Here is a 72089-nt window from a genome sequence, read left to right as displayed (position 1 = left end):
ATTGAAAACAGAATAAAATGATTAATTAGCATGCAAAAAGATAATATATACATAAGCTTGCACGATTAATTCATCATTGAAAGTGACAAATTTCATTATATAACTACAATTAAATCTTATCCACATTATCGTAGTTATACTGAAAGATTATTAACCTTATTTCTGTTGTCAGATTGAAATACTATTACCCACATAACCGTAGTCACACTGTAAGAATGCTACTCACATAACCGTAGTCACACTGTAATAATGTTACCCACATAACCGTAGTCAAACTGGAAGAATGTTACCCACATAACCGTAGTCACACTGTAAGAATGTTACTCACATAACCGTAGTCACACTGTAAGAATGTTACTCACATAACCGTAGTCAAACTGGAAGAATGTTACCCACATAACCGTAGTCAAACTGTAAGAATGTTACCCACATAACCGTAGTCAAACTGGAAGAATGTTACCCACATAACCGTAGTCAAACTGTAAGAATGTTACGCACATAACCGTAGTCACACTGTAAGAATGTTACCCACATAACCGTAGTCAAACTGGAAGAATGTTACCCACATAACCGTAGTCAAACTGTAAGAATGTTACCCACATAACCGTAGTCACACTGTAAGAATGTTACCCACATAACCGTAGTCAAACTGTAAGAATGTTACCCAGATAACCGTAGTCAAACTGTAAGAATGTTACCCACATAACCGTAGTCACACTGTAAGAATGCTACTCACATAACCGTGGTTACACTGTTTGGATTTTACCACCATAACTGTAGTCACATTTTAAGAATGTTACCCACATAACCGTAGTCACACTGTAAGAATGTTACCCACCTAATCGTAGTCACACTGTTTGGATTTTACCACCATAACTGTAGTCACATTTTAAGAATGTTACCCACATAACCGTAGTCACACTGTAAGAATGTTACCCACCTAATCGTAGTTACACTGTTTGGATTTTACCACCATAACTGTAGTCACACTTTAAGAATGTTACCCTTATCATCGTAGTTTACAGTAAGAATGTTAACCACATTACCGTAGTTTACAGTAAGAATGTTAACCACATTACCGTAGTTTACAGTGAGAATTTTAACCACATTACCGTAGTTTACAGTAAGAATGTTAACCACATTACCGTAGTTATACATTAAGAATGGTAACCATATTACCGTAGTTATACATTGAGAATGTTAACCACATTACCGTAGCTATACAGTAAGAATATTAACCACATTACCGTAGCTATACAGTAAGAATATTAACCACATTACCGTAGTTATACATTAAGAATTTTAACCACATTACCGTAGCTATACAGTAAGAATATTAACCACATTACCGTAGTTATACAGTAAGAATATTAACCATATTACCGTAGTTATACAGTAAGAATGTTAACCACATTACTGTAGATATATTATAGTAATATATGTATTAATAATTTTACTTTAAATATAATGTAAGAATGTTAACCATGTAACCGTTCTAAAACTGTAAGAATATTATTCATATTACCGTAGTTATACTATAGAAATATAAAAAAGCCACACTACTACAGTAATATTGTAGGGATACAACATATTACCGTATTTATACCGACACATGTTAACCTTCAAGTAATATAGACGATTAGAAATTTGTTTTTGAGACTTTATGAAATTTAATTGGCATTTGCTTTCAATATATACCCGAACGAAGTTGCATACAAACGGACATTTAAATGAAATATTTTATTGTAGATACCAGAGGTAGTGGTGCATGTCCGCGGTACTTTTATCTTATATCATTTAGCAAAGTTCAGTAACACAATCGACATCATAATAGGCGACCTGGCAATCTGTATATCAGAATTTTACAATTGTTTTAAATACGACAGAATGCGGGGTAGTATACGGTAGTATACGTATGATGGTATCGTAAGACAAAGGAGTATATGTTGATATATAGATACTGCAGCAATGACAGACATATAGAGATACTGTCGTATCGAGTAAATCACGATCTTTTTACCTTCTCGATATGGTTCGTTATGACGTAAAACCCTCTACACATAATATCAACATAATTAACTGTGTCGTGCTACATGTCAGCAGATTACATTCCGTTGACCATTTGATTTCCATATATACTGGTACAACAATCGTTCCTTACATGTATTTTATTGCTTTTTCCGATATTATTCTGATGATTTAACAAATGTCATACCATGTAAATTCCAAAGCTAAAAAAAAACAAAAAAAGAACTTTTTGTTGCATACGCATTATTGCCTGTTAAGAAATGGAATATCGAAGCACTGGAAAGTTATGGTTCTATATTCTGACAGGATTGCAGACAAATTGAATAACTTGTTCCGTTTCCGTTTTGGAATTTAACGTTTCTTACATCCAGTCAGTAACAGTGTTATCACATTCCAAAGTCAATGACACCTGTTTTTGTGACGTCACAACTACAGGCGAACGTTCCCAGTAAAATTACAGTTCGTTGAAATCAATACGAACTCATATATATCACACCGTTGGATTATTCACCTTTTATACAACTTTTTTTTTCAACAGAGCAAACGATTAATTATATCACTTATTATTTCCGTAATCATATGTCTGTATTGTGTGTATTTTTATTTTTATGTCATTATAATTTCAGGATGTTTTTGTTCTTCTCTGTATCTGCATTGAAGTGTATTTTCATTCTGATACTGTACTATGTTCCGATTAAGCCCGAAGGAACCGGCCATACATGTATATGGATTCGCAATTTCAATATGATTAAGCGTCTGCATGGATCAAGGTCGTATTCAATTTGAAGTTGATTCGTTATTTTTCATTACAGCAAGACTTTTTAAATGACGTATCTTTTAATTTGTTAAGAAGTTATGTTTGCATTTATCTCTGATAATCTCGCTCAAGTCTTATCACTACGCGTTAACATCGTATATTACACACCTTGGCTTTATCTAGACTTAATGCAGCGTTAGTGTAAATGTAAACGTGGTGGACTCAATTTCGTCCTTATTGGCTTTTGCGTTAAATGTTTACCCAATCTAAAATATATCCATCCGATAGTTACCTGTATTTTAGCGTCGTATAAAAGGCAGATAACGGTAGGTCACGGTACTTATATAATCGTTATTACAATGGTGAATACATCATATTTCAACTTCAAAGGTAACCTGTCAATCTCTATAGCATATAAGATAATTGTTTAAATTAGAGCCTATCGAAAACGGGATAGTGCACGCATGATAAAATTTTAGAACAAAGCCGACAGTAGTACTGTATGGATACCATCGTATTTGACACTTAAAGCTATTGCTGAACTTCCTGGTACATGATTTGTTAAAAAACGTTATAGATTTACACACATCGATATTCCTTGTGCCATATTAATACCATAATGTTGTATTAAATGCTTCCTCTTATATCATTATGACTCAGTAAATCATACCGATGCCAAAGTTAAGCTTAGAAGGTTTAAAGATATGATGGTTGATTGTTCAGACGTTCTTTCTTATTACAACACATCTCGATTGTGTGTGGTTTTCTGCCCGGTTCGTAAGAAAGTAAATATGTAGATACGAATGATCATTTAAATGCATATGTATATCTATTTAATAATAGCTACACAACGTATTGAATGTGTAAATAGCGCTTAGTTTCTATATGCAATTCATAGTTCCTTAAAAAATAAAACAACCACAACCACAACCACACCTTTACACTCACCCTAACACCTAAACACCTTCAAACACTTCAATCATTTATATCATTGTATTTGAATTTGACATAACATATGAGCCATTATCATATTAAAAGAAATAAAATATAAAAAATAAATCATCGTTACTGTTTTATTAGGCATAAACCCATCAAATACAGTTTAAACACATATTTACAATAACGATGTGACAGGGTAGAAGAGACCAGATGCTATGATATGCCATGCTATGTTCTTTGATGTGTAATATGCTGTGCTATGCTATTCCTTGTTGTTTTGTTGCTGTGATATGATATGCCATGCCTTGTGTTATGCTGTGCTATGCTATGCTTTGTTGTGTTTTGCTGTGCTATTCTATGCTTTGTTGTGTTATGCTGTGCTATGCTATGTCTTGTTGTGTTATGCTGTTCTATGCTATACCTTGTTGTGTTATGCCGTGCCATGCTATGCCTTGTTGTGTTATGCCGTGCCATGCTATGCCTTGTTGTGCTATGCTGTGCTATGCTATTCTATGCTTTGTTGTGCTATGCTATGCCTTGTGTTATGCTGTGCTATGACATACCTTGTTGTGTTATGCTGTGTTATGCTATGCCTTGTGTTATGCCGTGTCATGCTATGCCTTGTTATGTTATGCCGTGCCATGCTATGCCTTGTTGTATTATGCTGTGCTATGCTATGCCTTGTTGTATTATGCTGTTCCATGTTATGCTATGCCTTGTTGTGCTATGCTGTGCTATGCTATGCCTTGTGTTATGCTGTGCCATGCTATGCCTTGTGTTATGCTGTGTTATGCTATGTTTTGTTGTGTTATGCCGTGCCATGCTTTGTCATGCCTTGTGTTTGCTGTGAGATGATATGCCTTGTTGTCTTATGCTGTGCTATGCGTACAACAAATTAGATACTAGTACTCGTAATGTTTACTTCCTGGTTTTGGACACTTATCTATCCAATGAATTGTGGGGTCGTCGCTTACGTAAGAAATTCTTATTGCGTGAAAATCGTCCATAGTTTATGGTTAACCACCGTATACTTAAGATAATTGTTTGTGAACAGGTATAAATGCTTTAAATTGTGTATTAGTCTAAGCACAATAAGCGTTGACATGAAGTAGAACGCAGGAATGAGATTTTTGTATTCATTTGCAATGCACCTCTTTATCAGTCGAGGATAAAACAAATGTAAGTATTTGTTCTGCTATACATTTATGTATTGGTACTGTTTTTATCCTAATACTTGCAAGCAGTTTTTGTTGATATTTCAGATATTTACATATCGAAAAATTGATGATGTATTTAAACAAATGATGAACCATAAAAAGGCATCTTATATAAATATAACACAACAATATTCGAACTGTATCCACTTATTGGTTTTGTAACCGTTAATACAAAGACAAACATATACTCAGAAAAATATGCAACCAAACTGTGTCATTTAACCACTCTGGGATAATGCTCTTAGAAACAATTCGAAATAGTTATTGTGGTGTCGTATTGCTGTTGTGAAAACCAATTGTAAATACAACAATAAACAGGTTGATGTGACTTTGAAAACCTGAACAAAACTGATTATCGAAACTGATAAAATGTCTGTATTTACCTAAAGGTACGGGTATATTGACTGTTTCACTGGAGTATGAACGGGCTATTCGCTATGTTTCATATTTCAAGGCCTTCTGAGAGCGATCTGTGGTTGAGACCTTTCTGTTTTGATATCATCACTTATTACTTATCATTTTCTTTAAAATATTCAAAATGGTATTAATAGATAGAAAAGGATGTATATCTACCCCTTGCAGATATAGTGTTGCAAACTGATACGTTCATAGCTAAATGTAAGATATTTGTTTATTTTGTACAACCATATGCCGTTGCATGGCCGTAATCCTTTCTTTATCCTTGTATGTCACGTGTTATTAAACATTCTAATTTACTAAAATGATTGAACTGTGGGGTCAATGCGTTGTTCCAGTAATGTTTAGACAATCATTTATGGTGTTTTTACAAACCTTTAAGGATACAATGAGGGTAAGCTCTGTTTTGCCGCAATAGCTGTGTCCTTTGGCAAGACACTTTCGCTTCAATGCGATGTGATTCCTGTATGTTGTGGATTTCAGTATGTTGTTGACATAGATATTCAAACATTTAAGACTATGTATTACATTCTTATATCATTTAACATTTTCTCTTATTTTCTTCATTTATCTTTTATTTCAAAATATCATTACAGGAATAATGTTCTTATGGAGGACATCCATGGAAAGATGACTGTTTTGAAACTCATTTTCATACTTATATGTGGAGTACGAATGGGAACATGTAAGTAGTAAAGCTGCAGTCTACAAACAAACAAAGAATATCAACAAATAATTTTTGATGAAAAATAGGGTACAATATGAAAAAAAATTCGATTTACATAGAGTCATTTGAAAAAGTACAAGGAGACTAAAACCATATGCCCCGAAAGAGTAGGCGCCATACACATCTAAGTCAAATCGTCATATTCTTAAAATGTGAAGCATGATGGTGTGAGTTAAACAACTATCAACAAACATCGCACATATCTGTCTTCATATCGTATAAGGAAATGCAATGTGAATAATTTCCAAATGAGATCGTGATGCCGACCATAAACCATCCAATGTTCTTCATAAGTCTTCATCTCTCTAAACTTTATATCTGTCATTGAGGTTATGATAATGATGGGAACAACCCCTTCGAAATGTTATCAACTTGAAGATGAAGCAAGAATGTTAATATCTAGAATTGAAAAAAAACAAAACAAAAAAAAACAAAAAAAAAACAACTGAATAATTGATTTGCTAGCTGTCTTTGCTTGTTATGTTGTAAGTTAAGTAAGCGGTAAGCGGTTGATGTTGAGGAGTTTGCTATGGCCTTGATTTAATTTAAAGTTACGTGGGTTAATTGAAATGTTGTGAACCTCGTATTGAAGGAGGCACTCAATGATGCTCTTTTAAGTCCTACTATTCTCTGAATATATAGGACCATGTACCCAAGGGACTGGTCTCATTTTGTTAGTTTATATCGACGAGGTAGCACTCTAAAATAAACAAGACAAGCGACTTTTGCAAAATGGACAAAATCGGTTAGGGTGAAAGAGTCTGTCATTGCCATAGCTGCCATTCACGATTGTGGATTTAGATTGATTGAACATCCGCCTTAGTCAGCTGATCTCGCTCTATCAGACTTTAATCAATTTCCAAAACTGAAAACAGCTATTTCAGGCACCCACTTTTAGTCCGATGACGACGTTATACATGCAATGGATGACTTTCTGAACAGCCAAGGAAATGAGTACTATAAAAGTGGCATTGAGGCCCTTAAACACCCCTGGCAAAAGTGTATAGATCTTAAAGGGGATTAAGTTGAATATAATATGTCAGGCAAAAATAAAATCCTACAATACGAGGCTCGAAACATATCAATCAGCTCTCGTAAGTTTATATCCGTTTAACATGGTTAATAAGACTTTTTGTTATTTAGTGATAACGTATCATCATTATATACCTATATGTAGAATTAAAGGACGTTGAGAAGTCTTTCTTCATTAAAATTAGCTTTGTATGAAAAGGGAAACGAGTCGACCAACAAAGGGGCACAGTTTGTTCCCATTGTGTCAATAGTGTGTTGGAAGATCTGCCAATATAATCAATAAAGATGTCTATGAGAATTTCAATCACTCTCACTATTCATCTTCGGTGTATTATCTAAAAATCCGCGCAATATCATGGCAACAGAGATAATAATTGATGTCTTTAAACAAGGTTTTATTGGTATGTAATAAATAAATAAATGAAAATTAATAAAAAAAAAAAAAAAAAAAACAGCAATGAAAATCCATGCTTTCTAAATGCATATATATCATAATATCATTGTAAATCTATGTTCCTTACTTATGATATTTGTATGGAAATCGTCCTCTTACGGCGATGATATCCATATGACACATTTCCTGCACATTAAGCAGAATGGAGATGTTTTATTCTGAATTGTACGATTATATTACGAAGATCCCTTGTACGTATCAGACATAGATTTTTACCTTTTGATTATGTTCTATGACAGGCATCAACTGGAAAATCACAATGTTAATAGGCCGAGGAGTATTCGCTGATTCAAGCGCAAGTTTTTATCTTGATGTCAACGGAACGGAAAACAACAGATTCGGCATTGAATTAGGAAACAACTTCGCAAAGAATGAAGAAAGGGAAGTTTATGTCAATGCTAACTTTGGCAAAATCAATGATATTCGAATATACTCATATGTGGAGGACGGAATCGGACTGGTGCAGGTAAGATTCATCATTAGCGTTTTTGACTGGTATTCCGTTAGAAATTCACATAATATCACTCATTATGCTAAATATCTTACCTTTAAATACTACTCTTGTGTAGAATAATAAAGTTTCACTTTAACTCCATATAGAGGGCCATTTTCCAATACATTTCAGCTTAGAACCACTTAAATTATTTTTTACTAGGATATTCGCTAACACAGAGAATAGAAATATTGTTACAATCAATCGTGTTTGGAAATTTTCCAAAAACGAATGATTTTGTCAGGATAGCACTCGGTTTCATTAACACAATGCTGTTGATGTGTAGATATGTAATACCGGTATTTACATGCCGAGACATTGCAGATACAATTGTGTTAGGCGAAAAGGCTGTTAATGCGACACACTTTTATTTGGATCCAAGTGAATATTGTGAATAAATGAAGTGTATGGCAGCCGAGGAAAAGTGTTCTTCTGGCTAGCTACTATGTGAAATAAAATAGCATGAATAAACCATGACAAAAAATAAAAAATAAACCCGTAAAAACAATATAATGATACTATTAAACTCGATTCTTCTGATAGGTCGAGATTAAGATATTGTTGGTATCAGTAACAGGGAACACGACCATAACTCATTTAGGCTGATTTGATAAAATGAACACCGTGAAATCGCTCTTTAATTTATAAAAACCGAATATGTGAATATGGCACTACCACTGCAATTTTGACTGTGAGGATGATTTGGGAGATATGAATAACAGTATCCGTTAGAATTAGTGGTTGAGGAGCGCTGAGCGTTTTTGAAGTCGTTTTGATTTCAATGCTAATCTGTTCGATTTGTATTTATTAGCTTGGCTTATCTGATGGAACTCGTTCATATAATTTCCCTTGTGACTGCTGGATAGAGGGCCCTGCTCCCGGGTTTTCTTGGTCTCGGAATTTGACAGCAACAGGTAGGCAACTACATAGATATTAATGGAACGTTTTGAGCAGATCATCATGTATTCATATTTTGTTTTATTATTTGATATTGATGGAAAAGGTATGCAAATTTTTTTAACATAATAAGACGTCATTCAAATTGTAATCAATCATTTATCAATTATTTATTACGGTTTATTGTGTTACCACGTTCGCAACTATGTCATGCGAAGTTTTCTGATGGTTTACCGGCAATCGGCCCATATCATATCTTCTAAAGGACGAAAAACATTCGGATTTTCAGCCGTGTAGGTGTAACGCGAAGTAAAAATAATTGTTAAGCGTCTGAAGATCGCGTAAGTATACATTATTTATTATTCTATGCTGTATTTTTAGACTGTTACTGGAATGAACTCTCTCCTAACTGTGCTGAAATGAGGCAGATTTCTTGCCAGATAGGGGAATGTAAAACGTGTATCAGTGGCTACCGTTATAACGGAACAACCTGCATCCGTAAGTATTCTTCAGCAGGAAAAAACAACAGAAATAAAACAATATTATGAAATGATAGCATAACCTTGATCAGTCTACAAAATATTGATGGCGAACAGGAGCAAAACCACGGGTTTTTGTAGGTTATGCTTTTATTTCAAATGAATGATTAAAACTCACTTTAGAAAAATGAGAATACATCGGTATCAAAATATCTTAAAGTTAACGATGTAACATTTTGAAAAAAAGCAATCTAGTAAGCAATATAAAAATGATATATGTGTTTCACCATAGACCTTGCTTACACATGTATATTTATCTGTGATCTCACATACTTGTATGTTTTAGTGAGTGACTCCTGTTCGTTAGCAACACGTATTCCAAACATAGAATTGTACCGTCCTACCAACACTCACTCTATCAGTACCAGCAACTATTTGAGAGAAGGCTGGTATACTGGTGGGCAATACCAACTACTTACAAGGAGTCCTGAGCTAGATTTACCTCGATGTGGTGCTGAATCACAAATTTGGATGAATGGTATTGATGGTGCTATCTTGAAGTCTTGTTGTTGTTGTTCTTCATTTAACTTACTTATCTACTTGCTTTTATCTCTTTAGTCACCTTTCTTCTATCCAAATTATGGCAAAATTCAATATAAATGTTTATTAACTCAATCAAAATATCTTTTATAGGGACATTCCCAGAAGCTGACTGGATGAATCATGTTGTCTTGTTGTTCTTCATTTTACTTACTTATCTACTCGCCTTCGTCTCTTTAGTCACCTTCTTCTATCCAAATTATGGCAAAACTACATATAAATAAGTATTAACTCAATCAAAATATCTTTTATAGGGACATTCCCAGAAGCTGACGGGATGAATCATGTCAGGCAATTGTGCGTCACAAATCGCATAACTAGTGACACGTGTACAGATTACAAGATGTCCACTTACATCAAAAACTGCACAACCCACATCATGTACTATCTCACTACACCTACCGTGAACAGCGCTTACTGCTTTGGTGAGTTGTTGACATAGTGATATATATCATATTATATTGTTCACCTCGAAATGACAAAAACCAATCTACCATACCAATGATTTATTCCCCTGCCATATGCCATATTGTTGCTGTTCATCGGACATTAAGATATATTACGATACTGAACACCACTATAATAATTACAACCAAGATAATCTTTTCACTAAAATTTTAATTGAAGCTTTGTTAAGTAATGCGATTATCCCATCAGATTTTTCATAATAGAATGTGGTGCTGGACAAATTTAAACTTTCTGAAAATTGCTAAATTGTCTAGTCTGTTTACTGTTTAAACATGTGTAAATGTTATTCACCTCAAGAAATAAACGTTAGTTACTCAACATGTAAGACGCCGATAGTAAGAGAACATCGATACTACAGTGTCCGCTGGTCTGAGTACAACAGTCAAATCTCCTAAAGGTGGAGTATACTATGTAATTCTCTGTCGTCAAGCCCCGGATATAAATAGTATACCTGTTTTCTCCCGTCCATTTTTCGTTGATTTGAGTATAGAGTCAAGACTCAAGCATTTTGAATAAACAATTACTCGTTTGCCACAACACCGACATTTTGAGAATATCAAGTATTTCCTAAACACTAGACTGGTACGTTATAGTCCAGAATCTAGTAATTTGAGTACATTAATTTGCTCCTGTCTCCTATGACTTCCAATATCTTCTATTCTAGTATTTCTAATAACTTAATGCTCTTTAATCCGGATTTCAGTATTCACAAGAAATTTTTGTTTTTATAGTTTATCCGACTGATTTCAGTGTAGAAATGGCAAATATCAATTTTCGTATCAACAACCCATACATCTATAAAAACTAACTATGCTGAATTATTTAACAAATAAGATTGGTAACATCGTTTAAATTCAAAGCATATTTAATAGCTTTGATAGATAGTTAGAAACACCAATTGCTGTTAATATAAATAGGCGGTAGTCCAGTAGTGCGCTACCTGTCTATAGTAGTCAAGTTCAAGTCGTATTATTCACCCTCTTTGTTGGGAATCGACAATCAGATAACATTTATATCGACTTGTCACGTTCAATATATACACTTCTTTGCTTAAGCTTATCGTAATTTATCCTTTGTTACATATCGTCTGTTCCTAAATACTCCATGATAAATCCCTAAAGGCTGATTCCGGTTGAGGATTGATAAGGGAAGAGATATGAAATTGGTCGAACCTGGTTGCTCTCTATTTACCTGCATTAGTACATCATACAGAAATCATCTATATATATACATTCGGGATTTTTGTGTGTGTTTTCTTTTGTGTGTTTTTTTTATACAAATATTTTACTCCCCAGCATTATTTTTATCAAACGAATATCTGAGTTACAGTTTAGTTGATGACATATAATGAAAGAAGAAGACATAGAACCCCTTATAATTCCTACTTTAACACAGTACTTGGTACAGGTCTTGATGAAATTGTATACGTTTTCTGTGGATTTTTTTAAATACCATCTTAAATGAAGAAAACTAAACTTGATATAAAAAGTATATAATAAACATTTGATATTTTTTAAACTGATTATTACTAGGCAAGTGTTGCCTGGTCAAACTGGCCACTAGATTATTTTATCAAGTCAATGGATGTATGAATGTACATCTGGGGGCAAGTACCTTTATATGTATAGTATTTCGATACTTACCGTAACAGCAAAAAGCTGATTACGTCAAAACCTAATTCATCGCATTACTATACAGTCTACATTATTCACGAAATTCAGTCTATATAGAACAAATGCTTCGTCCTTGTTAGATTCTTCAGTGATGCTAAGGACCGAAGGGAAGCCGATGGCAGGTGTTATAATAAGGAAAGAAAATGTCGTTTTGTTACTGTAATTACAACATAAGGCATTTATTGTACCGTCATATGCCAACGCATTCATATATGCTATCTTTTAGTTAACTATACTGAGTTATAGAGTGATACAATCGTTGCTGATAGTCATAATCGCAGACAGCTGTGTATGCCATTTAGCTGCATTAAAATTAGCAATAGCGAATACAAATAATGACGATAGAATTTTGAAAATCGAAAGAATTACAATTTTACAACGTTTTGAAATTTTATCAGCTTATTTCAGTATAGTTGAATTTTTTATAGTTGAATTATATTACCTTTTTTCGCTCAAATTCATAGGTTTTTATAATTCACAGATGAACATGAGGAATTACCTTTCCCGAATTTTGAAATGTTTTACATTTCTTTTTTCCCCAGATATCCCTTCAAGTTCTCCAGGTATGTTTCGTCTTGTTAATAATTAATTCATATTTTTGTTTCTCTTATTTATGATTACATCTCAGACCTGTATTCTGATGTATCAATCTGTATTGTACCTATGAAGACAACAACGCTAAAATCTCAAAAAGGGTACTTGTAAATTGTGTTTTTCCTCCATTACCTCAGATCCACCTCCATCCTATCTGCCAACCAGGGCAAATGTCAAGTTTGAATTACGTTGGATCAGCTGGCTTATTTCTAGTAGAGCTGCAAGGCCTTCTCTTCACTTCATCTGTGACTTTAACCGGAACAATACTAATGTCTTCTACTATGTGGTCTACTTCCACGTTGACGATCGCTATTTGAATTTTGGTAGCGATCTGGTTGTTTACGACACCGCGGAAGCATTCGTGACGGAGGAAACTCTCGTGTCATTGTTTGGTTTAACAGCCGGAATAACAGTAAGAATAATACATTTGTAATACGACGATAGGGTCAACTATTTACACATAAGAAGATTAATTATTAAACTAAAGGAAATTACTCATCCGATTAAGAAGAACAAATATCATACTTCAAACAATCGAGAGTCTTTGTTTCTGCTTTTGTCGAGTGTTATAGTCTATCTGATTTTTTAAATTTATATATTTTGTTAACATTATATTGCTATCTACCTCAAATATAAAGTGGTGTTTACTCTTGTGAAGGCTCATAAACATAGAATTGATCACGACGAAAGCTGAGTTTGACATTGGTGTATTGCAAAGTGTTAAGTACACTGTTACGTGATATTAACTGGAAGTTGAAACCCAGCAGCTAAGTCCAAAACATAATTCAATGACATATACAACATTATGCAAGTTATAAACATAATTCACAATTGCAATTAAAATGGTGTATAGGTGGTGCATTAAATCAATACTGTTAATTATTTATCAAATAACAATTCACAGTTCTTGGAATCAATAATCCAACAGAGTTCATAAAGCTCTATAAACATTTGTAAATCAGTTCTCAGTATCAGGCAATTAATAACCCACATAGTTCATATACTTCTCCCTGACAATTATAAACCTGTTCTGATTAACAATTTGTCCCTCCTGTTATTTATACTATACTGCCAAAACTTTCAAGTACCATCCCTTTTCTAGAATTCTAGAAACACACATCTTGTAAACAAACACTTGTCAATAAATACTTTCAAACACAATATTATGACACATCTGTCTTCAAGAAGATTCTAGAAAATTATATTTAAAGTACGGTTGCAAGAGGTTTATAGTTCTGTAAGGGTTGTCCTTCTACTACCTAACACTACAATTTGAATGCCACCAGTCTAAAAGGTGTAGTTCATATCAAACTAAATTCACTTCCTGTAAATTATAAACATAAACTAAAACAATACACATAAAACGTATAAGATAATCATCCCAAATGTCATATTTTCAGATATCATGCAGTGTTGGAGTGCGGTCCTCTCGAAATGGACGGACGGGGTCTCTTGTCACCAGTGAGGGATTTTATGCCGGAATAAAGGTATGCCTGTAAGGAATATCGGTTTTTATAAAACCGTTTGTTCTTGGACGTAGTTTAGGGTTTGACATATAGAGGATATCCGAAATCTATATTTTAGTGTGTATATTTTTATTTCACTATTGTTAAAACCTGGTTGTGGAGGAATGTTATAGATGGCCTCCAAGTCCAATATCAGACCAGACTGTCTTCTTTCTTTCTGGCCCTCTCACTCTGACTCGAATCGTTTTTTTTGAAAGCTTTAAAGCCATGAACTGAAAAAAACATTTATCACAAGTTTAAATTGCCACGATGACAGTTACATCATTCAGAACAAAAATGTCAGTATTTCAGCGTATTTTATAAAATCATATCACCCTAACCCTTGCTCTCATTTCCTCCGTTACAAATTGTAAAATCGTCATCAAAATATTGCATTGGTTTTACCTCCTAGACTTTTTCTGACCAATAACAATGGAATAACAACATAAAAACAGGATAATAGCAGTCATATTGATAAGAAAACACCAAATTTTATATATTTTCGTTTCGATTTTGTCTCCTAAATTTTGCTTCTGAACAATAACAATAAAACAATTCTAGCTACATCCAAAAAGGGTAATAGTAGTCAAATCGATCGGAAAACACTAAATTTGATATTTTTTTCTTTGTATATCTACAATTGGTTGTTTCTATTCTAAGCATTAGAAGTTTGTTTTCACATTAACCTGTTCTAAAACTATGGAAAGAATTGTTTTTTATATTTTCAGATGCTGAATCACTCAGTGTCTGTTGAACGTGGTAAAAACGGTTCTGTGTTCTTTGAACAAACCATTCCCTTTGGTTGTATGTATGACCCGTCGTTGGTGCAGAGTATCTGCACACTAAATCTCCATATAACGAGGATGACGACAATAAATGAGTGCTCAAGCAATACAGTCCACCATCTTGGCCAATGTGCCTTAGAATTACCAGGTTTGACGAAGGCGACTGGTGTTAGCAGTGATACCTGGACTTCACAGATACACGACTTTAAAATGGTATCTATCGAAAGTGAGCTAAGCTACTACAGATTGTCAAATCACCAGTTTTTATTCAACTTGGAAACATCGAGTTCTCATCATCAGTTCTGGAGAAATTCGCAATCGGATAAACTTCTCGTAAGTAATGTATTTATTGTTGATATTGTCCCCTTTACTTAAAATGAACGTATTTGCATTCAACAAAAGAACATATTCTGTTGTATAGGAGGTGCTCGTGTCTGAAGGGGAAGAAACGCGCAATTGGCAGGGAAGAAAGTGTCAGGTGTACTGTGATCCGCATATGTTGTCGTTTGATGGCATGTAAGTATTATTAAATAAGGCAAGAATAGGTTTTAAACTCATCAGAAAATATGTGCCTAATCAACATAAAAATCAATACCGTGTTTACTGCTATGCCATAGAAATGCCATCTATATTTCCAAAGCCTCGTTCATGCTTTGTCACTAGTCTTCTCTAGGCTATTTTTACTCTCTGTTGTTTTCTATTATTTCACTTACCTTGAACAAACAGGATAACACCTGTGTTTGTAAAAAAATTAATGTATCGATGACGTTGTGTTGAAATTGGTTGTTAAAAGTAACTGTTTTAGTGATGTAAAATAAAAGACTTACATTTTGACACCAACAACCTTTAAATGAAAAATGTATACTTTGTATTTAAGTGTATAGTAAGTGCATTTATGGATACATGTAATTAAGTAAATATATGAGTATATAAGAAAGATCCTCTATAATGGAAATAGCATATAGTATAATTAGTTATTATATGTCGCGATATCCATTATATAAAAAGCCATAGTTTCTCTTGGTGCATTCGTTGATTGTTTAAAAGTTGTTTACTTTACCTAATACGAACTCAAATTGATTTTGTGGTATATATTAATATCGAAACACTTTTTGTAACGTTACTAATAATACATTTCAGGAATTATGAATTGCAATACAAAGGGAAATTCATGCTGTTCAAAAGTGAAAGCCCACCAATGCAGGTACAGCTTAATCACCGGAAAACTATACATTACTTGAAACTATAAAGTCTAAAGGCTGATATTTTCTGAGACCTACACAATGATTACTCCTTCCTATCGGTAATTGAATAATTCAGTTCGCATACTTTTTGACATAAGATGCATGTTAACACTTTTTACACTTTCGTAGTTTCTCAACAGCATCTCATACTGCCTAAAATGCTTTGCAGGTACAAGTGGAGATAACCCCCTGTTATAACAGTGGCGGAAAACCTTATTGTGCATGTGGACTTGTAGCGATTGCTGGCAGAGATTTGTTTCGACATTATACCTGTAATGGTCAAAGAGATATCAACTACAAATCATGCCTTGACGGTGTTCTAAGGGTAGTCGAAAGATCAACGAAGATTTATGACGTAAGAAAACTAGCATTTCAATTAGAAAATAAGAATACATACAGGCAAACAAGATATAAAAATAACAAGCAAAATATCACAGAACAATCTTATGAATTAAAAATGTACTTTAGTATCATAGATGGCAGTAATTGAAGATAGGTATTACTCTTGTTTAAAGCACTATAAAGTGAAATATAAATATATGCTAATATAGGTACAATGTATGTGTAAAAGTGTACAGCATATATACTAATCATGTGTAGATTAAAAGAGATATTTATGTCAGCTTGGTAAATTTAGGCTTTAAATCTAGATTAAAATTTGCATTGTGATATTCAGAAATTGTTACACAATGTTGAAAAGCATTGAAAGCATAGAGTAAGCACATAGAAGGATAACCTACAAGTATATGATAATAATGAAATAAAAATTAAATCATGGCACAAGGTTGTGAAAGGGAGGGAATTCCAGCGTAACCAAGAGAAATAGATATGTAGCTATTGGGTGCAGGTCCTACAATTACACAGATCGCCATCTCAGGTGCAGAACGTCCCGTAGTTTTTTTTCCGAATTTCTAAGTCATTCGTAAGACTGGTCACTACCTGGGCTGCCTTACATCTGAAGGATCTCCTACAATAGGTCTCTGTCCTTACCGTTGGTATGTCACCAGTCTGTTGTTTTCAGAAAGTATGATTTGTGGATTTGTAGTTTTATAAGATCGGATACAAAATAAGGTGCCACAAAATTTCTTAAAGTTTTGAAAATTGTGTTTGCCTTTATGTTGTGTCTGTTTACATATAAATCGAGTTGCATTAACATCATTCGAAAATGATACAAAGCTCACCTGTTATAATATGATTTCAATTTTTAGTACTTGTCTGTTGCAAATAAATAATCATTTAACTTTACCTGTTATCTTTTATTAAATAACTACCACAATTCATGGTTAGCTTCAATTCATACATCTGGTGTGTACATATGTATCTGTTTTTAGGTAAAGTTATATCATTAGTGGTTCGTAAACTTTCAAAAGTTTGTTTTATACTCCAATAATAATCTCGCTTATCAATAGCATCAAAGTCCATTCTGTGATAAGCTCAAATACTCATTATTAACTCTAGTCGTTTACAGGAGGATGCAGGTATTTTAGGCTGTTACGAATGCAACTCATTTAATCAAAAAAGGTTGCTTATTGTTCACGTCAAATCATTTCAGATATATTTGCCCACTGGCGCCGTCGTGTCAGTTCGGCACCGGAACAATGGCCTCCTCGATATAGATATAACACCTACATTTCATGAGTTCAAGAGGAACATCTCTGGTCTCTGTGGTGACTTTAACGGAATCGTAGAGAATGACTGTGTCAGTAAAGGTAGCAACATGTCGTGTGAAGAACCATTTCAAGGTCAACGGGGATATAGATACCATCCGAACAATTTCACAGAGTCTTATAAGTGAGAAAATGAATATCTGATTCCATTTGATGTTGTTCAAATCGTATTGAAATGTATTTATATTTGACAGTATATCGGCTAAATTGGTTCCATATGATATAGAACAGTTTTGATAATATTGTTTTTTTTTTATACAGCTTATATGTCTAATGGCATTTTACATGTACAAATATTAAAAGTTGCAAAATGTAAAAAAAAAAAGAAAACCCTTAAATTTACTTTCGGAAAATGTGTGATAATATCGTAGAAGCTGACGACACATGCGATGGATACTAATCAAAACTATTTCTTAGGCTCACTGACGAAGAAAATCTACTCAACGCTAGCCCGGATATAGAATCCCTGACCCCTTATCCCGGGTCCTACCAGACATGCGCCTGTCCCAAAAGCAACACTAACATAGGCTACGATATAGAAACCGTAATTTGTTCCTCCAGACAGTATGGTAAATGTAACAATAACAGGAAAGTGAGATGTACTGCCATACAACGCAGATTAATCAGGAAAAAACGGCAAGTTGAAAGCATCGACGACATGCAAGGTCATAGCATCACGAAGCGGGTAAGTCAATAAAGGGGTGTTCCGGGAAAGATGACCATGTTTAAGTCACTTTAAACTCATCCTGAATCGTTCACGCTTGTCTCAATTACCTATCTATTGTCACACCATTTTGAAGGATATGCTATTTTCATAGTTTATGTTGAAAGTACGATCCGATTTGTTTTTTAGTTATAGCTCTATAACATAAAGACCCATATATACGAATTAATCATTATAAATTATCTTACTATACACAGCCCATGTGGAACACACTTTTAATGATGAATTATGTTCCCATAGAAAGTAGAAGCTACTGATTTTGATCAAATGAAAATACTTGTTACAGGGAAGATTAGTTTATAAACTTAACTAGGATAATTGAACACTTATTTTGCAGTCAACAGTAATAGATGAAACTGAAGCTATCCGGTTGTGTACGGAAGCGCTGAAAACTGTGACAAATGAAGCCTGTTCTGATATCGGGGTCAATTCCACCGGCATTGAGATAAACAATTGTGCTGCTGATCTCATGGTAAAGTTTTTATATTAACATAGATACTGCTTTTTTAATCAGAAAATAAAATTGCAAGCACTAAAACGATCTTCCTTATAGGATTAAGACACAGACTTCGTTTCGTTTGCTTATTTTCCGAAAACATTGTTGAAGGCAAGGGTCGTTTGAAGAAATCCGATATAAAGGTTTTTTTGCCTGTATTAACACGGAGACATCCTTTGGAGACAGTATTTTACATTCGATCTCTTCACAATTTGTAATGATTTAAAATAAATATTGCATATTTTATGATCATTAAAAAAAAAAAAAAAAAAAAGAAGCCAGACGGGATTTGTAGGATTACATTACGAGACGGTGTCGGTAAAAAGGTTAATAAAATAAATAGAACAAACGAAGTACGTTTCTCAAATTGTACATGTATGCTAATATTATGTTTGAAAGCTCACTGGAGACGGTAACTGGACTAAGTATGCCGTAGATAGAAGTGAAGCCATTTGTCTTGAAACCCTAGAAAAGAATACAACTTTGCAAGAGGAATATCCAGAAATAAGCAATATTATCAGAAACAATACCTGTCCTTTGAACTGTTCGGAACGTGGATCCTGCACAAACGGTATGACTGATTCTAGATCGTTATTAATTAGTTATATTCTTTCACAAGGATATCAACTGTTATTGTAAAGTACATGTAAATACATTTTGTATTTTGAACATCGTTTGTTTGATGAAAAGGGATCATTGGTAAACGTAAAAAAAAAAAAAAAATAAAAAAATACAAGATCATGATAATTGGACACTCAATGTCAGACAGCGACCTTATTGATAGAAATGAAAACCAAGAGCATTTTTAAGTGACGCAATATTTATGCTTCCAAATGAATGTTTATCTATTACGTATAGGGAAATGCGAATGTGAGGAGGGTTTCGCCTCAGAGGATTGCTCGTTTGACCTAAACACGCCGCTACAAATATATGGCCTGGACAATGACGGACTTTGTGATATCGACGAAGGCTGTGGTTTCGTAGTTGTAGAGGGATTAGAATTTCCTTCTGATAGAAACTACACTTGCCAATTCAGTGGTCGTATGGTCAGTTGCATTTTTGATATTCTCATAATTTTACAGCATTATTAAAATGTGTTGCCGTTAAACAAAATCAATCACATTTACTCAGCATTGTAAGACGTTCGATTATTGGACACAAAGAGCCCTATTTTGAATTGGATGGATTCGATATCTTTATCTTACATAATAGAATAGTAATAGTGTTGATACAATAGAATTTAAATGTTGGTTGCTCAGAGATTTAATTCTTAAATCGCATAAAAATTTACCCGAATTTTCTGTTGAAAATGACTGTACAAACGAATGCTACGAAGATACATTGATTTTTTCAGACAATGCGAATACCGACTTAAAGAAAGCAAAGGTCAATTATATAACCAACAAAGTATTGCTGTTTAATCACAATGAGAATTGTTACGATAATCAATGTCTTCATTAGTACAACCATGAAAATGTGTCCGCTTAATTAATCACCTGTTACTGTCTACAACATTGCCCCCCGCCCACCAACCCCAAATATATGTGTTTATTGTGCATTTTTCATAAGTGAAATACACATTATGGTCCATATCATTATTCTAAACTTATTTTCATAGACAATGGTGGGAGAGATATACCAGACACTGCAGGTGTTTAATGTATCAGCGGATCATCAGAGCATTTTCGAGATTATATGTGACATTCCGGATATAGACGTTCCGGTAAACAGACTTGGGATAGAGTACAATGTATCTGTGGCTATGGACGGATTTGAATTTGGAGACGCAATCAACTTCGTCGTGATTAATACGATTTGCCAGAATTACAATAATATTTCTGGAAACATTAGCTTTTATATACAGGTATGTACATCTATTTTTACTTTCAAAATATTTTATTACATTAAAATTGTTAGAAGTTCTATTGTATAAAAACGTATCCATGATGAATACGTAAAATATAACTTCGACAAAAAACAAATACGAAATATGAAATTATGCTTAATAAAAATCAACTGTCATCAGCGGTATTCGTAATATCCTTTAAATCTGCATTGTGACAGTAAGTAGGGCACCACATTTCACGTCTGGCGGTGTTCTCAGTTGATAGTTTCGCCCCACGCGGTATTCATTTATTTACAACACTACATTCCCATTACAGAACGGATTTTGTTTCATTAACGGAACCTGTTATCCTGAAGGAGCCTACAAGGAGAATGCTTTGTGTTTAGAATGTAAACCTAACGAGAACGTGTACACGTGGTCAAATTCGTCCAGTGAAGGTGCGTAATGTATTTCAATAATCGATTTCACATCTCACAAAAGTCATCGAAAATAATTAAAGTTATTGGTTCATTCCTGTATTGTCAACGCTACTTTACCACATAAAGAATAGCGTGACATCAGAACATATTGAATGATTTCTTGTCCATGAGGCTAATGCAAGTAGCCCGCCTTTCTTAATGCAATCCACGAATTATATTTACTAGAAATAAAGTAAAATTGTTTGAAATCAAGGTTTCTGGCAATAAAGCAGGAGGCGATTGCTCTCCAGCAACACACGACCCCCTATTTCACTTTATTTCGTTGTTTGAAAACGTTAACCTTAAAATCCATTTTGCATATTTTTGACGATATAACGTTGTAAAGAAGATAATATTTACAAAGCAGCATACATTTTTAGATGCATTGGAGGGATCTGATGACAATAAAATTACTTTAGATCCAACACACATTTATGTTTATTGTAATTAATATATATCATGTTCATGAATTGCAGATTGTGTTGTAAGTGACAAAGATACTCTGGATTCCAACACGAACTTCATGGTCGTTGTCGTCTCTGCAGCCGGCGGATTTCTCTTCGTTTGTCTTCTTATTTTCGTTATGTGTTGTATTTACAAAAAGAAGAAAAAAAGGTAAATTGAATAGATATCTCGTTTGTTCGAATATCTAAAATGGCTTTCGTCATTGGCATAGCTTATCTGAAATTGTTCGTAAAGCCTTTTACTGTTAGGAACACTGCTAATGACCTTTTATTGATTTCTCTATAATGATGTTACCAAAGTTTTATCAAATATATACATCAATAATATAATTACAGCAAACCATGCATAAAACGAAACAAAATGAATATAATATAGCAAAGACCCACGTTTCGTAATGTACGTTTTATAATGTTTACAGCCGTCAGGAGTTAAGCGATATCACGATTAGCGAATCGGTACACGGTAAGGAAGAATTGCCTTCTCTAGCTTGGTTAAATGAAGATATGTTGATTAGAAATATCCTGACAAAAGCAAAAAATAAAGCAAGCCTACCAAAAAAGAACAAGCGGACAAAAAATCCAGATATTCAAAATCCAAAACACGACAGCCATGTTACCGAGGATCACAGTACATCTTATATCTCTAATGCATCTTTAAAAAGCACGGAAGGCTGCAACAAAGAACGAAAGAAGGAAATCAGGTAGGTCGGGAACAAATGATTAGCCTCGTCACCTCAGTTTCGGGACAATCATCCATCAGATTTTACGAAAGATATATTTAAAGATATTCCGACAACTTTATTTTACATGAGTGTGTACAATGTATCTCTTCCACCTCTCAAAAGAGTTTGTTCATATCCACACGACAACATACCACCATGCAGTTCTACATACACTTGATAAGATTTGGTGGTAATCGGTCAAAGGTATACATTAAAGATCACAATTTTCCAGTTTAAAATGTGTGTATACAACCCCTAGACAGATTTTGTCATATTACACAAAATAATCAAATCTTGACATTCTACACATAATTAGATTTTGGCTTTCATCAGTAAAAATTTAAAGGTCAAAAGCCGCACCTAACCACATTCAAAATGAAATAAAAACTGGCGTTAAAGATATCACATGAACCCTTCACCTTTTTTGTTTGATTTTTATGCAGATGTGTTGCCTGGATACAATGTTCTAGGTACAAGAAATTTAATACTTATGCAAAATAGATAGATATTATTTGAGCTAAAACATATAATGAAACATTGATAGTTATAGTCATAGAAAGCAAACATATATACGGATATCATGAACACGTATATATTTCACTTATGAATTGCCTTACATATATACTCGTTGTATGATATTTCAGCATCCAAGTGAAACAAGCCAACTCGAACGGCGTTTTCACTGATACAGATGAAAGGATATCATCCGTTGCTACTCGTAATGAGGAAGAGTCTAGAGACAGGATCCTATCGAGAGTAGAAAAAGAAACAGGCAGAACAAACTCGAACCAAAGAACGCAAATTAAAACCGACGTTGGTTCCACCGATTTACGCAGCAGAGAGAGGGAACCGGCATTACTAGAATCAATGCTACAATCAAACACTTCAGAGGGCACGGGGAAACGAAAAAAGAAGAAACGAAAGAGAGACCGTAGAAAGGTACAACCTGAATCCATGATTAGTGAGTTCGCAATCGTGACTGAAGATGAGAATGACAGACGAGCCCAGAAAAAGTCAAAGAAGAGAAAAAAAGAACGGAGGAAAGAAATAAGGTAGGCTATGAAGTAACGACTGGTCGTGGAAAATTGAATTAAAATAATTGACATCGGAAAACTATAGACAGAAAATGATCAAACAATCCAATGTTACAGTACGCGTCAGGTGGTATGGTCCCCAATCACCGCCACAGTGGCGAGGTCTAATCCCTTCCACTCACTCGGTCGGTTGCATGTCGGTTGAAACACCGGTTGACACCGGCTCAAAACCCGAGTGGTCACCTGTTTACTGACACCGCGCGACACGGTGTGGAAGAGTGTTGGGGATTAGTGGAACAAAGGTCCTGATTCATGATTGACAGGTACACTGCCTGATACCGTGATGTGTTTGTTGGAACATACCTTGTCGTACAGTACAGGTACTCTGTAGCTGGACTTACATTTTGTACTTACAGTATCCAGAAACGTGATATATCTGATATACACGTCTCTGCAGTATCCCAGCCCGGTGTTGAGAAAACGGAGATATTTTTTTTATGTAATGAAATCACGATCTATACTAGCGATACTACAGATGTATTGTGTTGTAAATGTACGGTACATATACACTCCAAATTATGTACGTTTTTAGTTTTTAAATCCTAGCTAGATGAGTACCACAAATGTTTACCGGGAAATCGAGAAAACAAAACACTGTAACATTTAACGATATTTTGCCGCCTTGGTGTTTGTGTTATTTATAGCAATATTGTGATTGGAGCGCGAGCGAGTAAATCCCGCTCGGCTTTCGATTGACTTTGAAGTAAGTCTTCAATGATTAATATAATAATAACTTAACTAAAAAAAAAAAAAAAGCATCTGACACTTCTGTCTGTTTATGTCCCCATTGAACACTATACACCTGGCCTATCGTAACACTACCATCACAAAGAATCATGGATCTCGTAACAACTAAACTAGTATCATGAAATCTGATACGTATATATCCTGATATACACAAGTCTCTGATGAAATGCAACTAAACAGTTTGAACATCCTTTCGTAATATTCCGAGGTGGCATATTGAACAGAAAATATGTTATCGGTACTAGTGTATCGAGTGTGCTGACTTCACGTACATGTACACTTATAATATGTATAAGAGCCACGATATAATTATTACAATTTGACAGTTTCAGTATGAGTAGAGTTTTAAAGTAATTTTTTTCCGAATGTTAAATAAACAAAGAGTTGTCATGGTATCCTTATGAAAACTTGATGAAGCCATATATGCTCATGACCGCATTTTTACTACCGGACGCTAATTATATAATTAGTATATTAGCCCACGAATCCAGACACGACCGCGGCTCTATCACACGCCTCGGTTACTTCAATGTACAGGCAGATACAATGTACGTATATTGTACATTTACATAGATTCATATTAATTTCTGGTAAACTAAAAAAAAATAATTGGACGCATTACCAGAAACGCGTATTAGGGATAAATAAAATCGCTATTTACCCGTACAACTGGTGCATGGCTACTTTTATTCGTGACCAGTCAAGCATATCCCTTATCGAGAAGGCCTAGTCCCCTATCACACACGCGAGCACGGGTAAATCGGTCTTTGCTCATGAGGGTATCACTTCGGGGCAAATAGAGAGCTACTTATCTCTGTTATATATGTTTCTGGTATTACAAATTGTAGCACCTTTTCATTAAAATTTTTGATTTGTTCACAAGTTAAGGGAAATGTGTGCAATTCAAAAAAATTAAGAACACAAATGATACATTTTTGTTAGCGCGGCATGCATCAATAACTAGTTAAATATCGTCAGCGATCAAATGTTTAAAACATAATTATGGTTACACAATTCAAATCAATACCATTTGCTCATCCTTGAATCGATATACAAATTCTTTATTACATTTACATGTACATGTGTATAAAGCATTAGAGTTTGTACTGCAAGACGAGGTTCGGGCGTTTTGTGTGGCGTGATGCGATGGAGGCGGGTACGAAAACTCTATGAGTTAGTGCTTGTTTTGAAAACACAAGAAATATTTTGTCTAAATTGATAATCATCCCACGTACTGATGCCTTACCAGGTATACTTGTGATAATTGACGTCCCTGAGAGTAATAGCAGCTAGGACACGAGTTCGTTGCCAATTAATAAAAATTACGTATGACTTCATGATCATTCAGCCAATCTACGGCTATACTGTATTTTACGTTTTCTCAAAATCCGAAGGAGCATGTAAATGAATTGTTACATGGTAAAACAATCAGTACAGGTAAAGGTGAAAGGTCGCAAAACTCTGACCACGACCACGTCTCCAGCTGTGAGTCTTCACACCTTTTCCTACGATCTTAATCCCCAACACTCGCAAGGCCCCGGCCGGTGGTGGCCGGTGGAAACACCCGAGTTGAAACACGGGGCATACTTAATCCCCTACACTCGAGTGACACTCGCAACCCTGAGGGTGAAAGAGAACCATAACACCTGACGCGTACTGTATATTCAAAACATTTCACGTTTCATACAAGTCATTACATTTCAACCTTTCCTTTAATGACATTAGTTTATGGATCTGGTTTGCGATTGTAGTAAGATGATGTACCATTTGTATTAACGGTACATCTAATTCCAAAACTATTGCAAAAACGACAGACAATGAAAACAAAAACAAATATATTGTAATGTTCCACACCACAGGTTACAAGTAATTAACTGGATACACACGCACACCAACACCGACACACCCATACACCCATACACCCATCAACCCATCCACACACACACACACACACACACACACACACACACACCCACACGCACGCACGCACGCACGCACGCACGCACGCATATATACAAAACATTTAAGGTACTGACATAACCTTTATTATTGATTTGTCATATTTTAGTCATCCGTTGAGGCACGCCGACCCGCTTAGCGATTTCTGCGGTGATGAAGAAGGAGTCCCATCTGTAGCGGTCCAAATCGATGAAGTGTCAAGAAGTAGAATCGAAATGAAAACAGAACATGGCACAGCAAGAACTAACTCGGTCCAGAATACGAAAATCCTAGAAATAGACTTCAATGATGGCATGACTATGGTAAGCGATTTCTGCGATGAGGATGAAGGAGTCCCATCTGTAGCTGTCCCGATCGATGAAGTGTCAAGAAGTAGAATTGAAATGAAAACAGAACATGGCACAGCAAGAACTAACTCGGTCCAGAATACGAAAACCCTAGAACTAGACTTCAATGATGGCATGACTATGGTCAGCGATTTCTGTGATGAGGATGAAGGAGTCCCATCTGTAGCTGTACCGATCGATGAAGTGTTAAGAAGTAGAATTGAAATGAAAACAGAACATGGCACAGCAAGAACTTACTCCGTCCAGAATACGAAAATCCTAGAACTAGACTTCAATGATGGCATGAATATCGCGAAAACGTTGATAACCGATGTTAATTCCAACGATTTACAGAGAAGAGGAGACACCAAGGAGAGGGAGCCGGCACTTAGTGAATCAATGATGCAATCAAACACTTCAAAGGCCACGGGGAAACGAAAGACGAAGAAAAGAAGAGATCGTAAGAAAAAAGCCCCCGAATCCCCAATAGGAGAGGCAGATTTCGTGACTGAACAACACGATGACAGAAGGTGTAAGAAAAAATCAAAGAAGATCAAGAAAGAACAAAGCAAGGAACAAAAGTAAGCTAAAATTCGGCTTTAATAAAAATTGTGAATTGTGTAAAACAAAAAAAACAACATTCCTTACATTTTTATGGATCTAGTTTATGCCTGCTGTAAGATGAATGTCATCCCCTATATACTAAGAATGTCATTATGTAAATATTTTAATGAAAAGAGGATATTAACAACACATAAAAAATCCAATTGGTATATTCCACACCGCAAGATAATTAATTAAACCAACATGCTGGTACATATAGATGATACTGAGACACCTCTTTATTGTCTAATCTGTTTTATTTCTTTATTATATTGCAGGCGTAAGTCGAAGCACGCAAACTCGGTCGGTTTTTGCTCTAACGAAGATGAAGGAGTCCCGTGTGAGGAATCCCCCGAAGAAGAATTTTCCAGAAATAAAATCGAAATGGAAGCAGAAAACGAAGAAGCCAGAACAAGATCGAATCAGAAAATACAAATTATCGATAGCCAAAGCACCGATCCGGACTCTAATGATGACCTATATAAAGCATACCTCCCGATGACAAATGTTGCTACTAACTATTCACTCAGCGGAGAAGACACCAGGGAGAAGGAACCGGCACTGTTGGAATCAATACTACATTCAAACACTTCAAAGGGTACGGGGAATTGAACAAAGAAGAAAAGAAGGAAAAAGCGAAAAAGTGTACATCCTCTATTTTTATAAGAAGATTTCAATTGGGCACTGTAAAAATGAACAATAAGTCATAGATTTGATGCAAAATAAAAAAAAAAAAACAAAAAAAAACAGGGATAGCAAGAAAAATTATTAGAACAAAAACGAAGACCAAAAGTCAATGGCTTGATAATCCTTCCCTTAAGAGCCAATTGTCTATCAACATCCCGAAAGTGTATTATGCATTTTGTATTTTGAAGATTACGAGGAAGGCCCTGTCAGAAACAAGTTGATGTTTTATACAAATAATGCATTTTGTTATTTAAAATACGCCAATGCATATCAGTTGTGATTTTCTCCATTCTTTGGATTGATCATGCTTCACCGTGCTTCATCGAATGACATTAAAGTAATGACTTTTTTGTTTAAAATGAAACTACACTGTTTCAATTAAATGAACATATATTATCGTGTGTCATTTTTTTATGGATCACGATAATAGCGGAGGAAAATATAGTTTCTTTGAACAATTTATTCACTAACAACAAGAGAAGCTCAAACATTGATAAGGTGTTAACGGCGTATATTATCTACCTTTTGATATTGTTTAAAAAATATATGATAGTGTATTTTTTTTCTTCATTTGATCATAATTACTTTTTGTGGACCCGATTTAACATGGCATTTATAACATTTATTTTCCCAATATTTTGATGTATCGAGTATTAAAATAGTTCATGTTTTATGCAACGTTTCAAAGAAGAATGTATTTCTGATGAATTGCAGTTGTGCAGTGTGTTAAGAGTTTAGTATTGCTGATAATATGTATTTAATTATTGTCATACAAATTATATGAATGCTTACAATTAATATTTTTCACAGTATCAACTCATTAATCGCAACACTTACTTTGCGTATCAACGCGTAAGAATACCCTGTAAAGTTAATTATAAAAAGGCTTGATCAAGCTTGATTATTATGAAATGTGGGGCCAGCTATTATTTCAATGTGGAATGATCAAATGGGACTTTTTTGTTTTTGTTATTTTTCTTAAGGGAAGCTACATATATCTATATCCAAATATCTAAGTTATGGGTATACATCGTAATGTATATAGATCTGGTTTATTACACTGAAAATATTGCATTATCGAGAAATCTAAGATTTATGATATTAGGACAGACATGAGTATTTTATTACACAGGCTGTCAATATACTGTTGTGAAGGTTTTCTCTACTTTAAATGATTAGCTATAAAACTTAAATGTTCAGTTATAGACGTTGCGACATAAGTGCTGTAAATGATTTGTTATCGTTATAATGGACACATGATAATTCGTAATTTACCGTAATAGAATTTCGCATGCCTACTGTTTAGCTATTGTTTTTTATGCACTCTACGTGATCTTTGATTTGTACTGACATCCATTCTTTTGAATAACGACCAGATGTGAAAAACGCGATGTTTCAGATCGGAGAAAATCAGTTGTGTTGACATAAAAAATCCTTTTTACCATATACAACGTACTAAAGTATGCTAGACTATTTTTAACATTTAATAAATAATATATTTTGATTAATAAATACAATTGTTTTGTAAATGTATGCTTTAAATTATCAGTGGTGTGTGCCTTCATGGAAATAAAATGTGTAAACAGGTTTAAATGAGAAGTTTTCAAACACATACATCACATTTTCCACTTGTTTATCCTTACTGGAATACCCTCATGTAATGATTCATGTTGGTTTACTTTTGGGTTTGAGCAGTTTCTGGTACAATTATGTCATTGTGGTTAGTAATGATATTTAATTAAAGACTCACCAACAAATAATATTATATATTTCACTTCATATCCAATATAACATAATCAAGTTTAGGTTTGAAATTTACATGGGTACCCTTTAGTTATAGATATCCGCTTACACGAGTACTCTTCTGGATAATCTAAATGGGTACCTTTTAACAGTTAGCATAGGTACAGTACACTTTACGTAGTAGTTATCAGCTTCCATGGGTACTCTTCGATTTATAGTTACAATTTACATGGAAACCCTTAAATTATAGTTATCAGGTTATACGGGTACTCTTCAATTTATAGTTACAATTTACATGTGTACCATTCACAAGTTAAATAATATCTATTTATTTTAGGTGAGCAATCTTCTTCATCAACGCCGCCTGTCATAGACATTTAGGTCAAGTCCAGATGAAATACAAAAACATATTGTTAATTATGGATGCGTATCCACATAACCTGATTTCAAATTTCAATTTACCAGTTCCGAAATACTTTAGCTACTATCCTGTCCTTTTTCTCATCACTATCGTGTGCAAGTATTTCCTAGTAAGATAAGCAAAACAAAAACAGAGGAATTTGAAAATAAAAACTGCCGAGACGTGATATCCTACTATACTTATCCGTTATAAATATGAAAACCTTGTAGTAATTATACCGAACTGTCCTGCTAGACAACACAGAACCTAGAGTTAATTAAAGCAGCGTGTTTCATAGGAACATGACCCAATATATCGGCTCTGGATTGTTATGTCCAATAGGAACACCAAAGCTGTATACGATATCGACTATTAACAATAACGACGTTTATCACACACCATGTGTCGGAGAAACGCATTCCAAGGACACAACAGTTGGAGTGGAGAAGAAAATCCAGGAAGTGATATAGACGGAATGAGCGCCAAATGTACTGAACAAAATGACGTTTGTAAATGGTGTATGATAAATAGTTAATAGGTATACACAAGTTACATTATCAAACGAGCATAAATAACAAATCATTAAATTCCAAAAACTTTATTGGAGTTATCTCTCTTTGTTTGATGTTTCTATAAGAGTCTTACTGCAGATCATGATTACGATTACATATTACATGTATTAAAGATCGATACAAGCTGTTGCCAGAGGTTATTTTATGTCTGGTATAACAATTGAGAACAGTCAAAATAGTTGACCTGTCTAACCGTTGGCCTGTTTTCAGAAATACATAATTATAGGTATTATACACATATGTAGCGTTTGTCCGGCAGATTGATAGCAGTATAGTCCTTGACGGATTGTGAATAAATTGTAAATGTGTCTGTGGTCCTTTTGGTGTTAATATTCTAACTGTAGCCAAAACAAAGAATAGAACACACGTGTAACATACTGAGCACAACATGACACACTTATTGATCACAATGTTCCATTATTACTACTTCTTTATTTCCGCTTACTTGGCGAAACGAGAAGAAAATCATATACCTTCACATGCTGGACTCTATGAGTCCTTTACAATCACCTATCAACCTGTCTTACTGATTGTTCCTGTCACTTCAGTCACTAGGTGTTCGATAAGAGCTGCATTCTTCAATTCATGTTTTAGGTTGCGCTCCGTTAGTCTAGGATAGCTGAAATTACTCTTGCTAGTAAAAATAGGTCATATATCGAAACAATAATTGATAGGATGATATATAAATGCACGATAAATTAATGAAAGTTAACAGATAACATTCGGTAACAAAATCTCACTGTAATACTACACAGTCTTATTACTGTAGTTGTGTCGAATCATATTAACCTTATTACAATTGTTATTCTGTGAATATTAACACATTGTCGTAGTTATGCTTACCATAGTTTACCAGAACGAAGTTGCACGCTCATGAATATTTAGCTGAAATATTTCATTGTAAACGCCAGAAGTAGTGGTACATGTAGGTCCCCGGTACTTTTATCTTATATCATTCGCCATTCCGCAACGTTCAGTAACACAATCGACATCATAATAGGCGACCTGGCAATCTGTATATCAGAATTTTACAACTGTTTTAGATACGACAGAGAACGGGGTAGTATACGTTAGTATATGTATGATGGTATCGCACGACAAAGCAGACTGCTGATATATAGATACTGTATTATTGATATATATATATAATACTGTCGTATTGAATCAGTCACGATATCTTGTATCTTCCCGATATGGTTCGTTATGACGTAATGATCTGTACCCGTATACTGACAGCCATGTAAACTTCTCACACGGTAGATTAAAATTACCAACTGTGTTGTGCTGTATGTCACTTATGGCCCGTGAAAAAGATTATAGTTCGGCGACAAATTACCGTTTTATATGCAAATAGTTGTACTAGCACCAAAAAACTTTTGATCGTAAATAAATTGATGCTCATTATGGAATGGGTTATTCGAGCATTACACTGCTTTCTTGGGAAAATTATGGCTCACAGGTTTGCAGACAAATTGAATAATATGCTTTTGGCAGTTTTTACTCATATTTTTGTTTTTAAATTAAGACTTTTCTTATATCCAACCTGTAACCTATTGTTTGTTAAGGCTATATAATGGCATCGCAGAACAAATGGAAAGGTTTTAGCAAAGGCGACTCGGGCGTCGATAATTACGACCTGGCAGATCAAAATAACGGCTTTGTACGGTTATGGAGACAGCTCCCTGTTAAAATTAAAGATACATTGCTCAATTTTAAAGAAATCAAACAGACACGTAGCCAACAAAGGTACTATATAGATACTATCATTAAAGCTATTGCTGAACTTCCTGGTAAGTTTTGTTAAAAAGGTTCTAGATTTACACACATATCGGCATTCCCGGTGACTTCGCACATGGTATATTACATTGATTAAGTGCGTGATATTGCATTACAGCAACACTTATCTTCATAACAAAGTCGACCACAAAGATACAAACACAATGTCTTTATCGGTACAACGATGATATATTAAATGTTGACTCCGTAAATCCCGTCGATGCCAAAGTTTAGCTTAGAAGATTGAAAGATATGATGGTTAAGGTGTTCTTTGCTAATGTAACAGAGCACATGATTAATTAAATTTAAATCACTGCCTCCGCTGGGGATCGAACCCGGGACCTCTGGCTTACTAGTCTTACGCTCAACCGACCGAGCTAAAGAGAAGATCTCTCTAGCCGAGCGGTATATTGCGGCTAGTATTTACCAGGGTTACATACTCCCCCTCCAGGAAAGAACTCGTCCTCGAGTTTCCAGGAGTAAACAAAGGATGTGTATGACTCGAAAGTTAGAGGTGCTATTCTTTCAGTAGGTGATCGAGTACTCGTGAAGATTGTCGCTTATGATGGAAAACACAAACTTTCTGACAAGTGGGAGGAATATCCATATGTGGTCACTTCTCAGCCTAACCCAGATGTGCCAGTGTATGAAGTTAAGAGGGAAGTTGGAGAGGGAAGGTCGAAGACGCTTCACCGTAATTTACTTCTGCCCATTAGCTTTCTACCTGGACGACCAGAAAACCTATACCAGTACCAAGACCCCGCAAAACAAGGAAATATCATACTACACATGTTGTGCAAGACGAGGACAGCGAGAGTGTAGCTGAGACATCAACAACAGTTGATGACGTCACATCCGGACCCAGAATTGACCATCAGATGAGTCTGAGCAGGTTGATGAGGAGGGAGAAGAGGACGCTCTTCAAGATGACTCATCTACTGCGACGGGAGGTGCTGGAGAAGACCTGGACAGTGACAGTGAAATCCAAGAGGACGTTCCACCTGTTCCACGAAGGTCTCAGAGAGACAGAAGAAAACCATCTTGGATGAGGAGTGATGCATATCAGTTCAGACAGCAGCCTCAGCCTGATTGGAAGGTGCGAGCTCAATATCTGGAGTCAGTCGCAAGGTCCAGTGTCTTGAAGGGAAAAGAAGATGATGTCGCTTCAACCCTACTGAACATCATCTCTGGACAATAACTGTGTTTTAATTTGATCTATTTTTATTCTAACATATAGTTTTCATTTGTTTCAGCATCTTTCTTCTGCGATCAGTGTCGAGGACGACTTTTCACAAAGCAGGGGAGGATATAGCAGGGACATAATTTAGTGTGTTTGATAGTTTTATTTTATAGGAGTTTCCCGTCCGTCAACGTAATATGTAACGCGTCCGTTATAGTATCGTCCGTATTATTGTAGTTATGTATACGTTTTGTGTGCGTTCGTTTCGTTTGTGTTGTACTCCGTAATTGTAGTGTCCGAGTGGTCAGTCTGTGTGATGTTACGTCAAGTAGTGTCTGTTATTGCATTGGTTGTTTTATTGGCGGGATATATTCTTTGTTAGAGTCAGACATACATTTTCCTTCTGACAGGACAGGACTTTTACCAACTTGTCTGTGACCCAACCTATTCGCTTTGTAAGTCTTTCACTATTTTACTATTCTAATACTCTTATTATCTTATACATATTTGGAATAAGTATCAAGCAGGTTTGGTACGTGTATAGAATTAATTATTTGATAAATTATGTAAGACGAAGTATAAATAGATTTCGTTCTAATAACTTTTTAAGAACTATCTATATAGATTCAATTACTTTATATTCGAAGTAATTATCATAAGTATTGTATGAGGTTTATTAGTTTATTTCATAAACTAATATTTTGTGAAATGTATATTTTTGGTAGAAGTCATAGTTTTATATGTGTAATTTGTATGAAAGTATAGAAGGGCTTTGTTTGTGTTTTTAGTGTTAATAATACCAGTAGAGATACGTGTAATGCACGGGTGTTCTCCGTACCTGGATATTTGGAGCTTTGAGCCATACTCAGGTATTATTATTATTAATATTACTATTGTATAATATATTTATTTAAAATGTAAGGATAGATATATTCTTTACTTGTCTTTTAATTATGGATCTTTGTAGAAGTGTAGTTTTGTAATTGTAATAGCGTAACGTATTGTTTCAGTCATTTTGTCAGTATAAGAGTTATTTCCCTTTGTGTATGCGAGTTGTGAATGTATGGTTAGCTTGATAGTGTATTTATTATTGTTTCATTATTTGTTACAGAGTGTCCGTATTTTACGATGAATACTGGAATAAAACCTCGAACACAACCCCGTGGATTTGTTGTATTTTTGCAATAATATCACCACTATTACATATGATAACTCAGGTGACCGGTAAGGCCCGTTGGCCTCTTGTTATTTTTACCATCACGAAGTTTTTCACCATTTTTTACAAATAAAAAGAGCTAATATTGCTGGCAAATTAACCATCACGTCAGCCTTTTGTTTTATATTACCAACACTAGATATCATAACAGGTTACACCAATATCGATTCCTAATTGATTTTCTCCTTCATCCGCGTGTATAAGGAGATGGTGTCACTAACATAGATACCTGTTTTCTGTGGAATTACTTTTTGGTTGTGGCAATTTATCATATGAGTGCGTTAAAATGTCAGTGGTGGTTTCTTGAATCATTCTGAAACTATACAACCTCATGTCCCAGGTTTGGTCCCTAACGTCAGAGCTAGAACGAACGACTTGCTGTATTAGCTCAAAGATTCCATCATAGAATTTGTGGGCGTCTTCATTCAAGTATCGACTGGTCTTCCCTTATTTTACTCAGCAGTTCATCCAACGTTATTTTTTGTTTCAATCCTATATATTCCCTTTTTGATTGACTTTGGCATACCCCTATTCAGTCGTTGAAACCTTTGATAATTAATTTTCGTCGCTTATTTTATTACATGGTGTTTCATCGCAATAAAACAAATGTACATGTATATATACAACACTGCATGTAAAAGGTATAAATTTGTATTTTTATTTATCATTTAGATTGATATACTTTTTCTTAAATGAGTATTTGTGTAGTCATCCGTGTCGTTGTTATAAACAGGAGGAAACAGCCGTACAGCCAACAGGATGACGTTCCTGTACTGTGTAAACATTGCTGCTGTTACGGTATTTCATGTTAAAGGAGACTATCACAGGTACACACCGGATATTGCTACCAAGCATGACCTTTGGAGTTTTACTAAGACAACTAGCTTCGTAAAAAATGCGAGATATTCGGTCTACTTCCATTGTCATGACGTCGTTACTCCAGGGATAAACTGACCTTTCTGCAACAGTCCTCATAGCACGTACTTTAGCTTTTGAAATTGTTGCTGGAATTGGCTCACCAATAATGGTAGACGGCACCACACTCTGACTTGAGTTTCTATTACTGTTTTGTGTGGTCATATTTGTTCTGGTTTGGACAGGCTGGGTTGAATGATGGTAAGACAATTCTTTATACTTTGTTGATACAGTAAGTTTATTTGTGGTGACAGTAGGCGCTCCCCATACAGTTGTCATTACCAAGAACACCAGCAGAACTCCAAATGCATTGCCGATCAAACTATCCTGTAAATCAACATAAACAATTTTACTGATATTTAACTTGTGTCATTATTGATAACGGATTAAACGACTGTGTTTCATAATTATATGAGTATGTTTAATTGGGGCATAGGTACACGCCTCGTCCATCAATACTATCAATATATGTATATTGTTAAGGTTAGGAACTCCATCGGTCTAAAGAAACGACCTAATTTTGAGAACAGTGTGATTGTTAACAAGTCATTCAATATATGTCGATGGGAAGGGTAACAAGAACAGAATGTTTTTCTTTCATTAAACATAAGAAAATGGTCAGATTTCAGTTAGTCAGTCAGCGATGTTTCCGGCGAAAAATACGGCATGTCAGCTTCGTGACGATGAAACTTATATAGAAAACAAACTTTGTTGTGTACTAATTACCCTGTTCCTTATTGAAAATTCTGTGTCAATGTATGCCACGTTAAACTCATATAATACATTTTTAATTTAAACGTTAATTGACTCAATTAATCACTCAATTAATATGATTAATTTCAAATAACGAAAATATGTGAAGTAGTATATGTGTGTAGGCATTTTCATGGTTAAAGGGTCAAAGGTCAAACTTGTATGTAAACAAGATACCTTATGAACTCCTCAGGCGATTTTCTGCACCAGTTTCATAGTATCAAAGTACATATATTTAAACTCGGGTTAAAATCAGGTTGTGTTTTCAGTAGAAATAAGGTATTGACGAGATATGGCGTTATACGTTATTCTAATTAGAACACTAGCTAGTATATAATAATAAGTGTGTTGAATACATTCGTAACATGTATGGTGTCAGAATGAAACCACTTTACTAAAATCGTGTAAGCGAACTCATTTTTAGACAAGGCTATTGAGGTTATACATACATTATTAGTGTATCTCCCAATTACTATTTACTCAAATTGATTTAATGGTATAGAAATACATCAGTTCAATAAAAATATTATTATTTATAAGTATGAGTATAATGTAATAATAACTTACCATATTGTTGCAGAACGGCTTGTGAATTGATTGATATACATGTTAACATGGGAGTATTTATAATGAAAAATAGACGAAAACAGAATTCCCCAAAAGTTTAATTATTAGTATTAGTTATTTATACGGGTATATCCCCTGTTTAGTTGTAATCATAATCATAGAAAACATATTGGTTTTACATTATTTGTTTTGATAACGAATCAAACGCCCCAGGTAGCGTATATAAGGAAGTCATTCGCCAGCAGATTAAATATATACCGTGTAAAACTAAGGAAGATACAACACAGTCACATAATATATCATCTGATAACATGCCACTATAATACAAATGATAATGTAGAGAATGTTTGAAACGTATGTAAAATAATTCCCCACTTTTAACGAGACGGACATAAGGGTGATGAGAGGTACTGGGTGTTTTACGTGGATAATATCCATAATGTACCCAACGATAAAGAAACAATCATCAATATGTTACTTCAAAGGTATCGTTCAAAATGACGAAAATGATACTTGTCTCAGTAAAGTACCTAACGTGTGTATTTCTATCTCACTATGTAAGGGCTATATGTTCTGATCAATCGGATACTACTGACTCTCATCATTAATAATATATAGGGGTACATAGACATGAATTGGTCAAATATTTATCTGATATTGCCTTCTTTAGTTAAAATGGTAAACTGTTAGTAGTGTGTCATATTGGTGGTCTGTTATGAATTGTCATCATCAAGACAAACATGTTGTTGATTAAAGGAAGGAGTTAATTACGAAAAAACCGTGCTGAAATTTTACTTATTTCCATCTGATTCAAACCAAGGGAGAAGTAATCGCCTTATAGAACTGTCAACATGTACAATGTACGAACTATAATTATGATATGGTGAGACTCATTGTCAACGTAAACAGAATATTTCCATTAATGTTGTGTTCACAGATACAATAGCTTGTTTAGATAGAATACATTACATGGTATACAAGTACTCGATATCAACATGCGGTAGTGCCTTGCTATGTTAAATGGAACTTTGTCAGACACAGTCTTTGTCAAACTCGCCGGTTGTATCAAAAGTAACCATTGATGTTGTCCTTGGTCTCTTTGGTCTATTGAATTGTGTGTGATATCTGTATTGTTATGTACAGATTATATTTAATTGGGCTGTCTAACTGTTGGCCTGTTTTCAGAAATACACAATTATAGGTATTATAAACACATATGTAGCGTTTGTCCGGCAGATTGATAGCAGTATACTCCTTGACGGATTGTGAATAAATTGTAAATGTGTCTGTGGTCCTTTTGGTGTTAATATTCTAACTGTAGTAAAAACAAAGAATAGAACACACACGTGTAACATACTGAAAACAACATGACATAGTGTTGATCACAATGTTTTATTACCATTACCTTTTTATTTTCGCCAACTGAGCGAAACGAAAAGTATTCACCTATTCAACTGTCTTATTCCTGATAATTTCTGTCAAAATTCCTTCAGTCAATAGTTGTTCGATATGAGTTTGATTCTTCTATCTATATTTTATATTTTAGGCTGCCCAATGTCCAAAGTTTCTCTTACATGTAAGGATTGGTCACACAGTGTAACAACAAATGCTTTACTTGAAAACACAATCAAATGATTAATTAGCATGCAAAAAGATAATATATACATAAGCTTGCACGATTAATTCATCATTGAAAATGACAAATTTCATTATATAACTACAATTAAATCTTATCCTCATTATCGTAGTTATACTGAAAGATTATTAACCTTGAAAAAATATTACCCACATAACCGTAGTCACACTGTAAGAATGTTACCCACATAACCGTAGTCACACTGTAAGAATGTTACTCACATAACCGTAGTCACACTGGAAGAATGTTACCCACATAACCGTAGTCAAACTGGAAGAATGTTACCCACATAACCGTAGTCACACTGGAAGAATGTTACCCACATAACCGTAGTCACACTGTAAGAATGTTACCCACATAACCGTAGTCAAACTGTAAGAATGTTACCCACATAACCGTAGTCAAACTGTAAGAATGTTACCCACATAACCGTAGTCACACTGTAAGAATGTTACTCACATAACCGTAGTCAAACTGGAAGAATGTTACCCACATAACCGTAGTCAAACTGTAAGAATGTTACCCACATAACCGTAGTCAAACTGGAAGAATGTTACCCACATAACCGTAGTCAAACTGTAAGAATGTTACGCACATAACCGTAGTCACACTGTAAGAATGTTACCCACATAACCGTAGTCAAACTGGAAGAATGTTACCCACATAACCGTAGTCAAACTGTAAGAATGTTACCCACATAACCGTAGTCACACTGTAAGAATGTTACCCACATAACCGTAGTCAAACTGTAAGAATGTTACCCAGATAACCGTAGTCAAACTGTAAGAATGTTACCCACATAACCGTAGTCACACTGTAAGAATGTTACTCACATAACCGTGGTTACACTGTTTGGATTTTACCACCATAACTGTAGTCACATTTTAAGAACGTTACCCACATAACCGTAGTCACACTGTAAGAATGTTACCCACCTAATCGTAGTCACACTGTTTGGATTTTACCACCATAACTGTAGTCACACTTTAAGAATGTTACCCACATAACCGTAGTCACACTGTAAGAATGTTACCCACATAACGTAGTCAAACTGTTTGGATTTTACCACCATAACTGTAGTCACACTTTAAGAATGTTACCCACATAACCGTAGTCACACTTTAAGAATGTTACCCTTATCATCGTAGTTTACAGTAAGAATTTTAACCACATTACCGTAGTTATACAGTAAGAATATTAACCACATTACCGTAGCTATACAGTAAGAATTTTAACCACATTACCGTAGTTTACAGTAAGAATTTTAACCACATTACCGTAGTTTACAGTAAGAATGTTAACCACATTACCGTAGTTATACATTAAGAATGGTAACCATATTACCGTAGTTATACATTGAGAATGTTACCCACATAACCGTAGTCAAACTGTAAGAATGTTAACCACATTACCGTAGTTATACATTAAGAATGGTAACCATATTACCGTAGTTATACATTGAGAATGTTAACCACATTACCGTAGCTATACAGTAAGAATTTTAACCACATTACCGTAGTTATACAGTAAGAATGTTAACCATATTACCGTAGTTATACATTAAGAATTTTAACCACATTACCGTAGCTATACAGTAAGAATATTAACCACATTACCGTAGTTATACAGTAAGAATATTAACCATATTACCGTAGTTATACATTAAGAATTTTAACCACATTACCGTAGCTATACAGTAAGAATATTAACCACATTACCGTAGTTATACAGTAAGAATATTAACCATATTACCGTAGTTATACAGTAAGAATGTTAACCACATTACTGTAGATATATTATAGTAATATATGTATTAATAATTTTACTTTAAATATAATGTAAGAATGTTAACCATGTAACCGTTCTAAAACTGTAAGAATATTATTCATATTACCGTAGTTAATACTATAAAAATATAAAAAGCCACACTACTACAGTAATATTGTAGGGATACAACATATTACCGTATTTATACCCAAAAAATGTTAACCTTCAAGTAATATAGACGATAAGAAATTTGTTTTTGAGACTTTATGAAATTTAATTGGCATTTGCTTTCAATATATACCCGAACGAAGTTGCATACAAACGGACATTTAAATGAAATATTTTATTGTAGATACCAGAGGTAGTGGTGCATGTCCGCGGTACTTTTATCTTATATCATTTAGCAAAGTTCAGTAACACAATCGACATCATAATAGGCGACCTGGCAATCTGTATATCAGAATTTTACAATTGTTTTAAATACGACATAATGCGGGGTAGTATACGGTAGTAAACGTATGATGGTATCGTAAGACAAAGGAGTATATGTTGATATATAGATACTGCAGCAATGACAGACATATAGAGATACTGTCGTATCGAGTAAAACACGATCTTTTTACCTTCTCGATATGGTTCGTTATGACGTAAACACCTCTACACATAATATCAACATAATTAACTGTGTCGTGTTACATGTCAGCAGATTACATTCCGTTGACCATTTTGATACCCATATGTACTGGTACAGCAATCGTTCCTTACATGTATTTTATTGCTTTTTCCGATATTATTCTGATGATTTAACAAATGTCATACCATGTAAATTCCAAAGCTAAAAAAAAACAAAAACAACCCTTTTTGTTGCATACGCATTATTGCCTGTTATGAAATGGAATATCGAAGCACTGGACAGTTATGGTTCTATATTCTGATAGGATTGCAGACAAATTGAATAACTTCCGTTTCCGTTTTGGAATTTAAAGTTTCTTATATCCAGTTAGTAACAGTGTTATCACATTCCAAAGTCAAATTTTGCCCTGTCAATGACACCTGTTTTTGTGACGTCACAACTACAGGCGAACGTTCCCAGTAAAATTACAGTTCGTTGAAATCAATACGAACTCATATATATCACACCGTGGGATTTTTCACCTTTTATACAACTATTTTTTTTTTCAACAGAGCAAACGATTAATTTTATCACTTATTATTTCCGTAATTATATGTCTGTATTGTGTGTATTTTTATTTTTATATCATTAGCAGTTCAGGATGTTTTTGTTTTTCTCTGTATCTGCATTGAAGTGTATTTTCATTCTGATACTGTTCTATGTTCCGATTAAGCCCGAAGGAACCGGCCATACATGTATATGGATTCGCAATTTCAATATGATTATGCGTCTGCATGGATCAAGGTCGTATTCAATTTGAAGGTGATTCGTTATTTTTCATTACAGCAGGACTTTTTAAATGGTGTATCTTTTAATTTGTTAAGAAGTTATGTTTGCATTTATCTCTGATAATCTCGCTCAAGTCTTATCACTACGCGTTAACATCGTATATTACACACCTTGGCTTCATCTAGACTTAAAGCAGCGTTAGTGTAAATGTAAACGTGGCTGGACTCAATTTGGTCCTTATTGGCTTTTGCGTTAAATGTTTACCCAATCTAAAATATATCCATCCGATAATTACCTGTATTTTAGCGTCGTATAAAAGGCAGATAACGGTAGGTCACCGGTACTTATATAATCGTTATTACAATGGTGAATACATCAGATTTCGACTTCAAATGTAACCTGTCAATCTCTATATCATATAAGCTAATTGTTTAAATTATAGCCTATCGAAAACGGGATAGTGCACGCATGATAAAATGTTACAACAAAGCCGACAGGAGTACTGTATGGATACCATCGTATTTGACACTTAAAGCTATTGCTGAACTTCCTGGTACATGATTTGTTAAAAAACGTTATAGATTTACACACATCGATATTCCTTGTGACTTCATACATGGTACATTAGATTAATTTTGTGACTTTGTATTAAGGGAACACTTATCGTGACAACAAACTTGACTACAAAAGTTCATGACATGAATGTCCATATTAATACCATAATGTATTAAATGCTTCCTCATATATCATTATGACTCAGTAAATCATATCGATGCCAAAGTTAAGCTTAGAAGGTTTAAAGATATGATGGTTGATTGTTCAGACGTTCTTTGCTTATTACAACACATCTCGATTGTGTATGATTTTCTGCCCGGTTCGTAAGAAAATAAATATTTAGATACGTATGATCACTGAAATGCATACATGTATGTATATCTAGTAAATAATAGCTACACAACGCATTGAATGTGTAAATAGCGCTTAGTTTCTATATGCAATTTATAGTTCCTTAAAAAACCCTGTTAAACTAACCACCTTACACACACAACCACACCCTCACCCCTCATGCTATTTCTTGTTGTGTTATGCTGTGCTATGCTATGGCTTGTGTTATGATGTGCTATGGCTTGTGTTATGCTGTGCTATGCCTTGTGTTATGTTGTGCTATGCTCTGCCTTGTGTTATGCTGTGCTATGGCCTTGTGTGTTTTGTTGTGATATGCTATTCCTTGCTGAGTGATACTGTGCCATGCTATGTCTTGTTGTGTTATGCCGTGCTATGCCCCGTTGTGTTATGTTGTGCTATGCTATGCCTTGTTGTGTTATGCTGTGATATGCTATGTGTTGTTGTGTTATGTTGTGATATGTTATGTGTTGTTGTGTTATGCTGTTCTATGCTATACCTTGTTGTGTTATGCTGTTCTATGCTATACCTTGTGTTATGCTGTGCTATGATATGCCTTGTTGTGATATGCTGTTCTATGCTATACCTTGTGTTATGCCGTGCCATTCTATGGCTTGTTGTGTTATGCCGTACCATGCTATGCCTTGTGTTATGCTGTGCTATGACATGCCTTGTTGTGCTATGCTGTGTTATGATATGCCTTGTGTTATGCCGTGCCATGCTATGCCTTGTTGTATTATGCTGTGATATGCTATACCTTGTTGTGTTATGCTGTGATATGCTATACCTTGTTGTGTTATGCTGTGATATGCTATACCTTGTTGTGCTATGCTGTGCTATGCTATTATATGACTTTTTGTACTATGCTATGCCTTGTGTTATGCTGTGCTATGATATGCCTTGTGCTATGTTGTGTTATGCTATGCCTTGTGTTATGCCGTGCCATGCTATGCCTTGCTGTATTATGCTGTGCTATGCTATGCCTTGTTGTATTATGCTGTGCCATGTTATGCTATGCCTTGTGTTATGCTGTGCTATGCTATGCCTTGTGTTATGCTGTGCTATGCTATGCCTTGTGTCATGCTGTGCTATGCTATGTTTTGTTGTGTTATGCCGTGCCATGCATGCCATGCCCTGTGTTTGCTGTGATATGATATGCCTTGTTGTAATATGCTGTGCTATGCGTACAATAAATTAGATACTAGTACTCGTAATGTTTACTTCCTGGTATTGGACACTTATCCATCCAATGAATTGTGCGGTGGTCGCTTACGTAAGCAATTCTTGTTGCGTGAAAATCGTCCATAGTTTATGGTTAACCACCGTATACTTAAGATAATTGTTTGTGAACAGGTATAAATGCTTCATAATTGTGTATTTGTCTAAGCACAATACGCGCTGACATGAATTAGAACGCAGGAATGAGATTTTTGCATTTGCAATGCACCTCTTTATCAGTCGAGGATAAAACAAATGTAAGTATTTGTTCTGCTATACATTGATGTATTGGCACTGTTTTTATCCTAATACTTGCAAGCATTTTATGTTGATATTTCAGATACTTACATATCGAAAAATTGATGACGTATTTAAACAAATGATGAACCATAAAACGGCATCTTATATAAATATAACACAACAATATGCAAACTGTATCCATTTATTAGTTTTTGTAACCGTTAATACAAAGTCAAACATATACCCAGAAAAATATGCAACCAAACTGTGTCATTTAACCACTCTCAGATAATGCTCTTAGAAATAATTCGAAATATTTATTGTGATGTCGTATTGCTGTTGTGAAAACCATTTGCGAATACCATAATAAACAGGTTGATGCAACTTTGAAAACCTGAACTAAACTGATTATCGTAAGTGATAAAATGTCTGTATTTACCTAAGGGTACGGGCATATTGGCTGTTTCCTGGAGTATCCACGGGCTATTCGCTATGTTTCATATTTCAAGCTTTCTGAGAGCGATCTGTGGTTGAGACCTTTCTGTTTTGATATTATCTCCTATTACTTATCATTTTCTTTAAAATATCTAAAATAATATTTATAGATAGGTAAAATATTTCAAACCGTGGTTTGTTTTGATGTATCTCTACTCCTTGTATATGTAGAGTTTCAAACTGATACGTTCACATCTAAATGTAAGATATTTGTTTATTTTGTACAACCATATGCTGTTGCATGGCCGTAATCCTTTCTTTATCCTTGTTATCCGTGTTATTAAACATTCTAATTTACTAAAATGATTGAACTGTGGGGTCAATGAGTTGTACAAGTAATGTTTTGACAATTATTTATGGTGTTTTTACAAACCTTTAAGGATACAAGGGGGATTAGCTCTGTTTTGCCGCATTAACTGTGTTCTTTGGCAAGACACTTTCCTTTGATGCGATGTGATTTCCGTATGTTGTGGGTATTAGTATGTTTTGGATTTCCGTATGTTGTGGGTATTAGTATGTTTTGGATTTCCGTATGTTGTGGGTATTAGTATGTTTTGGATTTCCGTATGTTGTGGGTATTAGTATGTTTTGGATTTACGTATGTTGTGGGTATTAGTATGTTTTGGATTTACGTATGTTGTTCAGAGACATCATGTGCACACAATGTGATGATATAACCTGTTCTTGACCAATAAGACCTGTAGTATTCAACGCATTGAAATCCGCCAAATGCTTGGTTCAGATCCAATTGTGGCGAAAGTGCTTCTTTGTTTGATACATTCCTTCAAGACAGATTATCTTTTTCGATAAAATACTTCTTTCACATCAGTTTTGTACGTAAATTTACCAGAAGATAATGAAAAAAAAAACAACAAAAAACAAAAAAACAAAAACGCGGAAATTGCGATGAGCAGCATATGTAAAATGGTATCGTTTTGTTGTGAAAATTAACTTCATAAGGGTTTCTTCTTCTTTCTTGTTTTAAAAAAGCTTTGGTCATTTGTTGTTGATAAACTTAAACTTAGTAAACTTTATTTAAAGTGTTCATTATAGCTTATAACTTGTACTACCTCTCCACATCTGACAGACGGTTTTGGACAGTAGCTGGCAGTAACAGCGGGGAGAGTCCGCAGGAATTGTCCGATGGTCAGGCTGTCGTTTGACATGGACATTATAATAAGCACCTAAGTAATTACTACTTTATCCCGCCTACCTTGGCCGGACCTCGGTCCGGTAAATCCCCCCTATATAGCTATCAACAGTGTTATTTTTCTCTCACTTTTGCAGCTAACGAATAACATTCTTATATCAATGTGATATATCTCCGTTTTCATAATGAAACAAAAATGAAAGATTATATACCAAACGAAGAAGAATTGAACAGTTTTATTCTTTCAAAATCACCTAGTTTGCTTTTGTTGGCAATGTATAACTAAGTTCATATCTTAATGTGAGATCCCTGATTATTTTGTACATATAGCTGTGTCCATTCGCATGACACTTTTGCTTTGATGCGATTGGATTGCCATATGCTATTCAGTGATGTCATTGTGTTAATTATGATATAAATATTAAGCTATTTACGACTCAAAGTGAAACAGAAACACGTACATTCTCAATTAAATTGACATATTATCTCATTTTCATGTGCATTTTGTTTACTTCAGATGTTGACATGAATATCTAACCATTTAAGACTTAATAGGATACGCTCTGATTTCAATGAACGCATTTCTCTTAGTTTCTTGATTTGTTTATTTCAAACTATCAATACAGGTGTAATACTTTATGAAAGACATCAGTGGGAAGATGGCTGTTTTGAAACTCGTTTTCATACTCATATGTGGAGTACAAATTGGAACATGTAAGTATTCAATCAGCGAGACCAAAGTTTCAACTCAATATTGATTTGGCACCAAATGGCCAAAGTATCGATTTGCATGGAAACCCTTGAAAAGCTACAAGGGTACTTAAACCATGTTCCATGAAAGAGAAGTTATCTCCCGTTTCACTGATTAATCTGGATTACGTCATATTCTCAAAATGAGAAGAATGATGTTGAGAGTTGAACAGCTACCATGTAGACATATCCACAAGCATCCCGCATGTCTGACCTCATATTGCATAAGGAAATATAATGTAAAATGTTTCCAAATGTGAATATGATGTCGCGCATAATGCATTTCGATTTTTTCCTCATAGCCTTCATCTTCCGAAAATTTACATTTGTCTCGGAAATTATGATGATAATGGGAGCAATGTTACTATCTAGAATAGGGAAATTGAAAGCGGCTGATATAGAAATGTTGTGTTCTTGCTTGATATCAAGCACAATGATTATCCGCTCAATATGGTTAATATAGCTTTTGTCCACAGTGCCTCTTACATGTTCTGATAAGCTACTCAATATAACCAGCCTATTATGAAAGCAGAAACAAGTCGGCCAACTGTGGGACAGTTAATTCCCATTGTGCCAATAGTCTGATGGAAGATATTGTTAGTATACTCAACAAAGATATTGTCAATCAGAAAGTCCATCATTCTCGAAATTTCGCTGTATCTCTATGGGCCAGACAGATTTCTGCGCAATATCACTTCGATAGGTTTTATAAGTGATACAAAATCTACTGACGTTGTGAATATAGTCTAAGAAGCAATATAAGTGAAAATCCATACCAGCCGAATGCAAATGCATGATGGCGTAAGTTTACGTCTTAGTTCATTTTGATAATTGTATATAAATCATCCACTTTCCAATTATATCAATAATACAATTCCAGTACATTAACAAAATGGTGACGTCTTAACGTGAATATGTTTATGTATAAGACATCAAAATTGTTTACCTTTGATTACTTTCTATGTCAGGTATCGACTGGAAAATCACAATGTTCACCGGCGAAGGTTCTGGATCTGTTTATCTTTATGTCTACCATTCGGGATTTTACGGATACTACATTGGGATGGGAAACTTTGCACCCTATGAAGTAAAGGAAGTTGATGTCAATGCTAGCTTTGGAAAAATCAATAGCGTTCGAATACGCACAAATAGTAATGGCGGGATCCACCTTGTACTGGTAAGATTTATCATAACTGTTTTACTGTTATTCCGTTGGATATTTACCAAATTGTTCACAAAACATAACTCATCATGTTATATATCTTACCTTTAAAAAACTGCTCTTGTATTGAATGATAAAGTTTCGCTATGACTCCATATAAAAGGCTATTTTGTAAAAGTAGCAATTTCATTATTACTAATGCATCTTAGCCCTAGGGACCATTTAAACAAACTCTCACTCGGATACGCGCTAATAGATAGACTCGTTATACAGTAAAACACTTCGCTGTATAAAAACATTAAAATCAAAATAAAAACAAGTACAAATTAAAAGCGATGCATTTCTTTTAAGTCAGTTACAACTGTGTGCAAAGTGTGTGCAAAGTACTAAAAACATCTAACGTATCATTTTGAGACTCCAGAAACATCGTTAAAACAACTCACTTTATTCAGAAGTCATCGAAAACACAACTCACCGCTTCAATAGCCGTACAAATATATACCCTGAAATGTGCCCTCGGGCGCCTTTCGGTAACACGGTCGTGATCAACAGAACATGACTTCCGACGTCGTAAAATGGGGTCGTACTTTAGTGTTAAAATAACACGGAATTCCAGCCGCCGATGGGACCGCTAAATTGGTTCGTTATAGACAATATTTCGCTATGTGAAATTCGCAATATACTTATAGAATTACATAGAAGTAAGAGGCGAAATAGCTGGGTAATCCGAATCAGTTCGCAATATTCATAAAATCGCTATAAGCGTGTTCGTACTAAACGTATTTTATTGTATTGTCACAGTCAATCGTGTTTGGTAATATCCCTTCATGTGAAAGCGAATGTTAGACGATTGAGAGGTAAGATTAACACAATACCGTTGATGTGTAAATATGTAATAGAATGTACTGGTATTCACATGTCGAGATATTGCAGATACGAATATATATTAACATTTCGAGTGTTGATTCTTTTAATGAACATAAGAAATTGATATTAATACGCCAGAAAAATAGTCCCCGGTTCAGTTCGGTATACTATATTTTCTTTGTTATCTACTCACATTTAATAAACATATAATTTAACACAAATTATTGTATTTGATGTCATTTTATGTATTTTTGTTTTCGGTTGAAAAACAACAACAACAACAACAACAACAACAACAACAACAACAACAACACAACCGAATGTAAACTGTGGAAGGGCACAGTAAACAAAGGCATGTTGCGTTCGCGAGATCACTGGCTAATCCATTATTTTTGCATCTTATGAAGCTCTCATCAGTTCAAAAAAAGATTAAAATGACTGTTCTTTTCGTTTTATTCCAAACTACCCTAATGTCATAAATATGGATTGAATGGATGGATTTGTTTTCATTGTGGTAGCTATATGAATATCTTCCTAGGTGCGCTAACGCGCAACAGGGGTTAAAAAGGAAATGTAAAGAGCATTTAGTATCGGGAGCTATCATAGTTCTAGCAGGTGGCTCTTACAAACGAAAAAAAGACTTCACATACCAAAACAAATTTATAGGACATCGGTTATCAACTACGACAGCAAGGAATTTTGACTCTCAAACTGAATTGCTGAACTTTTCGTCTATTTTGCTAAACATAAATCGATATTAGGGGGAAAATGTTTATGTGACATGGCTAATTAGAGCGTTGCTGATTGAATAAGGAACACAATATTGATATTATTAAAGGCAATTGTACTGTAATATGTTCAGTAGAAGTTTATATAATTATATATAGAACCTGTAAATAATCATAGCTAACAAGTGCACATGTATCTATGATTATTTAGAACTTGTAAATAATCATAGCTACATGTGCACTTGTTAGCTAATTTGCCAATAATTAGATGGACCTCGGTTCTCTAAACAACTTGGATGTTAGCTATACCGTGTTTATGTACTGGTTGTATCCAATTATCTTCTTGTAGTTATAATTAATGTGGTGTTTACATGTAGACTTCAGGTCACGAACCCCATAACCATATTAAGTGAGGGGAAATATATCTGTCCGGCCGATGCACATCATGATCATTATAAAAGCTAGCCTTCCATTCATACTAACGTCGCTCTTAGCCGTCTGCGTACGGACACATCATATACCCACCTGCACCAATAAACAGAGGAACATCAACTCTACGACTTCATCTTTATTCAACTCTACAACTACATCTACAATCTATACCACAAAAACACATAAGAAGTTATTATATTTTACAATTCTGATAAGACGAGACTGAAATATTGTCGATTTCAATAAAGGATAACACGATCATGATTCGGCTTATCAAATATAATGACCACTGTCATTGAATATATTGAAAAAAATAATCAAGATTTTTGTATTTATTTCAAATCATATATGTGAATATTTTATGGCACTGCGATCAAAATTGCGACTTCGACTGTGAAGGGCGTTTGGTAGATATTTTTAACGATTTTCATTAGTAATGTTGAAGGTTTTTTCTTGTTGAGGTTTTTTTTTAACTTTAATGCAAATCTGTTCATTTTCTGTTAACTAGCTTACTCTATCTGATGGAACTCGTTCATATACCTTTCCTTGTAACTGCCGGATATATAGCCATGCTTCCTGGTATTATTGGTATATTCCAGCAACAGGTAGGTTATTGCACAGATATCAATGGTGATTTTCCAACAGTTAATCACATATTCATATTGATGGCCAATATATACAATTATAAAATTTATGTGATGCTATATATTGCATTTACAAAAATGAACTCCGTTGTACCTAAGAGATTATATATCTATGGTCTACAATTTGATATATACACACAATAATCATACACTTTTCATGGTAGCTTTCATATTAACTTAATAGGCCGATATTAATAATTTAGTGTCTGGTGGTTCATCGTGAATCAGCTCATATATCTATGAAAGAGTAGGAAAGCCGGTTGGGACCATTTCCAAAAAAGATTTTGTTTTTCCGCATTATTACGCGAAACATTCGCGTTATATTGCGAAACTTTCGCGTTATATCGCAAAACTAACGCGCTACATCGCGAAACTTTCGCGTTATTACGCGAAGCTAACGTGTTATATCGCGAAACTTTCGCGTTTATACTAACGGGTATCATTATATTACGCGAAAAAATATTATTTTCTTCTACGAAAACGGTCCCAACCGGCTTTCGTAAAATAGCAATAAAATAATAATGATAATAAAAAATAAAAAAACATCTTTCGGATTAGCAATCGTGTAGGTGAAATGCGAAGTAAAACTAACTATCGAAACGTCTGAAGATTTCATATGTAAACATTAGCCATTATTCTATCCTGTATTTGTAGTCTGTTACTGGAATGATTTGACTACTAACTGTGCTGACACGATGCAGGGTTCTTGTCAGTTAGGGGAATGTTTAGCGTGTAACGTCGGCTACCGTTTTAATGGAACAACTTGCAATCGTAAGTAAATTCGAGCAGAGAAAAGACCTCATCAATGATCAAATAAGTATTTTAATGGTTATTTTGTTAAACTTTGTAACATTTGTCAAATGCCGGGAGTTTTGCTTAATCATTTAAACTTCAGAAAAAGTTAAATCCGAAGGTATCACAATGTCCAGAACACTGACAACACATACCACATTGAAAATGGTATTGAACATTTTGTGCAATGCAATTTGATATCACACCAGCTAGTTCACTGATTAAAAATGAATGTGCTTCAGTATTGACATTTGGTATATATTAATCTATATGTCTGTTGTTTCGACAGTTTCAGATCCTTTAGCCATTGACCCTTGTGCAATCTCAACACCATCCCACATTCCAAACATAGAATTGTACCGTCCTACCAACACACACTCTATCAGTCCCGACGACTATTTGAGAGAAGGCTGGTATACTGGTGGGCAATATCAACTACTTACAATGAGCCCTGAGCTAGATTTACCTCGATGTGGTGCTGAATCACAAATTTGGATGAATGGTGGGTATACGGTTTCCTTAAAATGAACGCTCAAAATTTACCTTCTACTCCTGCTACTTCTGCTGCTCCTGCTGCTCCTGCTACTCCTGCTCCACCTGCTCCTCCTCCTGATCCTCGATTTTCCTTTCCTTCCAACATTTTAACCATTTTTCTCCATTAATATTGGATCTCTATTAAAATTTTATAGGATCATTACCAGCTGCTGATGGAACGATTTATGACATGCAATTATGCATCACAAATCGAACAACTGGTGACATGTGTGCAGTTGACATGATGTCCATATACGTCCAAAACTGCACGACCCATATTATGTATTATCTCACTACTCCTCCCGAGAAGAGCGGTTATTGCTTCGGTGAGTACATTACATGTATATACCATAATACTGCCCTCGCTTCAAATGTACAAAACCTACTACCCTACTTAATCACAAATTATTCACACGTAGCCTTTTTTGTTCATAAGATATTAAGATATATTGACATATGAAATCCATATTTGTTATGCGCACTTTTGAATCATTTTCGGATCATAGATCGATTTTGCATCTGATTGAAAACTTCAGCACGATGAAATTGGATTTAAGACTAAAATTGTAACATTATTGATATTCTTATTATTAGTATATGAGATTGCTTTACTAGTCAAACTGAAAAATCTTAAACTGCCTATTCCGTTTACTGTTTAAACGTGGTAAAATGGTTTCTACGTGAAGGAATACGTCCTAGTACATTAGTAACTCAACATTTAAGATGCCGGTAAATGATGTACATTGAGTACATCGATACTCTCTTGTCCACTATTCTGAGTCAGCGATTCCAAAAATGTCAGTTCAAAGTAGTCAATGCTCGGGTATTTTGAGTAAACCAAACACGTTTGTGAAGGCTATTGTATTTTGAGAATACCATCGCGATATAGAAAATATTTCAGTAATATTAATACATCTATTTTCCTTATATTTACTATGCTAATATTCCCTAGCAAAGACTTCGATGGAGCATACCGATGTTCTCTAGTCCGGATTCCGACATCTTGGGTACATCAGCTCGCTCTACAATACCCTTTTCTCTAAACTCCCAGTACTATCTATTAATTTTTCAATCGAACAATTCCCCTTAGTTCGGCTTCTAATATCCCCAAGGAAAAATGTGTTGATAAGTTTCATTGTCGATCAATTTAGTTTCTTACGATCTCGATTCAGAAATGGAAAATTTCCGCCATCAAAATAACTCAAATAACATTCTATAACGAAAAGTTGATACATTATCTAAAAACATCAGAATGTTATAGCTTTTGTCATGATATAAAACATTGTTCTAAATGTTGAAATCGATGGCCATAAATACAGTAGAACTATATCTTTGTGTTAGTTTCGTTTAAACCGCATTATTCTCGTTTTAGACGATCATATAAGAGAAACAAAAGTGCACACGATGGAAAAGGGAAACAAAAATGCCAAATATTCAACATATTAAATATTCAATGCTTCCAAGCAGTAATACAAGTTATCCTGGCGGTAGTTTACAATACCCAAGTGAAGCAATCGCTTGTACAATACTTAATTTTTACTTCAGTACAACCGGCGATCACTATACTTAAGTGCTATTAAGAAATAATTTCTTCTGCGAAGTCACATTTGAAGAACCTATATTGAAAGTACATTACAAATTCCATTTATAAACCATAGTGGTCAGATGTCTTTTATAATCCGTTGTCTCTACAGCATTAAATCTCTTAATTTTCATATATTTTTATATTTTAGTAAGTGACCCCTGTTCGATCCCCACACCATCACTCATTCCAAACATAGAAATGTACCGTCCAACCAACACATTCGCTATCGACGTTAGTGCCTATTTGAGAGAAGGCTGGTATTCTGCTGGGCAATATCAACTACTTACAAGGAGCCCTGAGCTAGATTTACCTCGATGTGGTGCTGAATCACAAATTTGGATGAATGGTGGGTATACGGCTACCTTGAAATGAACTGTCGAAATTAACATTGCAAAAAATTGAAATGGCTTCATACCGTCTTACTCTAATTTGTATAGGATCATTCCCAGCCGCTGATGGAACAGACCATGTCAGACAATTGTGCATTACAAATCGCACTACAGGTGACACATGTATGGATGAAAAGATGTCAACATACATCAAAAACTGTGAGACCCACATAATGTACTATCTTCTTACTCCTCCTGAGAACATCGGCTATTGCTTCGGTGAGTATTTAAACTGATGATATGAACACAACGCCTATTTATTATATGCCTTCAGTTCCAAATGTCAAAAATTAATAAATTATTAGTCCAGGTTCCGTTACGTTGAATGTACCAGTACTCCTTCGCAAAGCCTCCACCATCATGCGTACATGTATACTAATACCAAATAGTCGTTACTTTGAGTGAACCAGGTCCCTACAGTCAATACTAGGATATTGTGTTCCCTCTATTTCGTATTCCGGTAGGATGTAAGTCGAAATTTCTGGTTAGTAAATCGAAATGTCGGGTTAGGATCTCAAAATTTCGAGTAAGTATCTCGAATTTTCAAGTTAATATCTCGAAATTTCGGGTTATTAAGTCGAAATTTCGAGTTAGTTAATCGACGTTTCGGAAAAGTAAGGCGAATTTTACAGGTTAGTACGGGTTACCTGTTCCAGCACAATCATTTCTAATCAATTGCATCTGTTTTATTATTTGTGAAAATATTTGGTAAATTGTAGCCATCGGATATGATAATGAGCTATTGAATATCATGATGTTTGACACGTGATAGATGTATCAGGGTGCGTACGCGTACGGACTTTACAAAACAATCTAAAAAAACTGAATATTGTTGATTCCTAAAGTGAAAAAAAACAACAAAAAAACAAAAAAACAAAAAAAAAAAAAACAAACAAAAAACACAGACATTTCCATCGGCATGGTAAGACAGAAACAACTTGATTTATGATGAAAAAAAATACTTCAATCATTCAGGAAAAATGTGAAAATAGCCAAAACCTCAATTGAGATCGGGCTCGGCTCGTGAAACACAAAATGACTCCCATAGTTTACCCAGGTACACGTTTAGCTGCGTAATGACTGTGTGTTTTAAGTCACGCATGCAGATAGGTGTAAATAGATTGTATCGATTCAGTCACTCCATTATTTACAATTATTCATATAAATGAAGGTAGCGTTTGTTTAATTTAAGTTTAAAAAGATTTGTAAGATCATTTAGCTATCCCGTATCCGGAAATCATAATTTGAATTTCAAAGAACCCATATTTCTAAAACTTTGATCACAATTAATTTTGTTGAAAAAAATTGGCCGTATTCAATCAGTATTGTTCATGCCGTTTGTTAGGAATCGATAATCAGATAACCTAGTTGAAGATATAACTTAAGTCACGTTCAATATAGGCAATGATTTGCATTTGCAAACCTTTTTATTCTGGCTAGGTTTTCGTAATCTCTCCATTGTTGCGTATTTTCTGTTCCAAAACACCATGATTAATTTCAAAGGACAGAAGTGCCTGGTCCCGTGCCCAGCATTTTCTGCCCGATTAGGAACTTTAGTTATCTTTTTTTCAATAACGGAAAAATGGAAGAACTAAACTTTCTGTAAAAAGGTGAATTAAAGATTTTTACTCCGATTATGCCGTTGTTGAAATAAAGATAAAGTATCTATTCCGAGTAACTGGATATTCACTCGGGATTTCTCACCACAACCATTCTTATAACTTTGTGTTGATGTCGCGTCGTTTTCGATTTGTTGCGGGCTATTTCAAGGCAAATGTTTGTTTTTGTTTGTTTTGTTTGGTCAATTACTACAATAGATTGTTATATAAAGTCAATATAAAGTCAATGAAGGTAGGAATGGACATCTGGAGGGAAACCCTCTTTCCGGATGAAATTCGATAGCTTTTCTATAATTGTTTTACATTAGTGATGACCAACATTAATGTCAAAGCAGAAAGAAGACTGATATTGCCTGTGTTGATAATGTATGGATCAGACCGAGAAATTTCTTATATTCATTATTGTACATACATCGTTATCGCATGTATATATTGACTACTTCTGAAGGACTATCATATGATAATTTTAGCTATGGTATCAAACTGATTAATTCAAAATCGAATAGATCGCCAGCTTACTTTGATTATTACACAGTATACATTAAACACGAAATTCATATATATAGAGAAACCTTGGTGGATTCGTCAGTAATTCTAAGAACTGAAAGGAAACCAATGGTATACATTTAGCTTGATCCTGTAAGTACAACATTATACCTTAATCGTACCATTACGTTCCAAATAAGTCATAGATCTTATCCTGTAATCAGCTACTGTAAAAGTGAACATTTTCGCGCATTAGAATGATCGCTTAGCCGGCTTCCAAACTATTCGCGATGAAGTTATTTTCGCGTTCTCAATCATGCTAAAAATGTAGTTTCGCACTGCGATGTCAGTAAGCAGAAACATTAAATAATACCGACGACATTACGTTTAAATGTCCACATGGTTTACCACCAGGAAGCTGCCTTTCCTCTTTTACATTATATTTAAATATTGACTATATCCTTAGTTATATCAGTAAATGTTTGTAGGTAATATTAGAAAAAAATGCAATCAATACAGTGAAGAAATCTAAGAAATCATGGTTGTAAAGTTCCATTTGCATTACAGTAATTCAATGTGTAAACAGTTGTGTATGCATCTGAAACGTATCAAAATTAGCACCACATATCTTATGTTATATCCAGCGAAAGTATAAGTAAGATTTTAGAAGTGTTTAATAACTATTTACGTGTCATAGGTAAAACGATTTAAAAATTGCTTTTTTGAAAATCTATCCAGAAATTAATTATAAAGAAGTTATTTGTATATGGTTAAAATATGTTTTTTTCTATTGTTTGTTAGTACCAAATTAAAAGATAATATTTCGCAGGTGAAAAAAAAAAAAAAAAAAAAATCACCTCTCCCGATTTAAATCATTTTACTTTTATTTCCTTTCCAGATATCCCATCAGATTCCTCAGGTATGTATCTTCTTGGTAATTGATTAATATGTTTTGCGGATAATGTCTTATTACAGGTCAGACCTATATTTTGAAGCATCGATATGTCTTGTACCCATTCAAAAAGCCATCACTTTGTCCTAAACTTAAGCGTGGGTACCTGTAGATATTGTTTTCCTTATTACCTCAGATCCACCTCCATCCTATCTGCCAACTAGGGCAAAGGTCAAGTTTGAACTTAAATGGATCAGCGAGCTTATTTCCAACCGAGTTTCAACGCCTTCTCTCCGCTTCATATGTGATTTCGAACGGGATGAAACCAATGCCTTTTATTATGTGATCTACTTCCAAGTCGACGGCAGCTATTTGAATTTTGGTTACGATCTGGTGGTCTACGACACCGCGAAAGCGTACGTGACGGAGGAAACTCTCGTGTCAGCATTCGGTTTTACAGCCGGAATAACAGTAAGGACAGCAAATTAACATACTATTGATATCTATAGCAGATATACATTGTAGCTTTCTTTTCAGAAGACTGTATGAGCTTAGCTGTGACCACAACGCGATTTTGATTTCAATATTTGCAATTTGACACAAATCATAACACTACGTGAATACCACACACCTAAATGTATAGTGTATGTTAAACTCCATTCTCTGAAAATTATAATCATACATTTAAACAATGTACATATCACTCAAGATAATCCTCCGGTATACCTTAAATGTTTATGTGTTCAGGTATCATGCAGTGTTGGAGTAAGGTCCTCTCGAAATGGACGGACGGGGTATCTTGTCAGCAGTGAGGGTTTTTATGCCGGAATAAAGGTATTCATTAAAGCAATATCATATTTCATAAAACTAATTGTAGTGCATAATCTGTTCCTTGACGAAATCTTTGGTGTGAGCCATGGATAATTTCCTATGTCATTGTATTTTGTATTTTTTGGTGTAACTTTTTATTTCCCTTATATGAAAACCTGGTAGGAAAGGGTTGTTATACGTATCCTCCCTATCCAAAGTCAGTCTATCTTTCTGCCTCATTTACTCGAGACGTTTTCCAGAATGATTTCCAACCGTGAAGTGAAAGTTAGTATGTATTTTGTAACAACATGCTATTATCAGGATTATATGACAATTTAGTGGTTATATTTGCGAGTCATTGTCCTTTGAATGAAGAATTTTTGTTATCTGTTTTTTTTCGCCAGCCTTGGAGACTTTGAGCTGAAGCGCCATAAGTAGATATTTTAAAGTTTATACACACATGCTTATTTTGATTAATATCGTTCCTTTTTCAAAACAGTGACATTTACGTATCATAAGGTTTAATTTAGATATAATGTAACTGTATGATTTTCCATTCTGAAGTGACAGCAAAGAGCACTATCTTAATGTAAGATATTTAGGCATAAAAGCTGGTAGAGGCGTGTTGGGGACATCTGTTATTTTACTCGCGAGGCTTGTAGAATAGGTATAGTAATTTCCATATTTTTCACGATGTACATTGTAAAGGTTTTACTTTGACCTGATATTTAGGATATATTCTCAAGGAAGAAGCCATACGTCATTCATGATTGATGTGTGAATGGACGAACTATCCAATTAACCATGTCTTAATTATAGATTATTGAAAACACACAAATGCATTCAACACATTGATTGTAAGGGGAACCATTGCATAAGTGCAAGTAAAAATAACAATATTTAAGATTATCAAAAAAAAACAAAAAAAAAAACAAAACAACATTGCCATTACTCTTACTTTTTGCCTGTGGCAAAAGGTCAAAACTTCGGCAAACAACGAAACTCATATTTACCGTTTCAATATTTACAAATATACATGTTTCGATTTTAAGCAATGGAAACTTATTTTTGACACTGATCTGTTCCTAAATTATTGGAAGATGAATGAATTATCATACATTTACAGATGCTGAATCACTCAGTGACCGTTGAACGTGGTAAAAGCGGTTCTGTGTACTTCGAACAGACCATTCCCTTTGGTTGTATGTATTACCCGTCGTTGGTGCAGAGTATTTGCACACTCAATCTCCATATAACGAGGATGTCAACAGAAAATACGTGCTCGAGCAATACCATCCACCACCGTGGCCAATGTGCCTTAGAATTACCAGGTTTGACGAAGTCGACAGGTGTTAGCAGTGATACCTGGACTTCACAGATACACGACTTTAAAATGGTATCTATCGAAAGTGAGCGAAGCTACTACAGATTGTCAAATCACCAGTTTTTATTCAACTTGGAAACATCGAGTTCTCATCATCAGTTCTGGAGAAATTCGCAATCGGATAAACTTCTCGTAAGTAATGTATTTATTGTTGATATTGTCCTCTTTACTTAAAATGAACGTATTTGCATTCAACAAAAGAACATATTCTGTTGTATAGGAGGTGCTCGTGTCTGAAGGGGAAGAAACGCGCAATTGGCAGGGAAGAAAGTGTCAGGTGTACTGTGATCCGCATATGTTGTCGTTTGATGGCATGTAAGTATTATTAAACTAGGCAAGAATAGGTTTTAAACTCATCAGAAAATATGTGCCTAATCAACATAAAAATCAATACCGTGTTTACTGCTATGCCATAGAAATGCCATCTATATTTCCAAAGTCTCGTTCATGCTTTGTCACTAGTCTTCTCTAGGCTATTTTTACTCTCTGTTGTTTTCTATTATTTCACTTACCTTGAACAAACAGGATAACACCTGTGTTTGTAAGAAAATTAATGTATCGATGACGTTGTGTTGAAATTGGTTGTTAAAGGTAACTGTTTTAGTGATGTAAAATAAAAGACTTACATTTTGACACCAACAACCTTTAAATGAAAAATGTATACTTTGTATTTAAGTGTATAGTAAGTGCATTTATGAATACATGTAATTAAGTAAATATATGAGTATATAAGAAAGATCCTCTATAATGGAAATAGCATATAGTATAATTAGTTATTATATGTCGCGATATCCATTATATAAAAAGCCATAGTTTCTCTTGGTGCATTCGTTGATTGTTTAAAAGTTGTTTACTTTACCTAATACGAACTCAAATTGATTTTATGGTATATATTAATATCGAAACACTTTTTGTAACGTTACTAATAATACATTTCAGGAATTATGAATTGCAATACAAAGGGAAATTCATGCTGTTCAAAAGTGAAAGCCCACCAATGCAGGTACAGCTTAATCACCGGAAAACTATACATTACTTGAAACTATAAAGTCTAAAGGCTGATATTTTCTGAGATCTACACATTGATTACTCCTTCCTATCGGTAATTGAATAATTCAGTTCGCATACTTTTTGACATAAGATGCATGTTAACACTTTTTACACACTTTCTTAGTTTCTCAACAGCATCTCATATTGCCTAAAATGCTTTGCAGGTACAAGTGGAGATAACCTCCTGTTATAACAATGGCAGAAAACCTTATTGTGCATGTGGACTTGTAGCGATTGCTGGCAGAGATTTGTTTCGACATTATACCTGTAATGGTCAAAGAGATATCAACTACAAATCATGCCTTGACGGTGTTCTAAGGGTAGTCGAAAGATCAACGAAGATTTATGACGTAAGAAAACTAGCATTTCAACTAGAAAATAAGAATACATACAGGCAAACAAGGTATAAAAATAACAAGCAAAATATCACAGAACAATCTTATGAATAAAAAATGTACTTTAGTATCATAGATGGCAGTAATTGAAGATAGGTATTACTCTTGTTTTATTAAAGCACTATAAAGTGAAATATAAATATATGCTAATATAGGTACAATGTATGTGTAAAAGTTTACAGCATATACTAATCATGTGTAGATTAAAAGAGATATTTATGTCAGCTTGGTAAATTTAGGCTATAAATCTAGATTAAAATTTGCATTGTGATATTCAGAAGTTGTTTCACAATGTTGAAATGCATCTAGGAATCCGAATAAAAAAGCATTGAAAAAATAGAGTAAGCACATAGAAGGATAACATACAAGTATATGATAATAATGAAATAAAAATTAAATCATGGCACAAGGTTGTGAACGGGAGGGAATTCCAGCGTAACCAAGAGAAATAGATATGTAGCTATTCGGTGCAGGTCCTACAATTACACAAATCGCCATCTCATGTGCAGAACGTCCCGTAGTTTTTTTTCCGAATTTCTAAGTCATTCGTAAGACTGGTCACTATCTGGGCTGCCTTACATCTGAAGGATCTCTTCCAATAGGTCTCTGTCCTTACCGTTGGTACGTCACCAGTCTGTTGTTTTCAGAAAGTATGATTTGTGGATGTGTAGTTTTATAAGATCGGATACAAAATAAGGTGCCACAAAATTTCTTAAAGTTTTGAAAATTGTGTTTGCCTTTATTTTGTGTCTGTTTACATATAAATCGAGTTGTATTAACTTTACCTGTTATCTTTTATTAAATAACTACCACACTTCATCGTTAGCTTCAATTCATACATCTGGTGTGTACATATGTATGTGTATTTAGGTAAAGTTATATCATTAGTGGTTCGTAAACTTTCAAAAGTTTGTTTTATACTCCAATAATAATCTCGCTTATCAATAGCATCAAAGTCCATTCTGTGATAAGCTCAAATACTCGTTATTAATTCTAATCGTTTACAGGAGGATGCAGGTATATTAGACTGTTACGAATGCAACTCATTTAATCATAAAACGTTGCTTATTGTTCACGTCAAATCATTTCAGATATATTTGCCAACTGGCGCCGTCGTGTCAGTTCGGCACCGGAGCAATGGCCTCCTCGATATAGATATAACACCTACAGTTCATGAGTTCAAGAGGAACATCTCTGGTCTCTGTGGTGACTTTAACGGAACCGTAGAGAATGACTGTGTCAGTAAAAATGGAAACATGCCGTGTGATGAACCATTTCAAGGTCAAAGGGGATATAGATACCATCCGAACAGTTTCACAGAGTCTTATAAGTGAGAAAATGAATATCTGATTCCATTTGATGTTGTTCAAATCGTATTGAAATGTATTTATATTTGACAGTATATCGGCTAAATTGTTTCCATATGATATAGAACAGTTTTGATAATATTGTTTTTTTATACAGCTTATATGTCTAATGGCATTTTACATGTACAAATATTAAAAGTTGCAAAGTGTAAAAAAAAGAAAGAAAAGAAAACCCTTAAATTTACTTTCGGAAAATGTGTGATAATATCGTAGAAGCTGACGACACATGCGATGGATACTAATCAAAACTATTTCTTAGGCTCACTGACGAAGAAAATCTACTCAACGCTAGGCCGGATATAGAATCCCTGACCCCTTATCCCGGGTCCTACCAGACATGCGCCTGTCCCAAAAGCAACACTAACATCGGCTACGATATAGAAACCGTGCTTTGTTCCTCCAGGCAGTATGGTAAATGTAATAATAACAGGAAAGAAGTGAGATGTACTGCCATGCAACGAAGATTAATCAGGAAAAAACGGCAAGTTGAAAGCACCGACGACATGCAAGGTCATAGCATCACGAAGCGGGTAAGTCAATAAAGGGGTGTTCCGGGAAAGATAACCATGTTTAAGTCACTTTAAACTCATCCTGAATCGTTCACGCTTGTCTCAATTACCTATCTATTGTCACACCATTTTGAAGGATATGCTATTTTCATAGTTTATGTTGAAAGTACACTCCGATTTGTTTTTTAGTTATAGCTCTATAACATAAAGACCCATATATACGAATTAATCATTATAAATTATCTTACTATACACAGCCCATGTGGAACACACTTTTAATGATGAATTATGTTCCCATAGAAAGTAGAAGCTATTGATTTTGATCAAATGAAAATACTTGTTACAGGCAAGATTAGTTTATAAACATAACTAGAATAATTGAACACTTATTTTGCAGTCAACAGTAATAGATGAAACTGAAGCTATCCGGTTGTGTACGGAAGCGCTGAAAACTGTGACAAATGAAGCCTGTTCTGATATCGGGGTCAATGCCACCGGCATTGAGATAAACAATTGTGCTGCTGATCTCATGGTAAAGTTTTTATATTAACATAGATACTGCTTTTTTAATCAGAAAATAAAATTGCAAGCACTAAAAAGATCTTCCTTATATGATTAAGACACAGACTTCGTTTCGTTTGCTTATTTTCCGAAAACATTGTTGAAGGCAAGGGTCGTTTGAAGAAACCCGATATAAAGGTTCTTTTGCCTGTATTAACACGGAGACATCCTTTGGAGACAATATTTTACATTCGATCTATTCACAATTTGTAATGATTTTAAATAAATATTGCATATTTTATGATCATTAAAAAAGAAAAAAGAAAAAGAAAAAAAGAAGCCAGACGGGGTTTGTAGGATTACATTACAAGCCGGTGTCGGTAAAAAGGTTAATAAAATAAATAGAACAAACGAAGTACGTTCTCAAATTGTACATGTATGCTAATATTATGTTTGAAAGCTCACTGGAGACGGTAACTGGACTAAGTATGCAGTAGATAGAAGTGAAGCCATTTGTCTTGAAACCATAGAAAAGAATACAACTTTGCAAGAGGAATATCCAGAAATAAGCAATATTATCAGAAACAATACCTGTCCATTGAACTGTTCGGAACGTGGATCCTGCACAAACGGTATGACTGATTCTAGATCGTTATTAATTAGTTATATTCTTTCACAAGGATATCGACTGTTATTGTAAATACATTTTGTATCTTGAACATCGTTTGTTTGATGAAAAGGGATCATTGGTAAAAAAACAAAAAAACAACAAAAAAACAACAAAAACCAAAACCAAAACAAAATACAAGATCATGATAATTGGAAACTCAATGTCAGACAGCGACCTTATTGATAGAAATGAAAACCTAGAGCATTTTTAAGTGACGCTATATTCATGCTTCCTAAATGAATGTATATCTATTACGTATAGGGAAATGCGAATGTGAGGAGGGTTTCGCCTCAGAGGATTGCTCGTTTGACCTAAACACGCCTCTACAAATATATGGCCTGGACAATGACGGACTTTGTGATATCGACGAAGGCTGTGGTTTCGTAGTTGTAGAGGGATTAGAATTTCCTTCTGATAGAAACTACACTTGCCAATTCAGTGGTCGTATGGTCAGTTGCATTTTTGATATTCTCATAATTTTACAGCATTATTAAAATGTGTTGCCGTTAAACAAAATCAATCACATTTACTCAGCATTGTAAGACGTTCGATTATTGGACACAAAGAGCACTATTTTGAATTGGGTGGATTCGATATCTTTATCTTACATAATAGAATAGTAATAGTGTTGATACAATAGAATTTAAATGTTGGTTGCTCAGAGATTTAATTCTAAAATCGCATAAAAATGTACCCGAATTTTCTGTTGAAAATGACTGTACAAACGAATGCAAAGCGTAGAGAAGGAACATTGATTTTTTCAGACAATGCGAATACCGACTTAAAGAAAGCAAAGGTCAATTATATAACCAACAAAGTGTTGCTGTTTAATCACAATGAGAATTGTTACGATAATCAATGTCATTAGTACAACCATGAAAATGTGTCCGCTTAATTAATCACCTGTTACTGTCTACAACATTGCCACCCCCCCCCCCCCCCAACCCCAAATATATGTGTTTATTGTGCATTTTTCATAAGTGAAATACACATTATGGTCCATATCATTATTCGAAACTTATTTTCATAGACAATGGTGGGAGAGATATACCAGACACTGGAGGTGTTTAATGTATCAGCGGATCATCAGAGCATTTTCGAGATTATATGTGACATTCCGGATATAGACGTTCCGGTAAACAGACTTGGGATAGAGTACAATGTATCTGTGGCTATGGATGGATTTGAATTTGGAGACGCAATCAACTTCGTCGTGATTAATACGATTTGCCAGAATTACAATAATATTTCTGGAAACATTAGCTTTTATATACAGGTATGTACATCTATTTTTACTTTCAAAATATTTTATTACATTAAAATTGTTAGAAGTTCTATTGTATAAAAACGTATCCATGATGAATACGTAAAATATAACTTCGACACAAAACAAATACGAAATATGAAATTATGCTTAATAAAAATCAACTGTCATCAGCGGTATTCGTAATATCCTTTAAATCTGCATTGTGACAGTAAGTAGGGCACCACATTTCACGTCTCATTATAAAGGCGGTGTTCTCAGTTGATAGTTTCGCCCCACGCGGTATTCATTTATTTACAACACTACATTCCCATTACAGAACGGATTTTGTTTCATTAACGGAACCTGTTATCCTGAAGGAGCCTACAAGGAGAATGCTTTGTGTTTAGAATGTAAACCTAACGAGAACGTGTACACGTGGTCAAAGTCGTCCAGTGAAGGTGCGTAATGTATTTCAATAATCTATTTCACATCTCACAAAAGTCATCGAAAATAATTAAAGTTATTGGTTCATTCCTGTATTGTCAACGCTACTTTACCACATAAAGAATAGCGTGACATCAGAACATATTGAATGATTTCTTGTCCATGAGGCTAATGCAAGTAGCCCGCCTTTCTTAATGCAATCCACGAATTATATTTACTAGAAATAAAGTAAAATTGTTTGAAATCAAGGTTTCTGGCAATAAAGCAGGAGGCGATTGCTCTCCAGCAACACACGACCCCCTATTTCACTTTATTTCGTTGTTTGAAAACGTTAACCTTAAATTCCATTTAGCATATTTTGACGATATAACGTTGTAAAGAAGATAATATTTACAAAGCAGCATACATTTTTAGATGCATTGGAGGGATCTGATGACAATAAAATTACTTTAGATCCAACACACATTTATGTTTATTGTAATTAATATATATCATGTTGATGAATTGCAGATTGTGTTGTAAGTGACAAAGATACTCTGGATTCCAACACGAACTTCATGGTCGTTGTCGTCTCTGCAGCCGGCGGATTTCTCTTCGTTTGTCTTCTTATTTTCGTTATGTGTTGTATTTACAAAAAGAAGAACAAAAGGTAAATTGAATAGATATCTCGTTTGTTCGAATATCTAAAATGGCTTTGGTCATTGGCATAGCTTATCTGAAATTGTTCGTAAAGCCTTTTACTGTTAGGAACACTGCTAATGACCTTTTATTGATTTCTCTATAATGATGTTACCAAAGTTTTATCAAATATATACATCAATAATATAATTACAGCAAACCATGCATAAAACGAAACAAAATGAATATAATATAGCAAAGACCCACGTTTCGTAATGTTTGTATACTTGCGTTTTATTATGTTTACAGCCGTCAGGAGTTAAGCGATATCACGATTAGCGAATCGGTACACGGTAAGGAAGAATTGCCTTCTCTAGCTTGGTTAAATGAAGATATGTTGATTAGCAATATCCTGACAAAAGCAAAAAATAAAGCAAGCCTACCAAAAAAGAACAAGAGGACAAAAAATCCAGATATTCGAAATCCAAAACACGACAGCCATGTTACCGAGGATCACAGTACATCTTATATCTCTAATGCATCTTTAAAAAGCACGGAAGGCTGCGACAAAGAACGAAAGAAGGAAATCAGGTAGGTCGGGAACAAATGATTAGCCTCGTCACCTCAGTTTCGGGACAATCATCCATCAGATTTCACGAAAGATATATTTAAAGACATTCCGACATCTTTATTTTACATGAGTGTGTACAATGTATCTCTTCCACCTCTCGAAAGAGTTTGTTCATATCCACACGACAACATACCACCATGCAGTTCTACATACACTGGATAAGATTTGGTGGTAATCGGTCAAAGGGATACATTAAAGATCACAATTTTCCAGTTTAAAATGTGTGTATACAACCACTAGACAGATTTTGTCATATTACACAAAATAATCAAGTCTTGACATTCTACACATAACTAGATTTTGTCTTCATCAGTAAAAAATTAAAGGTCAAAGCCGCACCTAACCACATTCAAAATGAAATAAAAGCTGGCGTTAAAGATATCACATGAACACTTCACCTTTTTTGTTTGATTTTTATGCAGATGTGTTGCCTGGATACAATGTTCCAGGTACAAGAAATTTAATACTTATGCACAATAGATATATATTATTTGAGCTAAAACATATAATGAAACATTGATAGTTATAGTCATAGAAAGCAAACATATATACGGATATCATGAACACGTATATATTTCACTTGTGAATTGCCTTACATATATACTCGTTGTATGATATTTCAGCATCCAAGTGAAACAAGCCAGCTCGAACGGCGTTTTCACTGATACAGATGAAAGGATATCATCCGTTGCTACTCCTAATGAGGAAGACTCTAGAGACAGGATCCTATCGAGAGTAGAAAAAGAAACAGGCAGAACAAACTCGAACCAAAGAACGCAAATTAAAACCGACGTTGGTTCCACCGATTTACGCAGCAGAGAGAGGGAACCGGCATTACTAGAATCAATGCTACAATCAATCACTTCAGAGGGCACGGGGAAACGAAAAAAGAAGAAACGAAAGAGAGACCGTAGAAAGGTACAACCTGAATCCATGATTAGTGAGTTCGCAATCGTCACTGAAGATGAGAATGACAGACGAGCCCAGAAAAAGTCGAAGAAGAGAAAAAAAGAACGGAGGAAAGAAATAAGGTAGGCTATGAAGTAACGACTGGTCGTGGAAAATTGAATTAAAATAATTGACATCGGAAAACTATAGACAGAAAATGATCAAACAATCCAATGTTATATTCAAAACATTTCACGTTTCATACAAGTCATTACATTTCAACCTTTCCTTTAATGACATTAGTTTATGGATCTGGTTTGCGATTGTAGTAAGATGATGTACCATTTGTATTAACGGTACATCTAATTCCAAAACTATTGCAAAAACGAAAGACAATGAAAAACAAATATATTGTAATGTTCCACACCACAGGTTACAAGTAATTAACTGGATACACATGTACACCCACACCAACACCCAGCCCACCCATCCACCAACAAACACATCCAGCCACTCACACACCCACGCACATATACAATACATTTAAGATACTGACACAACCTTTATTATTGATTTATCATATTTCAGTCATCCGTTGAGGCACGCCGACCCGCTTAGCGATTTCTGCGGTGATGAGGAAGAAGGAGTCCCATCTGTAGCGGTCCAAATCGATGAAGTGTCAAGAAGTAGAATCGAAATGAAAACAGAACATGGCACAGCAAGAACTAACTCGGTCCAGAATACGAAAATCCTAGAAATAGACTTCAATGATGGCATGACTATGGTGAGCGATTTCTGTGATGAGGATGAAGGAGTCCCATCTGTAGCTGTCCCGATCGATGAAGTGTCAAGAAGTAGAATTGAAATGAAAACAGAACATGGCACAGCAAGAACTTACTCCGTCCAGAATACGAAAATCCTAGAACTAGACTTCAATGATGGCATGAATATCGCGAAAACGTTGATAACCGATGTTAATTCCAACGATTTACAGAGAAGAGGAGACACCAAGGAGAGGGAGCCGGCACTTAGTGAATCAATGATGCAATCAAACACTTCAAAGGCCACGGGGAAACGAAAGACGAAGAAACGAAGAGATCGTAAGAAAAAAGCCCCCGAATCCCCAATAGGAGCGGCAGATTTCGTGACTGAACAACACAATGACAGAAGGTGTAAGAAAAAATCAAAGAAGATCAAGAAAGAACAAAGGAAGGAACAAAAGTAAGCTAAAATTCGGCTTTAATAAAAATTGTGAATTGTGTAAAAAAAAAAACAAAAAAACATTCCTTACATTTCCATGGATCTAGTTTATGCCTGCTGTAAGATGAATGTCATCCCCTATATACTAAGAATGTCATTATGTAAATATTTTGATGAAAAGAGAATATTAACAACACATAAAAATCCAATTGGAATATTCCGCACCGCAAGATAATTAATTAAACCAACATGCTGGTACATATAGATGATACTGAGACATCTCTTTATTGTCTAATCTGTTTTATTTCTTTATTATATTCCAGGCGTAAGTCGAAGCACGCAAACTCGGTCGGTTTTTGCTCTAACGAAGATAAAGGAGTCCCGTGTGAGGAAGCCCCCGAAGAAGAATTTTCCAGAAATAAAATCGAAATGGAAGCAGAAAACGAAGAAGCCAGAAAAAGATCGAATCAGAAAATACAAATTATCGATAGCCAAAGCACCGATCCGGACTCTAAAGATGACCTATATAAAGCATACCTCCCGATGACAAATGTTGCTACTAACAATTCACTCAGCAGAGAAGACACCAGGGAGAGGGAACCGACACTGTTGGAATCAATACTACGATTAAACCCTCCAAAGGGTACGGGGAAACGAAAGACGAAGAAAAGAAGGAAAAAGCGAAAAAATGTACATCCTATATTCTTATAAGAAGATCACAATTGGGCAATGTAAAAAGGAAAAATAAATCATAGAATAGATGAAAAATAAACAATATAGCTAACAAGAAAAAAACATAAGAACAAAAGCGAAGACCAAAAGTCAATAGCTTGATAAGCCAATTGTCTATCAACATCCCGAAAGTGCATTATGCATTTTGAAGATTACGAGAAAGGCCCTGTCAAAAACAAGTTGTTGTTTAATCCAAATAACGCCAATGTATATCAGCTGTGACTTTTGCCATTCTTGGGATTCATCATCATGTTTCAGTGTGCTACATTGAACGACAGTATAGTTATGTTTTGTTTTGTTTAAAATAATATTACACTGTTTCATTTAGATGAAAATATATTATCGTGAGTAATTTTTTTTATTGGATCACGATTCTTTAAGGGGTAAAACGTGTTAGTATGTTGACGATATAGACTAACACATTGGTTGCGATGGTTGACAGCTGGTGTCTACCCTGGATAAAATTTAAATTATCACTTGGAAGGAAATCTTACTTAAAGGGCCGCTTTATGTTTTTGTATCATATATGTGCATTAAATGATAACAAAAACCGTAGTTTTTATATATATGTAATTGTAATCAAAACCGGGAAACAAACCTCCGATTACGGAGAAATGAGTATAGCATAGTATACACTGCTTGTTACAACAATGCCAATAAATGAAACAGATAATAACAATCTAGTAAATATGATCGTTTATTAGAACAAATAACAAATAGCAGAGGCAAATAGAATTTCTTTGAACAATTTATTCACTAAAAACAAGAAAAGCTCAAACATTATTATTAGTATTACATGTAATGGCGTATATTATCTACCTTTTGATATTGTTTAAAAATATATAACAGCTTATTTTTGTCTTCATTTGATCATAATTACCTTTTGTGGACCCGATTTATTATGGCATTGATGACATTTATTTTCACAATATTTTGATGTATCGAGTATTCAAATCGTTTATTTTTTATGAAACGTTTCTAAGAAGAATGTATTTCTGATGTATTGCAGTTGTGCAGTGTGTTACGAGTTTGGTATTGCTGATGATATGTATCTAATTATATTTATACAAATTATATGAATGCTTATTATAATTAATATTTTTCACGGTATCAACTCATTAATCGTAACACTTGCGTATTTATGCGGTACAATATCCTGTAAAGTTAATTATAAAAAGGCAAATTAAGATTGATTATTTCAATGAGGAAAGATCGAATGGGATATTTTTTTCTTTTTTTTTCTTTTAATGGAAGCTACCTATATCTATCTCCAAATATTAAGTTAGTTATGGGTTTACATCGTTATGTATATAGATCTGGTTTATTACACTGAAACTATTACATTATCGAGAAATCTAAGATTTATGATATTAGGACAGACATCATTATTTCATTACACAGGCTGTCAATATACTGTTGTGAAGATTTTTTACATTATATATGATTAGCTATACAATTTTTTTTAAATGTTCAGTTATAGAAGTTGCGACATAAGTGCTGTAAATGATTTGTTATCGTTATAATGGACATATGATATTTCGTAATTTACCGTAATAGAATTCACCATGCTATCTTTTAGCTATTGATTTTTATGCACTCTATGTAACCTTTATTCAAGACAGGTGATGGTATTTTGGGGGTTTGTCGTTTTCTCAACGATGGCACTTTTGTTTTCCCTCGTTGGTTTTTCATCCAAGTTTCAAAACATCCTTAGTGGTATTGTAATTTATGTGCCATAGAACTTAGGATAATGTTTGAACCATGCACATGATATTCATAAAGATTGTTTACATTTTTTCTTCTTAAATATATAATATGTAAATAATATATAGGTATATCACATGTCATTATCAATGTGAATGAAGCATTTTACAATATATCGAATTAGGACTGCTAACCGAATATAGTTGCCGCTTCCTCGTAAATCGATAATAATTATGGCGTTTGTTAGTACAAGATCTTCTGATTGCTAATTCGTATTGTTTTATCTGTTTGGTTGATATTTGGGACTTAATAATATCCAAATGTTTGAAAATGTACATGCAAAGATTTATTTTACATAACAAAATTGGTTTTGTCCATTTCTTTATTTTTTATGACTTTATGCAATTAATAGTTCTTTGATTTGTACTGATAGCCATTCTTTTGAATAACGACCAGATGTGAAAATTGCGATGTTTCAGAGAAAATCAGTTGTCTTAACATAAAAAAATCATTTTTACTATTTACTAAAGGATGCTAGACTGTGTTTAACATTTAACATATTTTGATTGATTAATAATTGCAGTTGTTTTGTAAATGTATGCTTTAAATTATCAGTGGTGTGTGCCTTCATGAAAATAAAATGTGTGAACATGTTTAAATGAGAAAGTTTTATCCTTCAAACACATACATCACATTTTCAATTTGTTTATCCTTAATGGAACACCCTCATGTAATGATTCATGTTAGTTTACGTTTGGGTTTGAGCAGTTTCTGACACAATTATGTCATTGTGGTTAGTATTGATGTTTAATCAAAGACTCACCAACAAATAATATTATATAAAGAGATAGTGATTCCACTTCATATCCAATATAACATAATCAAGTTTAGGTTTGAAATTTACATGGGTACCCTTTAGTTATAGATATCCGCTTACACGAGTACTCTTCAAGTTATACTTACAATTTAAATGGGTACATTTTAACAGTTAGCATATAGGTACAGTACACTTTAAGTTATAGTTA

At 34.5% G+C, this 72089-nt stretch overlaps 1 protein-coding gene and 1 long non-coding RNA gene across 2 annotated transcripts; both read left to right on the top strand.

The window, feature by feature from the left end:
- The first annotated feature begins 54416 nt into the window (after positions 1–54416).
- LOC117332258 lies at positions 54417–71710 on the top strand. The gene is made up of 19 exons (XM_033891142.1): positions 54417–54423; positions 56922–56942; positions 57112–57386; positions 57663–57749; positions 58852–59241; positions 59330–59424; positions 60049–60112; positions 61646–61884; positions 62325–62451; positions 62828–62962; positions 63392–63563; positions 63863–64050; positions 64632–64877; positions 65185–65305; positions 65802–65940; positions 66219–66500; positions 67164–67571; positions 68017–68649; positions 68952–71710. The coding sequence occupies exons 1-19, from the start codon at positions 54417–54419 to the stop codon at positions 69337–69339; spliced, it is 4017 nt and encodes a 1338-aa protein (XP_033747033.1). The 3' UTR covers positions 69340–71710.
- On the top strand, positions 63266–64711 carry LOC117333782. Its single transcript, XR_004534004.1, has 3 exons — positions 63266–63563; positions 63863–64050; positions 64632–64711. It is a non-coding gene; the product is annotated as an uncharacterized LOC117333782 (long non-coding RNA).
- Positions 71711–72089: the final 379 nt, after the last annotated feature.

This window comes from Pecten maximus, chromosome 8 (genome assembly GCF_902652985.1).
Source record: "Pecten maximus chromosome 8, xPecMax1.1, whole genome shotgun sequence".
Taxonomy (NCBI): domain Eukaryota; kingdom Metazoa; phylum Mollusca; class Bivalvia; order Pectinida; family Pectinidae; genus Pecten; species Pecten maximus.
This window is presented reverse-complemented; position numbering and strand designations above follow the sequence as displayed.

Excerpts from the sequence above, each read along its gene's own strand:
- LOC117332258 (XM_033891142.1), top strand. Across the intron at positions 56,943-57,111 it reads TATCCCATCAGATTCCTCAG|ATCCACCTCCATCCTATCTG; the intron begins GTATGTATCTTC and ends TTATTACCTCAG. Across the intron at positions 65,941-66,218 it reads TACAAAAAGAAGAACAAAAG|CCGTCAGGAGTTAAGCGATA; the intron begins GTAAATTGAATA and ends TTATGTTTACAG.